General features: G+C 45.7%; 5 protein-coding genes across 5 annotated transcripts; 3 read left to right on the top strand and 2 right to left on the bottom strand.

Annotated features, from left to right (window-relative positions):
- The first annotated feature begins 30284 nt into the window (after positions 1–30284).
- Positions 30285–32094, top strand: LOC125531463 (metacaspase-1). Its single transcript, XM_048695857.2, has 4 exons — positions 30285–30896; positions 30978–31308; positions 31384–31705; positions 31812–32094. The coding sequence occupies exons 1-4, from the start codon at positions 30461–30463 to the stop codon at positions 31869–31871; spliced, it is 1149 nt and encodes a 382-aa protein (XP_048551814.1). The 5' UTR covers positions 30285–30460; the 3' UTR covers positions 31872–32094.
- Positions 32095–45789: 13695 nt separating this feature from the next.
- Positions 45790–47325, top strand: LOC125527621 (CST complex subunit TEN1). Its single transcript, XM_048692132.2, has 4 exons — positions 45790–46079; positions 46489–46611; positions 46693–46846; positions 46951–47325. The coding sequence occupies exons 2-4, from the start codon at positions 46508–46510 to the stop codon at positions 47068–47070; spliced, it is 378 nt and encodes a 125-aa protein (XP_048548089.1). The 5' UTR covers positions 45790–46079; positions 46489–46507; the 3' UTR covers positions 47071–47325.
- An 826-nt stretch (positions 47326–48151) lies between these two features.
- Positions 48152–59010, bottom strand: LOC125527622 (uncharacterized). The gene is made up of 3 exons (XM_087533215.1): positions 58860–59010; positions 48831–52143; positions 48152–48677 (listed from the first exon to the last, which is right to left on the bottom strand). The coding sequence occupies exons 2-3, from the start codon at positions 52097–52099 to the stop codon at positions 48389–48391; spliced, it is 3558 nt and encodes a 1185-aa protein (XP_087389341.1). The 5' UTR covers positions 52100–52143; positions 58860–59010; the 3' UTR covers positions 48152–48388.
- A 2647-nt stretch (positions 59011–61657) lies between these two features.
- Positions 61658–64759, top strand: LOC125527619 (uncharacterized). The gene is made up of 2 exons (XM_048692131.2): positions 61658–61878; positions 61957–64759. The coding sequence occupies exon 2, from the start codon at positions 62033–62035 to the stop codon at positions 64496–64498; it is 2466 nt and encodes an 821-aa protein (XP_048548088.2). The 5' UTR covers positions 61658–61878; positions 61957–62032; the 3' UTR covers positions 64499–64759.
- Positions 64760–66191: 1432 nt separating this feature from the next.
- LOC147993030 (protein FAR1-RELATED SEQUENCE 6-like) lies at positions 66192–67694 on the bottom strand. The gene is made up of 4 exons (XM_087539201.1): positions 67490–67694; positions 66936–67180; positions 66675–66809; positions 66192–66599 (listed from the first exon to the last, which is right to left on the bottom strand). The coding sequence occupies exons 1-4, from the start codon at positions 67692–67694 to the stop codon at positions 66192–66194; spliced, it is 993 nt and encodes a 330-aa protein (XP_087395327.1).
- Positions 67695–71563: the final 3869 nt, after the last annotated feature.

Here is a 71563-nt window from a genome sequence, read left to right as displayed (position 1 = left end):
TGAGAAGGTCTCATCGTAGTCAATCCCTTGAACTTGTCGAAAACCTTTTGCGACAAGTCGAGCTTTGTAGACAGTAACATTACCGCCAGCGTCAGTCTTCTTCTTGAAGATCCATTTATTCTCAATTGCTTGCCGATCATCGGGCAAGTCAACCAAAGTCCACACTTTGTTCTCATACATGGATCCCATCTCAGATTTCATGGCTTCAAGCCATTTTGCGGAATCTGGGCTCACCATCGCTTCTTCATAGTTCGTAGGTTCATCATGATCCAGTAGCATGACTTCCAGAACAGGATTGCCGTACCACTCTGGTGCGGATCTTACTCTGGTTGATCTACGAGGCTCAGTAGTAACTTGATCTGAAGTTTCATGATCATCATCATCAATTTCCTCATTAATTGGTGTAGTTGTCGCAGAAATCGGTTTCTGTGATGAACTACTTTCCAATAAGGGAGCAGGTACGGTTACCTCATCAAGTTCTACTTTCCTCCGACTCATTTCTTTCAAGAGAAACTCCTTCTCTAGAAAGTTTCCGAATTTAGCAACAAAAGTCTTGCCTTCGGATTTGTGATAGAAGGTCTATCCAATAGTTTCCTTTGGATATCCTATGAAGACACATTTCTCCGATTTGGGTTCGAGCTTATCAGGTTGAAGCTTTTTCACATAAGCATCGCAGCCCCAAACTTTTAGAAACGACAACTTTGGTTTCTTGCCAAACCATAGTTCATAAGGCATCGTCTCAACGGATTTCGATGGTGCCCTATTTAACGTGAATGCGGCCGTCTCTAAAGCATAACCCCAAAACGATAGCGGTAAATCTGTAAGAGAGATCATAGATCGTACCATATTAAGTAAAGTACGATTACGACGTTCGGACACACCATTACGTTGTGGTGTTCCGGGTGGCGTGAGTTGCGAAAATATTCCGCATTGTTTCAAATGTACACCAAACTCATAACTCAAATATTCTCCTCCACGATCAGATCGCAGAAACTTTATTTTCTTGTTACGATGATTTTCCACTTCACTCTGAAATTGTTTGAACTTTTCAAATGTTTCAGACTTGTGTTTCATTAAGTAGATATACCCATATTTGCTTAAATCATCTGTGAAGGTGAGAAAATAACGATATCCGCCACGAACCTCAACATTCATTGGACCACATACATCTGTATGTATGATTTCCAACAAATCTGTTGCTCTCTCCATAGTACCGGAGAATGGTGTTTTGGTCATCTTGCCCATAAGGCACGGTTCGCAAGTACCAAGTGATTCATAATCAAGTGGTTCCAAAAGCCCATCAGTATGGAGTTTCTTCATGCGCTTTACACTGACATGACCTAAACGGCAGTGCCACAAATAAGTTGCACTATCATTATCAACTCTGCATCTTTTGGCTTCAACATTATGAATATGTGTGTCACTACTATCGAGATTCATCAAGAATAGACCACTCTTCAAGGGTGCATGACCATAAAAGATATTACTCATATAAATAGAACAACCATTATTCTCTGATTTAAATGAATAACCGTCTCGCATCAAACAAGATCCAGATATAATGTCCATGCTCAACGCTGGCACCAAATAGCAATTATTTAGGTCTAATACTAATCCCGATGGTAGATGTAGAGGTAGCATGCCGACCGCGATCACATCGACTTTGGAACCATTTCCCACGTGCATCGTCACCTCATCCTTAGCCAATCTTCGCTTAATCCGTAGTCCCTATTTCGAGTTGCAAATATTAGCAACATAACCAGTATCAAATACCCAGGTGCTACTGCGAGCATTAGTAAGGTACACATCAATAACATGTATATCATATATACCTTTGTTCACCTTACCATCCTTCTTATCCGCCAAATACTTGGGGCAGTTCCGCTTCCAGTGACCAGTCTGCTTGCAGTAGAAGCACTCAGTTTCAGGCTTAGGTCCAGACTTGGGTTTCTTCTCTTGAGCAGCAACTTGCTTGCTATTCTTCTTGAAGTTCCCCTTCTTCTTCCCTTTGCCCTTTTTCTTGAAACTAGTGGTCTTGTTGACCATCAACACTTGATGCTCCTTCTTGATTTCTACCTCCGCAGCTTTTAGCATTGCGAAGAGCTCGGGAATTGTCTTATCCATCCCTTGCATATTATAGTTCATCACGAAGCTCTTGTAGCTTGGTGGAAGTGATTGGAGAATTCTGTCAATGACGCTATCATCCGGAATATTAACTCCCAGTTGAATCAAGTGATTACAATACCCAGACATCTTGAGTATATGCTCACTGACAGAACTATTCTCCTCCATCTTGCAGCTATAGAATTTATTGGAGACTTCATATCTCTCAATCCGGGCATTCTACTGGAATATTAACTTCAACTCCTGGAACATCTCATATGCCCCATGACGTTCAAAACATCGTTGAAGTCCCGGTTCTAAGCCGTAAAGCATGGCACATTGAACTATCGAGTATTCATCAGCTTTGCTCTGCCAAACGTTCTTAACGTCGTCAGTTGCATCAGCAGCAGGCCTGGCACCCAGCGGTGCTTCCAGGACGTAACTCTTCTGTGCAGCAATGAGGATAATCCTCAAGTTACGGACCCAGTCCGTGTAATTGCTACCATCATCTTTCAACTTTGCTTTCTCAAGGAACGCATTAAAATTCAACGGAACAACAGCATGGGCCATCTATCTACAATCAAACATAGACAAGCAAGATACTATCAGGGACTAAGTTCATGATAAATTTAAGTTCAATTAATCATATTACTTAAGAACTCCCACTTAGATAGACATCCCTCTAATCTTCTAAGTGATCACGTGATCCATATCAACTAAACCATGTCTGATCATCACGTGAGATGGGGTAGTTTCAATGGTGAACATCACTATGTTGATCATATCTAGTATATGATTCACGCTCGACCATTCGGTCTCTGTGTTCCGAGGCCATATTTGTATATGCTTGGCTCGTCAAGTATAACCTGAGTATTCCGCGTGTGCAACTGTTTTGCACCCGTTGTATTTGAACATAGAGCCTATCACACCCGATCATCACGTGGTGTCTCAGCACGAAGAACTTTCACAACGGTGCATACTCAGGGAGAACACTTCTTGATAATTTAGTGAGAGATCATCTTATAATGCTACCGTCAATCAAAGCAAGATAAGATGCATAAAAAGATAAACATCACATGCAATCAATATAAGTGATTTGATATGGCCATCATCATCTTGTGCTTGTGATCTCCATCTCCGAAGCACCGTCATGATCACCATCGTCACCGGCGCGACACCTTGATCTCCATTGTAGCATCATTGTCGTCTCGCCAATCTTATGCTTCTACGACTATCGCTACCGCTTAGTGATAAAGTAAAGCATTACAGGGCGATTGCATTGCATACAATAAAGCGACAACCATATGGCTCCTGCCAGTTGCCGATAACTCGGTTACAAAACATGATCATCTCATACAATAAAATTTAGCATCATGTCTTGAACATATCACATCACAACATGCCCTGCAAAAACAAGTTAGACGTCCTCTACTTTGTTGTTGCAACTTTTACGTGGCTGCTACGGGCTTAGCAAGAACCAATCTCACCTACGCATCAAAACCACAACGATAGTTTGTCAAGTTAGTGCTGTTTTAACCTTCGCAAGGACCGGACGTAGCCACACTTGGTTCAACTAAAGTTGGAGAAACTGACACCCGCCAGCCACCTATGTGCAAAGCACGGCGGTAGAACCAGTCTCGCGTAAGCGTACGCGTAATGTCGGTCCGGGCCGCTTCATCCAACAATACCGCCGAACCAAAGTATGACATGCTGCTAAGCAGTATGACTTATATCGCCCACAACTCACTTGTGTTCTACTCGTGCATATAACATCAAACCATAAAAACATAGGCTCGGATGCCACTGTTGGGGAACGTAGTAATTTCAAAAAAATTCCTACGCACACGCAAGATCATGGTGATGCATAGCAACGAGAGGGGAGAGTGTTGTCTACGTACCCTCGTAGACCGAAGCGGAAGCATTGACGCAACGTAGAGGAAGTAGTCGTACGTCTTCCCGGTCCAACCGATCCAAGCACCGTTACTCCGGAACCTCCGAGTTCTTGGCACACGTACAGCTCGATGACGCTCTGTAACGCCCTCGATGCGGCTATAGCTCCCACGTGTCGAGGCATGACTTAGAGACATAACCGCATTGAAAGCAATGTCGCAAGTCAGGCAATCATTACAACATCCCATGTAATACATAATAAAAAGGGGGAGATAACATAGTTGGCTTACACTCGCCACGTCACATCAGAGTACATAAATAACATTCATCAAACAAACACTCATGGCCCGACTACGGCGCTAAAATGGAAAAGAACCCAACATGCGACAAGGCCCTGAATCGATAACCCCAACTAGGCACCACTACTGATCGTCGGGAAAGGAAACATAATAACGCTGAGAGTCCTCGTCGAACTCCCACTTGAGCTCGTACTTGTCACCTGGAGCGGAATCACCTGGACCTGCATCTGGAATTATAGTATTTGTGAGCCACAAGGACTCAGCAATCTTGCACCCACGCGTTCAGTCTCTTCAAGAATAGCAACTGGGTGCTCACGATAGGAGAGATCTTGTTGGAGCTCAATTTCCTCGAAGTTGACGGTGCGTTCAGGCGTCTTGAAGCACTTTCGGAGTTGGGAGACATGGAACACATCATGAACATTGGCAAAGTTTGAAGGAAGCTCGAGCTGATAGGCGAGGTCGCCTCTCTTGCTAGCAATCTTGAAAGGTCCCACGTATCTAGGGGCAAGCTTCCCTTTGATACTGAAGCGACGAGTACCTTTCATAGGAGAGACGCGGAGGTAAACATGATCTCCGATCTCGAAAGCCAAATCACGGTGCTTACTATCATAGTAGCTCTTCTGGCGGGATTGGGCTGCTTTGAGGTTATCACGAATGACCTTGCACATTTCTTCTGCTTCTGTGATTAAGTCATTACCCAGCAGCTGACGTTCACCGGTTTCAGACCAGTTGAGAGGGGTACGGCACTTCCTGTCATACAGAATTTCAAAGGGGGCATTGCCCGAACTTGCTTGAATGCTGTTGTTATAGGAGAATTCAGCATAAGGAAGACAGTCCTCCCACTTCATGCCGAAAGAAATCACACAAGCCCTCTACAACAACGAGGGATGGAATCAACATATGACGTCGAAGCAAAACGAATGCCACAACTCGAAATAAAACCAAGGGTTGGCTTGCGGAATAAGCCGGAACAAATATATGATAGAAATTTCGTCCGAAGTTTTCGTGGTGGGACCTACACGGGCTCGATCGTACAGCACCATCATGTACAAGGCAGTGCACATGACATACGAAGCGTCCCCGAGTCGGCATAGCCAAGGACTCTTTAAGACACAACGAGACCACTGTAAAACCGACCGTGAATAGGCGAACCACTAGACGTCGAACCCCAATTTCATATCATTCATCTGTGGAAAGATATCCAAAGTCTACTTGAATTCCCACCTATGAAATTCCCGAAATTTTTCCGGTTATGCAATCAGGTGTTGGGGATACAGGGGAGCATAATATCTCACTCAAGCTAGCAAATCCTACATCCAGCTGTATCCATCCTTCAACACATAACCAAGAAACCTTCGGAAACCATCTATCTCAACCTTCGAAAAGCATCCGTTATACAAGTTATGGCGATACTCCCGAACTCCCGCCCCAGTACTGGGTGGCGTCGAGGTTATCTCACCAACGAACTGCATAAAGGAGATTTTCGATGTCGCCCACATATCTCAAGTATTCCAGAATTGCAACGATAAAATTGTGATGACAACACCTCGGAGCTCAACTCCCCGGGACACTGCCACAACCCCTAAAGACAGGAGGCACCAAGAACAATGTTCTCGTCACAAAACCATCGGAACAAAACCAAGATACTCGCGTGATCCTAAAAATTTTTTTTAGTGAAATTTGAGAAGAGAAGAGTCAAAACTCTACGTCAGGATGCCTTACCAGAGTGATGAGGAGACTGGGAAGTAAAAAGAATTCCTAAGCTCTCCGATATATAATTCCTAAGGACTCAAAACATTTTTTCTAGACACAACTCGGCTGCTAAAAACGATCAAGCAATGGGGGCTCCTAAGGTCGGGGAAGGCTCTGATTACCAACTTGTAACGCCCTCGATGCGGCTATAGCTCCCACGTGTCGAGGCACGACTTAGAGACATAACCGCATTGAAAGCAATGTCGCAAGTCAGGCAATCATTACAACATCCCATGTAATACATAATAAAAAGGGGGAGATAACATAGTTGGCTTACACTCGCCACGTCACATCAGAGTACATAAATAACATTCATCAAACAAACACTCATGGCCCGACTACGGCGCCAAAATGGAAAAGAACCCAACATGCGACAAGGCCCTGAATCGATAACCCCAACTAGGCACCACTACTGATCGTCGGGAAAGGAAACATAATAACGCTGAGAGTCCTCGTCGAACTCCCACTTGAGCTCGTACTCGTCACCTGGAGCGGAATCACCTGGACCTGCATCTGGAATTATAGTATTTGTGAGCCACAAGGACTCAGCAATCTCGCACCCACGCGATCAAGACTATTTAAGCTTATAGGACAGGATAAGGCAAGTATATGTGGAGCTGCAGCAAGCGACTAGCATATGTGGTGGCTAACTTATACGCAAAAGAGAGCGAGAAGAGGAGGCAAGGCGCGAGCGAGAATCTAGAGGAACAACCTGCGCAAGCATTACTCCAACACCGTGTCCACTTCCCGGACTCCGCCGAGAAGAGGCCATCACGGCAACACACGCAGTTGATTCGTTTTAATTAATTAAGGCTTAAGTTATCTACAACCGGACATTAACAAATTCCCATCTGCCCATAACCGCGGGCACGGCTTTCGAAAGTTCAATCCCTGCAGGGGAGTCCCAACTTAGCCCATGACAAGCTCTCACGGTCAACGAAGGAAAAGACCTCCTCCCAAGACGTTCCGATCAGACTCGGTATCTCGGTAACTCAAGACACTTCGACAGGTTAAAACAAGACCAGCAACACCGCCCGAATGTGCCGACAAATCCCGATAGGAGCTGCACATATCTCTTTCTCAGGGCACACTCAGATTGTCCTAGGTACGGGTAGGCCAGCCCAGAGTTGCCCCTGGTGGCCACCGGTAGCTGACAGGTGGACCAACACTCAGAGGAGCACTGGCCCGGGGAGGTTAAAATAAGATGACCCTTGAGTCTACAGAACCCAAGGGAAAAGAAAAGGCTAGGTGGAAAATGGTAAAACCAAGGTTGGGCATTGCTGGAAAAGCTTTAATCAAGACGAAATATCAAGGGTTCCCATTATAACCCAACCGCGTAAGGAACGCAAAATCCGGGAACATAACACCGATATGACGGAAACTAGGGCGGCAAGAGTGGAACAAAACACTAGGCGAGAGGCCGAGCCTTCCACCCTTTACCAAGTATATAGATGCATTAAGATAACATAGCAATATAATGATATCCCAACAAGTAAATAAATGTTCCAACAAGGAACGGCCCCAATCTTCACCTGCAACTAGCAACGCTATAAGAGGGGCTGAGCAAAGCGGTAACATAGCCAATCAACGGTTTGCTAGGACAAGGTGGGTTAAAGGTTCAATCATGCAATTGGAAGGCTGACAAGCAAATGGTAGGCATCGTAGCATTGGCAAAGCAAAAGAGCGAGCAAACTAGCATAGCAAAGATAGTAGTGATTTCGAGGGTACGATCATCTTGCCTCCCTAGTTGTCAGAGTTGACTGGATCTTCACAAGCAAACTCAACGGGCTCCTCGGTAGCGAACTCGTCTCCCGGCTCTACCCAACAAGACAAACAAGCAACAAGGATACAATCAACCACGTGCAAGACCAAGCAATATGATGAAATGATGACATGCTATGCGGGATGCGATGCGGGATGCAAAATGCAAGATATGACAGGAAATTCATGAACCTGGCCTCAACTTGGAATTCCAAGGGTGCCACTGGATAGAGGGGATGAAATCGCTTGAAAACGATATAAAGATCATTGGAATCGGAGTTACGGTTTGGAAATGGCAAGCGTTTTAAGATATGACACCGGTCTGCGATTTTCAGCAAGTAGGCATCTAAATGCAACGAAATAAACATGCTACAGCCACCAAACATGAAAACAAAATGCATGGCAGTGATGTACACAAGATGGTTAACAAAACACTAGCACTGAGCCATAGGCAAATTCATCCATTAAGAGGTTCAAACAAGCATGACAAAAATGAATATGCAAAACAGATTCCAGACTTAGTGAAATTAACACTAGCCTGAAATTTCAGATCACGATGCTCTCTTTGGAGCAGAGAAAAAACATGATAAATGACCTGAACATGACAAGTAAGAACATGTCATGGAGCTACTCAACAAGCTTAACAAAACACCCAAAGTTACCTGGGGTCAAAAGGGTTCACAAAATACTCTACCGAGCTCACGAACATAGCTCGAACACAATCAGTTTTCAGACTTAGTGAAAACTGAGACATGCAGAAATTTAACTCACGAAGGCATGTAAACGAGCTCGATGCACTCACCATGGTGCAATTCATAGCAAGGCAAGCATATAAACAGCAAGAAGGCACAATATTCTAGCTACACATGGCAAGAACAAAGGCATAGCATGCATGGAACACTAACGGTAGCATCGGCAAAATCGCAAACAAGTTGACGATCTGCCCAGATTAACAACGAAGCAAAAGTTGAGCTCGATTGAGTCAACCTGGAGCACTCCACATATGCAAACAAAGACATGGACGGATAGATCATAACATAAATATCAAAACTCCCTTACTGATCATCCTCAAAAGAGGCACGGATCACTAGGAAACAAGCTGGGCATATGGCATCATGAACTAGAATATCCCAGACTTAGTGAAAATCACTAAGTCCCTGAAATCAGCAATCTCAAGTACCTCTCTTTGCAAGCTTGCACAAGACAACACACACACCATAAAAATTCATGGGTTGCACCTCTGGAAAGAAGACAAAATGCTTAACAAAACATATGAAGGACTCACAAGCATAGCATGCACACAATAATCATGGCAAAAATGACAAAAGTCTATGATGAACTAACGGATCTGCAATTTAACTCACGAAGCCTCCTAATAACAGCATTTTGGGAATCAAGATGACCTCAAATGCAAATGATGCAATGGAATGAAATGATCTACATGTCGAGGCGAAGATTTTGATATATCATATGCCCAAAACGGAGCTACGGTTGCGGAGATACAAGCAGTCAAAGAATGCATAAAAATCTGGGAGATTAGGGTTTCGGGGAGAGGTCAACCCGATCCAGATCCAGATCCAGATCGGCACGCGGATCGAGGAACGCCGGGGATCACTGTAGCTGGCCGGAACTTAGCCGTCGGAGACGCGGGAGGAGGCCGGCCGGGGCGGATCCGGTGGTCGCCGGGGCGGTGGCGCCCGGCGCGGTGGCGCGGAGGCCCGCGGGCGGAGGCGGCGGTGGTCCGGCGGCGCTACGGGCGCCGGCCGGCAAGGGCGCACACGGCGGTGCGGCGGCGGCGATGGCGTCCCGCGGCGGCGCCGGTCGCCGGAGGCGCGGAAGGCGGCGGCGCTCGGGGAAAGGAGGAGGCGCGGGGGCGCGGGCTCGCGGGGGCCGTCCCCGGGCCTGGCGGGCCGCGGCGGCGGTGGAGGCGTGGCTGCCACGTGGTGAGCCCTCAGTGGCTGTGGGCGGCGGCGGGGGTTGTCCGGGCCGGGACGGACATGTCCGGCTCGGCGCGGGGATTTTTAGGGTTTCGGAGGTGGAAGACGATCCGAAAACGGAGGGGCCTTTAAATAGGCATAGAGGGAGCTAGGAGAGTCCAAAAGAGGTGCGGTTTTCGGCCACGCGATCGTGATCGAACGCTCTAGGACATGGAGCAGAGTTTGGTGGGTTTTTGGGCCAAATTTGAGGGGTGTTGGGCTGCAACACACACAAGGCCTTTTCGGTCCCTCGGTTAACCGTAGGAGTATCAAACGAAGTCCAAATGATACGAAACTTGACAGGCGGTCTACCGGTAGTAAACCAAGGCCGCATGACAAGTCTCAGTCCAATCCGGAAATGTTTGAACCCCACACACGAAAGAAGGTTAGAAATGACCACCGGAGGAGAACGAAGCGCCGGAATGCAAAGCGGACAACGGGGAAAATGCTCGAATGCATGAGATGAACATGTATGCAAATGCAATGCACGTGATGACATGATATGAGATGCAAGAAAACGAAAACAACACACGGAGGCAAAGACCCGAACCCGAGAAATAAATATAAGTTAACGCCGGAAATGGCAAGAGTTGGATACAAATAGGGAAAGTCGTATCTGGGGCGTTACAACACTCCACCACTACGAAAAGATCTCGTCCCGAGATCTAGGACTGAAAGAACTCCGGGTACTCAGAACGGAGGTGATCCTCGCGTTCCCAGGTAGCTTCACGGTCGGAATGGTGAGACCACTTGACTTTGAGAAATTTGATTGACTTGTTGCGAGTCTTGCGTTCAGTCTCTTCAAGAATAGCAACTGGGTGCTCACGATAGGAGAGATCTTGTTGGAGCTCAATGTCCTCGAAGTTGACGGTGCGTTCAGGCGTCTTGAAGCACTTTCGGAGTTGGGAGACATGGAACACATCATGAACATTGGCAAAGTTTGAAGGAAGCTCGAGCTGATAGGCGAGGTCGCCTCTCTTGCTAGCAATCTTGAAAGGTCCCACGTATCTAGGGGCAAGCTTCCCTTTGATACCGAAGCGACGAGTACCTTTCATAGGAGAGACGCGGAGGTAAACATGATCTCCGATCTCGAAAGCCAAATCACGGTGCTTACTATCATAGTAGCTCTTCTGGCGGGATTGGGCTGCTTTGAGGTTATCACGAATGACCTTGCACATTTCTTCTGCTTCTGTGATTAAGTCATTACCCAGCAGCTGACGTTCACCGGTTTCAGACCAGTTGAGAGGGGTACGGCACTTCCTGCCATACAGAATTTCAAAGGGGGCCTTGCCCGAACTTGCTTGAATGCTGTTGTTATAGGAGAATTCAGCATAAGGAAGACAGTCCTCCCACTTCATGCCGAAAGAAATCACACAAGCCCTCTACAACAATGAGGGATGGAATCAACATATGACGTCGAAGCAAAACGAATGCCACAACTCGAAATAAAACCAAGGGTTGGCTTGCGGAATAAGCCGGAACAAATATATGATAGAAATTTCGTCCGAAGTTTTCGTGGTGGGACCTACACGGGCTCGATCGTACAGCACCATCATGTACAAGGCAGTGCACATGACATACGAAGCGTCCCCGAGTCGGCATAGCCAAGGACTCTTTAAGACACAACGAGACCACTGTAAAACCGACCGTGAATAGGCGAACCACTAGACGTCGAACCCCAATTTCATATCATTCATCTGTGGAAAGATATCCAAAGTCTACTTGAATTCCCACCTATGAAATTCCCGAAATTTTTCCGGTTATGCAATCAGGTGTTGGGGATACAGGGGAGCATAATATCTCACTCAAGCTAGCAAATCCTACATCCAGCTGTATCCATCCTTCAACACATAACCAAGAAACCTTCGGAAACCATCTATCTCAACCTTCGAAAAGCATCCGTTATACAAGTTATGGCGATACTCCCGAACTCCCGCCCCAGTACTGGGTGGCGTCGAGGTTATCTCACCAACGAACTGCATAAAGGAGATTTTCGATGTCGCCCACATATCTCAAGTATTCCAGAATTGCAACGATAAAATTGTGATGACAACACCTCGGAGCTCAACTCCCCGGGACACTGCCACAACCCCTAAAGACAGGAGGCACCAAGAACAATGTTCTCGTCACAAAACCATCGGAACAAAACCAAGATACTCGCGTGATCCTAAAAAAAATTTTTAGTGAAATTTGAGAAGAGAAGAGTCAAAACTCTACGTCAGGATGCCTTACCAGAGTGATGAGGAGACTGGGAAGTAAAAAGAATTCCTAAGCTCTCCGATATATAATTCCTAAGGACTCAAAACATTTTTTCTAGACACAACTCGGCTGCTAAAAACGATCAAGCAATGGGGGCTCCTAAGGTCGGGGAAGGCTCTGATTACCAACTTGTAACGCCCTCGATGCGGCTATAGCTCCCACGTGTCGAGGCACGACTTAGAGACATAACCGCATTGAAAGCAATGTCGCAAGTCAGGCAATCATTACAACATCCCATGTAATACATAATAAAAAGGGGGAGATAACATAGTTGGCTTACACTCGCCACGTCACATCAGAGTACATAAATAACATTCATCAAACAAACACTCATGGCCCGACTACGGCGCCAAAATGGAAAAGAACCCAACATGCGACAAGGCCCTGAATCGATAACCCCAACTAGGCACCACTACTGATCGTCGGGAAAGGAAACATAATAACGCTGAGAGTCCTCGTCGAACTCCCACTTGAGCTCGTACTCGTCACCTGGAGCGGAATCACCTGGACCTGCATCTGGAATTATAGTATTTGTGAGCCACAAGGACTCAGCAATCTCGCACCCACGCGATCAAGACTATTTAAGCTTATAGGACAGGATAAGGCAAGTATATGTGGAGCTGCAGCAAGCGACTAGCATATGTGGTGGCTAACTTATACGCAAAAGAGAGCGAGAAGAGGAGGCAAGGCGCGAGCGAGAATCTAGAGGAACAACCTGCGCAAGCATTACTCCAACACCGTGTCCACTTCCCGGACTCCGCCGAGAAGAGGCCATCACGGCAACACACGCAGTTGATTCGTTTTAATTAATTAAGGCTTAAGTTATCTACAACCGGACATTAACAAATTCCCATCTGCCCATAACCGCGGGCACGGCTTTCGAAAGTTCAATCCCTGCAGGGGAGTCCCAACTTAGCCCATGACAAGCTCTCACGGTCAACGAAGGAAAAGACCTCCTCCCAAGACGTTCCGATCAGACTCGGTATCTCGGTAACTCAAGACACTTCGACAGGTTAAAACAAGACCAGCAACACCGCCCGAATGTGCCGACAAATCCCGATAGGAGCTGCACATATCTCTTTCTCAGGGCACACTCAGATTGTCCTAGGTACGGGTAGGCCAGCCCAGAGTTGCCCCTGGTGGCCACCGGTAGCTGACAGGTGGACCAACACTCAGAGGAGCACTGGCCCGGGGAGGTTAAAATAAGATGACCCTTGAGTCTACAGAACCCAAGGGAAAAGAAAAGGCTAGGTGGAAAATGGTAAAACCAAGGTTGGGCATTGCTGGAAAAGCTTTAATCAAGACGAAATATCAAGGGTTCCCATTATAACCCAACCGCGTAAGGAACGCAAAATCCGGGAACATAACACCGATATGACGGAAACTAGGGCGGCAAGAGTGGAACAAAACACTAGGCGAGAGGCCAAGCCTTCCACCCTTTACCAAGTATATAGATGCATTAAGATAACATAGCAATATAATGATATCCCAACAAGTAAATAAATGTTCCAACAAGGAACGGCCCCAATCTTCACCTGCAACTAGCAACGCTATAAGAGGGGCTGAGCAAAGCGGTAACATAGCCAATCAACGGTTTGCTAGGACAAGGTGGGTTAAAGGTTCAATCATGCAATTGGGAGGCTGACAAGCAAATGGTAGGCATCGTAGCATTGGCAAAGCAAAAGAGCGAGCAAACTAGCATAGCAAAGATAGTAGTGATTTCAAGGGTACGATCATCTTGCCTCCCTAGTTGTCAGAGTTGACTGGATCCTCACAAGCAAACTCAACGGGCTCCTCGGTAGCGAACTCGTCTCCCGGCTCTACCCAACAAGACAAACAAGCAACAAGGATACAATCAACCACGTGCAAGACCAAGCAATATGATGAAATGATGACATGCTATGCGGGATGCGATGCGGGATGCAAAATGCAAGATATGACAGGAAATGCATTAACCTGGCCTCAACTTGGAATTCCAAGGGTGCCACTGGATAGAGGGGATGAAATCGCTTGAAAACGATATAAAGATCATTGGAATCGGAGTTACGGTTTGGAAATGGCAAGCGTTTTAAGATATGACACCGGTCTGCGATTTTCAGCAAGTAGGCATCTAAATGCAACGAAATAAACATGCTACAGCCACCAAACATGAAAACAAAATGCATGGCAGTGATGTACACAAGATGGTTAACAAAACACTAGCACTGAGCCATAGGCAAATTCATCCATTAAGAGGTTCAAACAAGCATGGCAAAAATGAATATGCAAAACAGATTCCAGACTTAGTGAAATTAACACTAGCCTGAAATTTCAGATCACGATGCTCTCTTTGGAGCAGCAAAAAAACATGATAAATGACCTGAACATGACAAGTAAGAACATGACATGGAGCTACTCAACAAGCTTAACAAAACACCCAAAGTGACCTGGGGTCAAAAGGGTTCACAAAATACTCTACCGAGCTCACGAACATAGCTCGAACACAATCAGTTTTCAGACTTAGTGAAAACTGAGACATGCAGAAATTTAACTCACGAAGGCATGTAAACGAGCTCGATGCCCTCACCATGGTGCAAGTCATAGCAAGGCAAGCATATAACCAGCAAGAAGGAACAATATTCTAGCTACACATGGCAAGAACAAAGGCATAGCATGCATGGAACACGAACGGTAGCATCGGCAAAATCGCAAACAAGTTGACGATCTGCCCAGATTAACAACGAAGCAAAAGTTGAGCTCGATTGAGTCAACCTGGAGCACTCCACATATGCAAACAAAGACATGGATGGATAGAGCATAACATAAATATCAAAACTCCCTTACTGATCATCCTCAAAAGAGGCACGGATCACTAGGAAACAAGCTGGGCATATGGCATCATGAACTAGAATATCCCAGACTTAGTGAAAATCACTAAGTCCCTGAAATCAGCAATCTCAGGTACCTCTCTTTGCAAGCTTGCACAAGACAACACACACACCCTAAAAATGCATGGGTTGCACCTCTGGAAAGAAGACAAAATGCTTAACAAAACATATGAAGGACTCACAGGCATAGCATGCACACAATAATCATGGCAAAAATGACAAAAGTCTGATGAACTAACGGATCTGCAATTTAACTCACGAAGCCTCCTACTAACAGCATTTTGGGAATCAAGATGACCTCAAATGCAAATGATGCAATGGAATGAAATGATGTACTTGTCGAGGCGAAGATTTTGATATATCATATGCCCAAAACGGAGCTACGGTTGCGGAGATACAAGCAGTCAAAGAATGCATAAAAATCTGGGAGATTAGGGTTTCGGGGAGAGGTCAACCCGATCCAGATCCAGATCCAGATCGGCACGCGGATCGAGGAACGCCGGGGATCACTGTAGCTGGCCGGAACTTGGCCGCCGGAGATGCGGGAGGAGGCCGGCCGGGGCGGATCCGGTGGTCGCCGGGGCGGTGGCGCCCGGCGCGGTGGCGCGGAGGCCGGCGGGCGGAGGCGGCGGTGGTCCGGCGGCGCTACGGGCGCCGGCCGGCAAGGGCGCGCACGGCGGTGCGGCGGCGGCGATGGCGTCCCGCGGCGGCGCCGGTCGCCGGAGGCGTGGAAGGCGGCGGCGCTCGGGGAAAGGAGGAGGCGCGGGGGCGCGGGCTCGCGGGGGCCGTCCCCGGGCCTGGCGGGCCGCGGCGGCGGTGGAGGCGCGGCTGCCACGTGGTGAGCCCTCAGTGGCTGCGGGCGGCGGCGGCGGTTGTCCGGGCCGGGACGGACATGTCCGGCTCGGCGCGGGGATTTTTAGGGTTTCGGAGGTGGAAGATGATCCGAAAACGGAGGGGCCTTTAAATAGGCATAGAGGGAGCTAGGAGAGTCCAAAAGAGGTGCGGTTTTCGGCCACGCGATCGTGATCGAACGCTCTAGGACATGGAGCAGAGTTTGGTGGGTTTTTGGGCAAAATTTGAGGGGTGTTGGGATGCAACACACACAAGGCCTTTTCGGTCCCTCGGTTAACCGTAGGAGTATCAAACGAAGTCCAAATGATACGAAACTTGACAGGCGGTCTACCGGTAGTAAAGCAAGGCCGCATGACAAGTATCAGTCCAATCTGGAAATGTTTGAACCCCACACACGAAAGAAGGCTAGAAATGACCACCGGAGGAGAACGAAGCGCTGGAATGCAAAGCGGACAACGGGGAAAATGCTCGAATGCATGAGATGAACATGTATGCAAATGCAATGCACGTGATGACATGATATGAGATGCAAGAAAACGAAAACAACACACGGAGGCAAAGACCGGAACCCGAGAAATAAATATAAGTTAACGCCGGAAACGGCAAGAGTTGGATACAAATAGGGAAAGTCGTATCTGGGGCGTTACACGCTCCCCGGGCTCCGATCCAGCAAAGCTTCAGGGAGGAGTTCCGTCAGCACGACGGCGTGGTGACGATCTTGATGTTCAACCGTCGCAGGGCTTCGCCTAAGCACCGCTACAATATGACCGAGGTGTAATATCGTGGAGGGGGGCACCGCACACGGCTAAGGAACGATCACGAAGATCAACTTGTGTGTTCTAGGGTGCCCCCTGCCCCCGTATATAAAGGAGGGAGGGGGAGGTGCGATCGGCCCCCTTGGGGTGCGCCTGGAGGAGTCCTACTCCCACCGGGAGTAGGACTCCCCCCTCTTGCCTTGTTGGAGAAGGAAAGGGGGAAGGGAAGAGGAAAGGGGGGCGCCGCCCCCCCCCCTTCCTTGTCCTATTCGGTCTAGGGGGGAGGGGGCGCGCGGCCTGCCCTGGCCGGCCCTCCTCTTCTCCCTTAAGGCCCATGTAGGCCCAATAACCCCCGAGGGGGTTCCGGTAACCCCCCGGTACTCCGGTAAAATCCTGATTTCACCCGGAATGATTCTGATATCCAAATATAGGCTTCCAATATATCGATCTTTATGTCTCCACCATTTTGAGACTCCTCGTCATGTCCGTGATCACATCCGGGACTCCGAACAACCTTCGGTACATAAACTCATAATGAAACTGTCATCGTAACGTTAAGCGTGCGGGCCCTACGGTTCGAGAACAATGTAGACATGACCAAGACACGTCTCCGGTCAATAACCAATAGCGGGACCTGGATGCCCATATTGGCTCCTACATATTCTACGAAGATCTTTATCGGTCAGACCGCATAACAACATACGTTGTTCCCTTTGTCATCGGTATGTTACTTGCCCGAGATTCGATCGTCGGTATCCAATACCTAGTTCAATCTCGTTACCGGCAAGTCTCTTTACTCGTTCCGTAATACATCATTCCGCAACTAACTCATTAGTTACAATGCTTGCAAGGCTTAAGTGATGTGCATTACCGAGAGGGCCCAGAGATACCTCTCCGACATTCGGAGTGACAAATCCTAATCTCGAAATACACCAACCCAACATGTACCTTTGGAGACACCTGTAGAGCTCCTTTATAATCACCCAGTTACGTTGTGACGTTTGGTAGCACACAAAGTGTTCCTCCGGTAAACGGGAATTGCATAATCTCATAGTCATAGGAACATGTATAAGTCATGAAGAAAGCAATAGCAACATACTAAATGATCGGGTGCTAAGCTAATGGAATGGGTCATGTCAATCAGATCATTCAACTAATGATGTGATCCCATTAATCAAATAACAACTCTTTGTTCATGGTTAGGAAACATAACCATCTTTGATTAACGAGCTAGTCAAGTAGAGGCATACTAGTGACACTTTGTTTGTCTATGTATTCACACATGTATTATGTTTCCGGTTAATAAAATTTTAGCATGAATAATAAACATTTATCATGATATAAGGAAATAAATAATAACTTTATTATTCCCTCTAGGGCATATTTCCTTCAATCACATCAATACGAGAATGATGTGATGGACAAGACCCAATCCTAAGCCTAGCACAAAGATCGTGTAGTTTGTATGCTAAAGCTTTTCTAAATGTCAAGTATCATTTCCTTAGACCATGAGATTGTGCAACTCCCGGATACCGTAGGAATGCTTTGGGTGTGCCAAACGTCACAAGTAACTGGGTGGCTATAAAGGTGCACTACGGGTATCTCCGAAAGTGTCTGTTGGGTTGGCACGAATCGAGACTGGGATTTGTCACTCTGTGTGACGGAGAGGTATCTCTGGGCCCACTCGGTAGGAGATCATCATAATGTGCACAATGTGACCAAGGAATTGATCACGGGATGATGTGTTACGGAACGAGTAAAGAGACTTGCCGGTAACGAGATTGAACAAGGTATCGAATACCGACGATCGAATCTCGGGCAAGTACAATACCGCTGGACAAAGGGAATTGAATACGGGATTGATTGAATCCTCGACATCGTGGTTCATCTGATGAGATCATCGTGGAACATGTGGGAGCCAACATGGGTATCCAGATCCCGCTGTTGGTTATTGACCGGAGAGTCGTCTCGGTCATGTCTGCGTGTCTCCCGAACCCGTAGGGTCTACACACTTAAGGTTCGGTGACGCTAGGGTTGTAGAGATATTAGTATGCGGTAACCCGAAAGTTGTTCGGAGTCCCAGATGAGATCCGGGATGACACGAGGAGTTCCGGATGAAGGAAATATGCCCTAGAGGCAATAATAAAGTTATTATTTATTTCCTTATATCATGATAAATGTTTATTATTCATGCTAGAATTGTATTAACCGGAAACATAATACATGTGTGAATACATAGACAAACAGAGTGTCACTAGTATGCCTCTACTTGACTAGCTCGTTAATCAAAGATGGTTATGTTTCCTAACCATGAACAAAGAGTTGTTATTTGATTAACGGGATCACATCATTAGTTGAATGATCTGATTGACATGACCCATTCCATTAGCTTAGCACCCGATCGTTTAGTATGTTGCTATTGCTTTCTTCATGACTTATACATGTTCCTATGACTATGAGATTATGCAACTCCCGTTTGCCGGAGGAACACTTTGGGTACTACCAAACGTCACAACGTAACTGGGTGATTATAAAGGAGTACTACAGGTGTCTCCAAAGATAGATGTTGGGTTGGCGTATTTCGAGATTAGGATTTGTCACTCCGATTGTCTGAGAGGTATCTCTGGGCCCTCTCGGTAATGCACATCACATAAGCCTTGCAAGCACTGCAACTAATATGTTAGTTGTGAGATGATGTATTACGGAACGAGTAAAGAGACTTGCCGGTAACGAGATTGAACTAGGTATTGGATACCGACGATCGAATCTCGGGCAAGTAACATACCGATGACAAAGGGAACAACGTATGTTCTTATGCGGTCTGACCGATAAAGATCTTCGTAGAATATGTAGGAGCCAATATGGGCATCCAGGTCCCGCTATTGGTTATTGACCGGAGATGTGTCTCAGTCATGTCTACATTGTTCTCGAACCGTAGGGTCCGCACGCTTAACGTTACGATGACAGTTATTATGAGTTTATGTATTTTGATGTACCGAAGGTTGTTCGGAGTCCCGGATGTGATCACGGACATGACGATGAGTCTCGAAATGGTCGAGACATAAAGATTGATATATTGGAAGCCTATGTTTGGATATCGGCAGTGTTCCGGGTGAAGTCGGGATTTTACCGGATTACCGGGAGGTTACCGGAACCCCCCGGGAGCCACATGGGCCTTATTGGGCTTTAGTGGAAAGGTGAAAGGGGCTTCCCATGGTGGGCTGCGCACCTCCACCCTTCCCTAGTCCTATTAGGACTAGGAGAGGTGGCCGGCCACCTCTCTCTCTCTTTCCCCCTTGGGTATCCTATTTGGAATAGGATTGGGGGGGGAGTCCTACTCCCGGTAGGAGTAGGACTCCTCCTGCGCCTCCATAGGGCTGTCCGCACCCCTCCCCCTTGCCTCCTTTATATACATAGGCAGGGGGCACCTCTAGACACAGAAGTTGATCGTGAAGATCGTTCCTTAGCCGTGTGCGGTGCCCCCTGCCACCATATTCCACCTCGGTCATATCGTTGTAGTGCTTAGGCGAAGCCCTGCGTCGGTAGAACATCAAGATCGTCACAATGCCGTCGTGCTAACGGAACTCCTCCCCGAAGCTTTGCTGGATCGGAGCCCAGGGATCGTCATCGAGCTGTACGTGTGCTAAGAACTCGGAGGTGCCGGAGTAACGGTGCTTGGATCGGTCGGATCAGGAAGACGTACGACTACTTCCTCTACGTTGTGTGATCGCTTCCGCAGTCGGTCTGCGTGGGTACGTAGACAACACTCTCCCCTCTCGTTGCTGTGCATCACCATGATCTTGCGTGTGCGTAGGAATTTTTTTGAAATTACTACGTTCCCCAACAGTGGTATCCGAGCCTGGTTTTATGGTTTGATGTTATTTGCACGAGTAGAACACAAGTGAGCTGTGGGCGATATAAGTCATACTGCCTACCAGCATGTCATACTTTGGTTCAGCGGTATTGTTGGACGAGACGACCCGGACCAACATTACACGTACGCTTACGCGAGACCGGTTCCCCCGACGTGCTTTGCACATAGGTGGCTTGCGGGCGACTGTCTCTCCAACTTTAGTTGAACCGAGTGTGGCTATGCCCGGTCCTTGAGAAGGTTAAAACGGAGTCTATTTGACAAACTATCGTTGTGGTTTTGATGCGTAGGTGAGATTGGTTCTTGCTTAAGCCCGTAGCAGCCACGTAAAACTTGCAACAACAAAGTAGAGGACGTCTAACTTGTTTTTGCAGGGCATGTTGTGATGTGATATGGTCAAGGCATGATGCTAAATTTTATTGTATGAGATGATCATGTTTTGTAACCGAGTTATCGGCAACTGGCAGGAGCCATATGGTTGTCGCTTTATTGTATGCAACGCAATCGCGATGTAATGCTTTACTTTATCACTAAGCGGTAGCGATAGTCGTGGAAGCATAAGATTGGCGAGACGACAACGATGCTACGATGGAGATCAAGGTGTCACGCCGGTGATCATGACGGTGCTTCGGAGATGGAGATCACAAGCACAAGATGATGATGGCCATATCAAATCACTTATATTGATTGCATGTGATGTTTATCTTTTTATGCATCTTATCTTGCTTTGATTGACGGTAGCATTATAAGATGATCTCTCACTAAATTATCAAGAAGTGTTCTCCCTGAGTATGCACCGTTGTGAAAGTTCTTCGTGCTGAGACACCACGTGATGATCGGGTGTGATAGGCTCTACGTTCAAATACAACGGGTGCAAAACAGTTGCACACGCAGAATACTCAGGTTATACTTGACGAGCCAAGCATATATAGATATGGCCTCGGAACACGGAGACCGAAAGGTCGAGCATGAATCATATAGTAGATATGATCAACATAGCGATGTTCACCAATGAAACTACTCCATCTCACGTGATGATCGGACATGGTTTAGTTGATTTGGATCACGTGATCACTTAGAGGATTAGAGGGATGTCTATCTAAGTGGGAGTTCTTAAGTAATTTGATTAATTGAACTTAAACTTATCATGAACTTAGTACCTGATAGTATCTTGCTTGTTTATGTTTGATTGTAGATAGATGGCTCGTGTTGTTGTTCCGTTGAATTTTAATGCGTTCCTTGAGAAAGCAAAGTTGAAAGATGATGGTAGCAATTACACGGACTGGGTCCGTAACTTGAGGATTATCCTCATTGCTGCCCAGAAGAATTACGTCCTGGAAGCACCGCTAGGTACCAGGCCTGCTGCTGGAGCAACACCAGATGTTATGAACGTCTGGCAGAGCAAAGCTGATGACTACTCGATAGTTCAGTGTGCCATGCTTTACGGCTTAGAATCGGGACTTCAACGACGTTTTGAACGTCATGGAGCATATGAGATGTTCCAGGAGTTGAAGTTAATATTTCAAGCAAATGCCCGGATTGAGAGATATGAAGTCTCCAATAAGTTCTATAGCTGCAAGATGGAGGAGAACAGTTCTGTCAGTGAGCATATACTCAAAATGACTGGGTATAATAATCACTTGATTCAATTGGGAGTTAATCTTCCAGATGATTGCGTCATTGACAGAATTCTCCAATCACTGCCACCAAGCTACAAGAGCTTCGTGATGAACTATAATATGCAAGGGGTGAATAAGACTATTCCCGAGCTCTTCGCAATGCTGAAAGCTGCGGAGGTAGAAATCAAAAAGGAGCATCAAGTGTTGATGGTCAACAAGACCACTAGTTTCAAGAAAAAGGGCAAAGGGAAGAAGAAGGGGAACTTCAAGAAGAACAGCAAGCAAGTTGCTGCTCAAGAGAAGAAACCCAAGTCTGGACCTAAGCCTGAAACTGAGTGCTTCTACTGCAAGCAAACTGGTCACTAGAAGCGGAACTGCCCCAAGTATTTGGTGGATAAGAAGGATGGCAAGGTGAACAAAGGTATATGTGATATACATGTTATTGATGTGTACCTTACTAATGCTCGCAGTAGCACCTGGGTATTTGATACTGGTTCTGTTGCTAATATTTGCAACTCGAAATAGGGGCTGCGGAATAAGCGAAGATTGGCTAAGGATGAGGTGACGATGCGCGTGGGAAACGGTTCCAAAGTCGATGTGATTGCGGTCGGCACGCTACCTCTACATCTACCTTCGGGATTAATATTAGACCTAAATAATTGTTATTTGGTGCCAGTGTTAAGCATGAACATTATATCTGGATCTTGTTTGATGCGAGACGGTTATTCATTTAAATCAGAGAATAATGGTTGTTCTATTTATATGAGTAACATCTTTTATGGTCATGCACCTTTGAAGAGTGGTCTATTCCTGATGAATCTCGATAGTAGTAACACACATATTCATAATGTTGAAACCAAAAGATGCAGAGTTGATAATGAAAGTGCAACTTATTTGTGGCACTGTCGTTTAGGTCATATCAGTGTAAAGCGCATGAAGAAACTCCATACTGATGGACTTTTGGAACCACTTGATTATGAATCACTTGGTACTTGCGAACCGTGCCTCATGGGCAAGATGACTAAAACACCGTTCTCCGGTACTATGGAGAGAGCAACAGATTTGTTGGAAATCATACATACCGATGTATGTGCTCCGATGAATATTGAGGCTTGTGGCGGATATCGTTATTTTCTCACCTTCACAGATGACTTAAGCAGATATGGGTATATCTACTTAATGAAACACAAGTCTGAAACATTTGAAAAGTTCAAAGAATTTCAGAGTGAAGTTGAAAATCATCGTAACAAGAAAATAAAGTTTCTACGATCTGATCGTGGAGGAGAATATTTGAGTTACGAGTTTGGTGTACATTTGAAAAACTGTGGAATAGTTTCACAACTCACGCCACCCGGAACACCACAGCGTAATGGTGTGTCCGAACGTCGTAATCGTGCTTTACTTGATATGGTGCGATCTATGATGTCTCTTACTGATTTACCGCTATCGTTTTGGGGTTATGCTTTAGAGACGGCCGCATTCACGTTAAATAGGGCACCATCAAAATCCGTTGAGACGACGCCTTATGAACTATGGTTTGGCAAGAAACCAAAGTTGTCGTTTCTTAAAGTTTGGGGCTGCGATGCTTATGTGAAGAAGCTTCAACCTGATAAGCTCGAACCGAAGTCGGAGAAATGTGTCTTCATAGGATATCCAAAGGAAACTATTGGATACACCTTCTATCACAGATCCGAAGGCAAGACTTTTGTTGCTAAATTCGGAAACTTTCTGGAGAATGAGTTTCTCTTGAAAGAAGTGAGTGGGAGGAAAGTGGAACTTGAGGAGGTAACTGTACCTGCTCCCTTATTGGAAAGTAGTACATCACAGAAAACTGTTTCAGTGACACCTACACCAGTTAGTGAGGAAGTTAATGATGATGATCATGAAACTTTAGATCAAGATACTACTGAACTTCGTAGATCAACCAGAGTGAGATCCGCGCCAGAGTGGTACGGTAATCCAGTTCTGGAAGTCATGCTACTAGATCATGATGAACCTACGAACTATGAGGAAGCGATGGTGAGCCCAGATTCCGCAAAGTGGCTTGAAGCCATGAAATCTGAGATGGGATCCATGTATGAGAACAAAGTATGGACTTTGGTTGACTTGCCCGATGATCGGCAAGCAATTGAGAATAAATGGATCTTCAAGAAGAAGACTGACGCTGACGGTAATATTACTGTCTACAAAGCTCGACTTGTCGCAAAAGGTTTTCGACAAGTTCAAGGGGTTGACTACGATGAGACCTTCTCACCCGTAGCGATGCTTAAGTCTGTCCGAATCATGTTAGCAATTGCCGCATTTTATGATTATGAAATTTGGCAGATGGATGTAAAAATTGCATTCCTGAATGGATTTCTGGAAGAAGAGTTGTATATGATGCAACCGGAAGGTTTTGTCGATCCAAAGGGAGCTAACAAAGTGTGCAAGCTCCAGCGATCCATTTATGGACTGGTGCAAGCCTCTCGGAGTTGGAATAAACGCTTTGATAGTGTGATCAAAGCATTTGGTTTTATACAGACTTTCGAAGAAGCCTATATTTACAAGAAAGTGAGTGGGAGCTCTGTAGCATTTCTGATATTATATGTAGATGACATATTACTGATTGGAAATGATATAGAATTTCTGGATAGCATAAAGGGATACTTGAATAAAAGTTTTTCAATGAAAGACCTCGGTGAAGCTGCTTACATATTAGGCATAAAGATCTATAGAGATAGATCAAGACGCTTAATTGGACTTTCACAAAGCACATACCTTGACAATATTTTGAAGAAGTTCAAAATGGATCAAGCAAAGAAAGGGTTCTTGCCTGTGTTACAAGGTGTAAAGTTGAGTCAGACTCAATGCCCGACCACTGCAGAAGATAGAGAGAAAATGAAAGATGTTCCCTATGCTTCAGCCATAGGCTCTATCATGTATGCAATGCTGTGTACCAGACCTGATGTGTGCCTTGCTATAAGTTTAGCAGGGAGGTACCAAAGTAATCCAGGAGTGGATCACTGGACAGCGGTCAAGAACATCCTGAAATACCTGAAAAGGACTAAGGATATGTTTCTCGTATATGGAGGTGACAAAGAGCTCACCGTAAGAGGTTACGTTGATGCAAGCTTTGACATTGATCCGGACGATTCTAAATCGCAAACCGGATATGTGTTTACTTTAAACGGTGGAGCTGTCAGTTGGTGCAGTTCTAAATGAAGCGTCGTAGCAGGATCTACATGTGAAGCGGAGTACATAGCTGCTTCGGAAGCAGCGAACGAAGGAGTCTGGATGAAGGAGTTCATATCCGATCTAGGTGTCATACCTAGTGCATCGGGTCCAATGAAAATCTTATGTGACAATACTGGTGCAATTGCCTTGGCAAAGGAATCCAGATTTCACAAGAGGACCAAACACATCAAGAGACGCTTCAATTCCATCCGGGATCTAGTCCAGGTGGGAGACATAGAGATTTGCAAGATACATACGGATCTGAATGTTGCAGACCCGTTAACTAAGCCTCTTCCACGAGCAAAACATGATCAGCACCAAGGCTCCATGGGTGTTAGAATCATAACTGTGTAATCTAGATTATTGACTCTAGTGCAAGTGGGAGACTGAAGGAAATATGCCCTAGAGGCAATAATAAAGTTATTATTTATTTCCTTATATCATGATAAATGTTTATTATTCATGCTAGAATTGTATTAACCGGAAACATAATACATGTGTGAATACATAGACAAACAGAGTGTCACTAGTATGCCTCTACTTGACTAGCTCGTTAATCAAAGATGGTTATGTTTCCTAACCATGAACAAAGAGTTGTTATTTGATTAACGGGATCACATCATTAGTTGAATGATCTGATTGACATGACCCATTCCATTAGCTTAGCACCCGATCGTTTAGTATGTTGCTATTGCTTTCTTCATGACTTATACATGTTCCTATGACTATGAGATTATGCAACTCCCGTTTGGCGGAGGAACACTTTGGGTACTACCAAATGTCACAACATAACTGGGTGATTATAAAGGAGTACTACAGGTGTCTCCAAAGATAGATGTTGGGTTGGCGTATTTCGAGATTAGGATTTGTCACTCCGATTGTCGGAGAGGTATCTCTGGGCCCTCTCGGTAATGCACATCACATAAGCCTTGCAAGCACTGCAACTAATATGTTAATTGTGAGATGATGTATTATGGAACGAGTAAAGAGCCTTGCCGGTAACGAGATTGAACTAGGTATTGGATACCGACAATCGAATCTCGGGCAAGTAACATACCGATGACAAAGGGAACAACGTATGTTGTTATGCGGTCTGACCGATAAAGATCTTCGTAGAATATGTAGGAGCCAATATGGGCATCCAGGTCCCGCTATTGGTTATTGACCGGAGATGTGTCTCGGTCATGTCTACATTGTTCTCGAACCGTAGGGTCCGCACGCTTAACGTTACGATGACAGTTATTATGAGTTTATGCATTTTGATGTACCGAAGGTTGTTCGGAGTCCCGGATGTGATCACGGACATGACGATGAGTCTCGAAATGGTCGAGACATAAAGATTGATATATTGGAAGCCTATGTTTGGATATCGGAAGTGTTCCGGGTGAAATCGGGATTTTACCGGATTACCGGGAGGTTACCGGAACCCCCCGGGAGCCACATGGGCCTTATTGGGCTTTAGTGGACAGGTGAAAGGGGCTGCCCATGGTGGGCTGCGCGCCTCCACCCTCCCCTAGTCCTATTAGGACTAGGAGAGGTGGCCGGCCACCTCGCTCTCTCTCTTTCCCCCTTGGGAATCCTATTTGGAATAGGATTGGGGGGGGAGTCCTACTCCCGGTAGGAGTAGGACTCCTCCTGCGCCTCCATAGGGCTGGCCGCACCCCTCCCCCTTGCCTCCTTTATATGCGGAGGCAGGGGGCACCTCTAGACACAGAAGTTGATCGTGAAGATCATTCCTTAGCCGTGTGCAGTGCCCCCTGCCACCATATTCCACCTCGGTCATATCGTTGTAGTGCTTAGGCGAAGCCCTGCGTCGGTAAAACATCAAGATCGTCACCACGCCGTCGTGCTGACGGAACTCCTCCCCGAAGCTTCGCTGGATCGGAGCCCGGGGATCATCATCGAGTTGTACGTGTGCTAAGAACTCGGAGGTGCCGGAGTAACGGTGCTTGGATCGGTCGGATCGGGAAGACGTATGACTACTTCCTCTACGTTGTGTGATCGCTTCCGCAGTCGGTCTGCATGGGTACGTAGACAACACTCTCCCCTCTCGTTGCTGTGCATCACCATGATCTTGCGTGTGCGTAGGAATTTTTTTGAAATTACTGCGTTCCCCAACACCGGAATGGTCCGGAGGTAAAGATTTATATATGGGAAGTCCTATTTTGGCCACTGGAAAATGTTCAGGATTTTTTGGTATTGTACCGGGAAGGTTCTAGAAGGTTCCAGAGTGGGGCCCACCTGCACGGGGGGACCCACGTGAACGTGGGTAGTGGGGGCAAGGCCCCACACCCCTAGTCAAGGCGCACCAAGATCCCCCCTTAGAAGGAATAAGATCATATCCCGAAGGGATAAGATCAAGATCCCTAAAAAGGGGGGATAACAATCGGTGGGGAAGGGAAATGATGGGATTTCTTTTCCCCACCTTTGCCAACGCCCCAATGGACTTGGAGGGCAAGAAACCAGCCCCTCCACCCCTATATATAGTGGGGAGGCACATGGGAGCCGCACCCTAGCCCCTAGCACCTCCCTCTCCCCTCGTAACACCTCTCCCTCTCGCTGAGCTTGGCAAAGCCCTGCCGAGATCCCCGCTGCTTCCACCACCACGCCGTCGTGCTGCTGGATCTCCATCAACCTCTCCTTCCCCCTTGCTGGATCAAGAAGGAGGAGACGTCTCTCCCAACCGTACGTGTGTTGAACGCGGAGGTGCCGTCCGTTCGGCGCTAGAATCATCGGTGATTTGGATCACGACGAGTACGACTCCATCAACCCCGTTCACTTGAACGCTTCCGCTTAGCGATCTACAAGGGTATGTAGATGCACTCTCCTTCCCTCGTTGCTAGATTACTCCATAGATTGATCTTGGTGATGCGTAGAAAATTTTAAAATTCTGCTACGTTCCCCAATAGACCCGTCCATAAGCCTCCTCGCGGTGCAGCTCAATGCGCGCCCCCTCGTACGGGAAAGGCTGCCGAGCCATGGCCTCCTCGCGGTCCGCCTCGGAGGCGAACCGGAGGTACATGGCACCCACCGCCGACGGGATGGTCTACGGGAGGAGATGGCTGATGTAGCGGAGGACGGTAGCTTGGACCGCGGTGGTGTCGTTGTGGAAGGCAGTAGGGGGCTCGATGGTGACCACAGCGAGGCGCAGGGCCGCCGCGTAGTCACCATCTGGCATGAAAACCTCAGCCGAGTCCGGACGATGCGACTCCGCGCCAAAGGAGTGCCCGGACGATCGCGAGGACAGGGAGGACCCGGTCACAGGGAGCAACAGGTCCTCACTGCCCGTGTCGAGATCATCCAGGAGCCGCAGCCTGGGAGGGGGGCGGTGGAGACGGAGCCCTGCCCGGTTCCGGGTGGGCGAGCGCCGGAGGGGAGGCCACAGGGGACGGGGGAGGAGACGAGACAACCACCGAGAGGGTAACGTCACGGAAACGAGGGGCAGGGGGAGGCGCATCCTGACTAGGTTTGCCATCCCCGAGGTCATAGGGCGGAACACCCGTGCCGTCGAGCAGCAAGGAGGCGGCACGTAGGCGAGCGGAAGGGTATGGGGTGGAGGCCCGACGGGTGGGAGGAGGCGGAGGCGGCGGGGGTGGTGGAGTGGGGCGGATGGGAGAGGCAGCGGAGGCTGGAGGCGAGGGAAGCGGACGACGGGCAGCCATGGCGCAGCGAGGAGACCCCGCACGGTGGCCGGAGACTCTACAGCGGCGGCAGCGAACCGAATCCCGGCAGTCATGGACGAAATGGCGTTCGGAGAGGCAGCGGTAGCACCCCGATAGAGAGAGCGGTGGGATCGGCTGGCGTTTAGGTTTTGGGCGAGGGGGGGAGGGGAGAGGAGAGCAGCCATATACGGGCTTGTAGGAGAGGCGGTGGGGGGAGTAAACGCAGTGGGCACCGGTGCCGCGACGTATTCAACCTCAACGGAGTCAATGCGCGGGGAACAAACGCTAGCGACACTCGCGTTGTCGCTGTGAGCGGAGACCACGCCCATTGGCAAAGCGGGGGCAGGATCCTTGGCGGCCCCACACAGCGCGCGGCGCGAATCAGCGATCGTAACGTCGACAGATGGGAGAGGCAGGATGCCCGCGCAGTTAGAGCTGGACGGGATGGGGCGCCAGATAGGCATTAAGCCGCTCGGCGTGCCGCGTCGTCCGGTCCGTGAATTGACACTGGGGGCGGGGGTTGGGAGCAGATTGAATGCCCCTCGCTTTCGCCCTGACAGCCACCGCCCGGGCCCCACGCAGAGACCCATGCAAGGAGAGGTTAATGGCGGTCATGAGCCCCGGCCCGACGGTGAGAACGAAGCGGGCGACGGCGACGCTAGCCACCCGGACGAAGAAGACGAGATGACCGACCTGAACAGCCGTGAGATGCTCGCTCGGCGAGCAGAAGAAGTAGGAGAGGAGACTGGCAACCCCGGCCGCCGAGAAGCACGCCGCCGAGAAGGGGGCGACAGCCCAGATCTCTCCCAGATCGGAGAGAGCAGGGTAGGTTGCAGGATCGAACGGGACCCTGGAGAGAAAGGAAGACAGGACATGAGCATGGAAGACAGTACCTGGTCGGGGACGACGGCCGACACTGAGGCGCGCGGACTCTTGTCGCCGGAGATGAGCACAGGATCGCCGCCAGTGTCGGGGCCGGCAACAGCAGCGGTCCTAGACGATGGAGGCACATCTATGGTGGGAGGATCACCGGTGGCAGGGCTCTCCGAGACGCCTGCGGCCGGCCCCGGCGGGTCGCCCCACGGGTCGCCAAGCAGGTCGCGAGAGCACATCCTCTACAATGTTAGAGAGGCTTTTCCTGAAAAGTGATACTCAAGGATACCTGTTTATCGTTCGTAAAAATTGAATGTAAAAAGTGTTTCGGAATGACACAAGGCCCATGTTCTACTAATTTAATCGCTCGTTGCATACGCACGGGCATTTGTACAGTTATATACAACTAACGAACCTGCGCGGCAAAGCACGCGAATGAAATAGGATTCCTTCTTACCCGCACGTCGCTATGAAGCATCGAATGCTCGTCGGAATAAAGCAGCTAGCCATGGGCGAACCGAAAGGCAGCATCAGTACCATCACCTTGCCATAGCCCACCCACAACGCACCACACCGCAACAGGGTCCACGGGTCGAATTCGCTCGATTCCATCTCGTACGCAGAAACACTGACACAAATGAACTCATCACCTTCATACCTTCTTCTTCACTTGATGCCGCCTGTCTAGCTAGCTACTCACATTCACATATGTCATTCATGGCGAGCTCAAGGCAGACGCGGACAACATGGTGCAGCCGCTGCGGCGCGTCCATCTCCGCGCCGCCGGGCGCGCGCTCCGTCCGGTGCGCGCTCTGCCACACCACGACGCGCGTGGAGCGCCGGCCGCAGCACAACGGCGGCCTGCACCAGGCCGTGGGCTTCATCAAGGGCCTGCTCTTCGGGTCTCCGTCGCAGCAGCCGCCGCCGCCGCCCGCGTCGTCCGGGTCGATGCGTGCCGGCGACCCGTACCGCCTGCCGGCCAGCTACCCGCGCGCGCGCGGCAAGAAGCGGGCGCTCCTCGTCGGCATCAGCTACAGCTTCACCAAGTACGAGCTCAAAGGCACCGTCAACGACGTCAACTGCATGGCCTACTTGCTCGGCCAGAGGTTTGGCTTCCCCAGCGACTGCATCCTCGCCCTCACGCGTAAGCAAACAAGAAACCGTTTTCGTTAAAGTTGAACGTGTAAAGCTCGATTTTGTGAGCATCCATCCATCCCATGGACAGAGGAGGAGAAGGACCCGAACCGTTGGCCGACAAAGGACAACATCCGGCTGGCGATGCGGTGGCTGGTGGAGGGCTGCACCTCCGGCGACTCCCTGGTGTTCCACTTCTCCGGCCACGGCGTCCAGAAGCTGGACAACAACGGCGACGAGGTGGACGGCTACGACGAAGCGCTCTGCCCTCAGGACTTCGAGGATCGCGGCGTGATCCTTGACGACGAGATCAACGAGACCATCGTCCGCCCCCTCGGCGCAGGCGTCAAGCTCCACGCCATCATCGATACCTGTCACAGCGGCACCATCCTGGATCTCCCCTACCTCTGTCGCATATCCAGGTGCCTACACCATCTAATCTATACTAGTTAATTTTAGCTTTTCCTTGCTGTAATTTTCTCCTCCATCGAATCAAGAACTGGGTACTGGCAATGGGAGAACCACAACCGTCAACCGGACGCGCAGAAAGGCACCAGCGGCGGCCTGGCGATCTCCTTCAGCGGTTGCGGGGACAGCCAAACCTCTGCAGAGTCAAACACGACGGCGTTCTTGGGCTCCCCCTCCACCGGTGCCATGACGTACAGCTTCATCAAGGCGGTGGAGTCCGAGCCGGGCACCACCTACGGTCGCCTGCTCAGCGCGATGCGGGCCACCATCCGCGACAACGGCGGTGAGTCCGGCATCCCTGGGCCCATCGGCTCCTTTTTCCGCCGGGTCATCACCTTCAGCAACGCACAGGTAAGCCATCAATTAGCTACTCTTATTATTACTCTTGCAACTAAGGTTAACTACTTCAAATCGCAAGCATCAATTCATCCTCAACTTTCATCAATCAATTTTGCAGGAGCCTCAGCTGTGCGCGTCCGAAGCATTCGACATCTACAGGAAGCCGTTTATCTTGTAATTATGGAACCATAACCGTGTTTCTGATTGGCACTCTTCTTCGCCATGTCACTTGTGATCTCTCCGTTTAGTAGTTAAGCTCATCCTGCATCCGTTGTGTAATCTCTACTTTTCTTTTTGCGGGGACGTGTAATCTCTACTTCCGCAAACCCTATGTTACGCCCGCAAGCATCTTATAAACAACCTTTCGCTCAAGCGCAACAAATTTAGGCGGGTTCATTTGACGCGTGCATTAAGTCAATCAAATTGTCTCTTTCCTAAAACAACTTCATGCATTAACTCATTCAAATCAAATCATGAGAAAAAATAACGATTATGTTGCTAAGTTATCTCAACTTGAAAGGCATGGTTCCAATCATAATAGTTTGATATTTTTTCTTTGGAACCGGAAGAGGAAATTCATGTTCACATATAATGTGTTGCCTAGTCTCTACCATTAGATCGGTCGTTTGGTTGCATTGGCTAGAGCATGCACTTTTACATGGTATCAGAGCCAAGAGGTCTTGAGTTCAAGACCCGGCTGGCACACGTGAGGGGGAGTGTTGACGTATAATGTGCTGCCTAGTCTCTTCCATTAGATCGGTCTTTTGGTTGCATTGGCTAGAGCATACACTTCTACAATTCAAAGTCTCCAATAGTGATAGTCATAATTTTTTTGATAGAATTGAGATTCTTCCCTTTGTTTGCTTTCTTCGGAAAAATAGACCATATGCTCACTACCATTAACATGGATGGTAACCTTGCTTTTATTACAATATATAATAGCACTTGCAGTATTGAGAAAAGTTCTCCCGAAAATAACAGACATATTGTCATACTTGGGCATATCAAATATAACAAAGTCCATTAAGATCATAACATTGGCAACCACAACTGGAACATCCTCACAAACACCGACATGAATAGTTGTAGACTTGTCAGCCATTTGCAAAGAAATCTCAACGGGTATCAATTTACTCAAGTCAAGTCTTTTATACAAAGAAAAGGGCATGCCACTAACACTAGCTCCCAAATCACATAAAGAAGTTTTAACATAGTTCCTTTTCATAGAGCGTTATATAGCAGGTATCCCTGGATCTCCTAGATTTTTAGGAAAATTACATTTGAAAGAATAATTGTCAAGCATAGTAGAAATTTCAGCCTCAGGAATTTTTCTTGTTAGTAACAATATCTTTCATGCATTTAGCATATGGAGGCATTTACATACCACGAGTCAAAAGAACGTGCAAAAATAAATGTCTAAGCAATTCAACAAAATGATGAAAAGATTCTTCATCTTTAGATTCTAAAATCTTACTAGGAAAAGGCATGGGTTTTTGTGCCCATGGTTCTCTTTCTCTACCATGCTTCCTAGCATAGTAGGAATTCTTTTTACTCCTTTCCCCATCGTCGCTATGGTGAGGAAGTGCAACCTAGGTGTTTTGATTCCACTCCTTTTCCCCTTCAAACTTTTTTAGGATAACGCAGCTTTTCAGAACCGTCATATTATCGGTTCTGGCGAGCATCCTGGTCTTGGTGCCTCCTGACTGTATGGATTGGACCCGAGGAGTTGATCTACAAGAGATTCTTGTCATAGCTATTATCATTATACAGTTCCACTACCCGAGGACGCCGATTTTTGAAATCACTTCAGTACTATTGGTAGCAAGAGGACTTTGGCAGTACTTGGGAGAGTATCCATATGTACTGCCATATCTAGTATCGTTGCAAATTTTGAAAGTTGATGTCAACAAGTTTGTGAGATTTTGGTTGTGTGTTGATGGGGGTTGGATACATTTGGAGCGTAGTGTGATATTAGGTTGCTTTTATTCGTGTAATTGGCTCCTTGTACCAATTGATCCAGACTACATAACCTGAATTTCGGAAGCTTTTTTGTTGGAACTATAGTATTACCTAGGCTTATTGATGAGTGATATTTTTACACTCATTCACCCTTAGTTTAAACCGAGATATTTCATTTAAATTGATATATTCACTCCGATATTGCTACTAATGACTAAGGAATTCAAATGATTTCACAAATCCTCTCTTTGATGTGTTTGCACAGGAAATGGGCTAAAATGGGAAGAAATCACGTCAGAACATGGAAAGGAATGAAAATGAAGACAGAAAACATCACTAGGAGGAGCACCAGCGGCCACTAACCAAAAGACGGTGTTGCATATGAGCGCAAGCGCCTGTATGACCACCCATATGGTGTGGATTCCGAGGCATCTCGTCCACCTGAACAACTTTTATAAAGGGGACCAAGCCAAAATGTCGACATGGGAGCATCGAGCGAAGCCAGAACAGAACCATCTTCATCCTCTCTCACAAGCCCTAGCCGCCGCCATTTCCATCTCCATAGTGATAACCCACAAGTATAGGGGATTAGTTGTAGCTTTTCTCGATAAATAAGAGTGTCAAACTCAATGAGGAGGTAAAGGTAGAACAAATATTCCCTCAAGTTCTATCGACCACCGATACAACTCTATGCACGCTTAACGTTCGGTTTACGTAGAACAAGAAGTACTTTGTAGGTGTGGTAAGATAGGTTTGCACGATAATAAAGAGCACATAAATAAAAACGCGGGGCTGTTTAGATAAAGAAACAATTATGTTATTTTAACGAGTGTGGAAAAGTGGTGGTAGGAGTTGCGGAATTGCCCCTAATCAATTGACTATGTTACTAGACCGATAGCAAGTTTGATGTGGGAGAGGCCACGGCTAGCACGTCATCCCTTACTTGGAATTCTATGCACTTATGATTGTAACTATTAGCAAGCATCCACAACTATTAATGTTCATTAAGGTAAAACCCAACCATAGCATTAAGATATATTGGTCCCCCTTCAATCGCGTATGCAGGAATTTCTATGATAGGCTGAAGCTGCTATCACCCTTGCCCTCCAATTCATAGTCCTATCAACATACAAGTAACCCTATGGTGTGATCCACACGCGCGCTCATATGATGGGCACCAAAGAATAGCAACATAACCACAAGCAAGTTAAACCAATCATAGCAATTCACCAATCACCGATAGGACAACAAAAATCTACTCAGACATCATAGGATGGAAACACATCATTGGATAATAATATGAAGCATAAAGCACCATGTTCAAGTAGAGGATACAACGGGTTGCGGGAGAGTGGACCGCTGAATATAGATGGGGGAAGGTGATGAAGATGTTGGGGAATATGATGGAGGTGTTGGTGTAGATCGCCGTCACACGTTAGTTTAATAAAAATAAATCTACTGTAGTGAACAAAGTACCATTGTAGTTTAATAAAAATAAATCACCACTTTAAGTACTGTTGTGAACTCATTCCGAATTCATATTAGCATTATATCTACTGTAGTCCAACTTCACCATGGTTCGTACCCCCCGATACTACCCATAGATTCATCAAAATAAGGTAACAATGCATAGGAAACAGAATCTGTTAAAAAAAGAACAGTCTCTAGTAATCTGAACATCTACCATACTTCTGTAAATCCAAAATTCTGAAAAATTAGGACAAAATAATTTGTATAGCAGTAATGTGTAAAAATTTCAGCAACTTTTGACATTCCAGTAAAAAAATGTAAATTCATGCGCTACAACCAAAGTTTCTATTTTTCCACTGCACATACCAAACAAGCAATCTAGTCATCCTAAAGGAAAATCTTGGCACATTAATTTTATAATACAATGGATTTGTACAAGGGGATAATTATTTTTGTTGAAAAGTTTCTGTAATTCAAGATTTACAAAGTTTCCATGGGCATGAACAAAGTTCAAGGAGCTTCCCCACTTCAACGGTGCTCATCTTTCTTACTTTCAGTTTCCTTTTTGAAAAGTTTTAGGTTCCCCTCTATATTTTTTTTTGTTTTTAAACTTTATAAAATCACTCAACAGAATAAAATGACTTTCTAAAACTTCCGGGTTGTCTCCCTAGCAGCGCTTTCTTTAAAGCCATTAAGCTAGGCATAAAGTGCTCAAGTAATTGATCCACTTGGATCCCAAGGTATATCAAAGCTAATTTTAATTAAAAATGATTTGTAATTTAGTAGTGAGCACAAATCAACATATATCATGCAATGATGAAGTCTAACTCTCTTCCTATGCATCGGCGTGTCATAAAGGAACAATTCATGAACACAAAGTAAAGGCCAATACGTAGCATAAGGTGTTTCTTGCAATTCTATCGTATTGGAAAAATGGAGAGGTGGAGATGTAGTTACTCTCTCATAATAATTGCAAGTAGGAGCAGCAAGCACATGCATATTATATTCATCAAAATCATCATGTGTAGTAGTAAAACGCAACCCATCAATATAATCCTTAATAAGCGCAAACTTCTCCGGTATAGTGTAGTTGGGACAATTCAAAAAGATAATAGGACTATCATGTGTGGGTGCAATAGCAACAATTTATTTCATAACATAAGGAACTATAGCAAGTTCATCTCCACAAGCATCATTCATATTGGCATCATGGCCACAAGCATAGCAAGCATCAAGTTCATCAAAAAGGGATATTTCAAATGAATCAATGGGATCATAGCAATTATCATAGCAATCATCCTTCGGTATCCACGAAGGGAAGTTAAACAATGTATGAGTTGAAGAGTTACTCTCACTAGAAGGTGGGCACGGGTAGCTAATCCTCTCTTTGTCCTTTTGTTCTTCGCTCTCCTCGTCATCTTTTTCATCTAATGAGCTCACAGTGTCAACAATTTCTTCTTCCATAGTTTCCTGCAAAATATTAGTCTCTTCTTGGACAGCGGAGACTTCCTCAAGAAATGCATCAATATCAACATTGTATTCATAGTTCTCATAGCAATATTTAAGTATAGCATAATTTCAGGTCTGTAAACAACATCATCATAGTTTTCACACTTTTCAAATAAAGATTCAATTTCATAAGCACCCTTAAAAGCATCGAATTCTTCTATTTGTTCCACATCATAGTAATCATATATACCATTAGCATAAGAAGCCAAGGTTTCATTATCATTAATTTTGCATGAAAAGGGAAGGTGTGGAGCCTTCATCCTAGAGCAACAAGTATAATCATATCTCAAGCATAAATTCCGAGCATACCAATGCAACATATAAATTTGATCCCATATGAGTTTCCCTTTTTGAGTCAAGCGATAGTCCCTAAAGTATTCACATTGATCCAATGTGTATCCCATTATCAAGTTGAATGGGGTTTTCTCAGGATTATCAAAGTAGTGTTTAATATTTTTCACATAACGAGCATCGAGGGTTTTAGGAGGTTCCCCATCTCCATGAGTAGCAAGTACACCTAATTTGTTTTGCATTTCGTGTTCCATGTCCATAACTAAAGATAGAGAACAACTTAGAACAGCAAATAAAATCAACTTAGTGATAAAGCAAACAAGCACACACGAGAATATTCACCCCACGCTATTGCTCCTCGGCAACGGCGCCAGAAAAAGGTCTTGATAACCCACAAGTATAGGGGATCAGTTTTAGTCTTTCTCGATAAATAGGAGTGTCGAACCCAATGAGGAGCTAAAGGTAGAACAAATATTCCCTCAAGTTCTATCGACCACCGATACAATTCTGCACGCTTAACGTTCGCTTTACCTAGCACAAGAAGTACTTTGTAGGTGTGGTAAGATGGGTTTGCAAGATAATAAAGAGCATGTAAATGAAAACTAGGGGCTGTTTAGATAAAGAAACAATCACGTTAGTTTAACGAGTGTGGAAAAGTGGTGGTAGGAGTTGCGGAATTACCCCTAAGCAGTTGACTATGTTACTAGACTGATAACAAGTTTTATGTGGGAGAGGCCACTGCTAGCATGTCATCCCTTACTTGGAATTCTATGCACTTATGATTGGAACTATTAGCAAGCATCCGCAACTACTAACGTTCATTAAGGTAAAACCCAACCATAGCATTAAGATATACTGGCCCCCCTTCAATCCCGTATGCAGCAATTTCTATGCTAGGCTGAAGTTGCTATCACCCTTGCCCTCCAATACATAGTCCTACCAACATAAAACTAACCCTACGGCTCGTAATACCGATCATCACCGAACGTTAAGCGTGCAGGCCCTACGGATTCGAGAACTATGTAGACATGACCGAGACATGTCTTTGGTCAATAACCAATAGCGGAACCTGGATGCTCATATTGGTTCCTACATATTCTACGAAGATCTTTATCAGTCAAACCGCATAACGATATACGTTGTTCCCTTTGTCATCGATATGTTACTTGCCCGAGATTCGATCGTCGGTATCTCAATACCTAGTTCAATCTCGTTACCGGCAAGTCTCTTTACTCGTTCCGTAATGCTACATCATGTAAATAACTCATTAGCTACAATGATTGCAAGGCTTATAGTGATGTACATTACCGAGAGGGCCCAGAGATACCTCTCCGACAATCGGAGTGACAAATCCTAATCTTGATCCATGCCAACTCAACAAACACCATTGGAGACACCTGTAGAGCACCTTTATAATCACCCAGTTACATTGTGACGTTTGGTAGCACACAAAGTGTTCCTCCGGTATTCGGGAGTTGCATGATCTCATAGTCATAGGAACATGTATAGTTATGGAGAAAGCAATAGCAACAAACTAAACGATCATTGTGCTAAGCTAACGGATGGGTCAAGTTAATCACATCATTCTCTAATGATGTGACACTAGTAGAAAAAGGGTCAAACGTGAAGCACATTAGTGCCAGTTTGTATTTGAGCCGGTACTAATGGTACCATTAGTGCCGGTTCGAACGGATTTGCATTAATGCCGGTTCGTGTTGAACCTTTAGTACCGGTTCGTGGCACGAACCGGTACTAAAGGGGTGGTGGCAGGCTGGCGTCAGGCCGGGGCCCCACGATCACCTTTAGTACCGGTTCGTGGCACGAACCGGTACTAAAGGTCTAACCTTTAGTACCGGTTCATGCCACGAACCGGTACTAAAGGGGTCTAACCTATAGTACCGTTTCGTGCCACGAACCGGTACTAAAGGTCCCATTTTCAAACTCTACCCCCCCCCCCCCCCCCCCCCCGTGGATCGCCTTTTCAGTTTTAAAAAAAATAAAAGAAAATAATGGAAATGTCAAAAAAATAAAAGAAAATAAGTTTCTCATGTGATATGTGGTCTAGTTGTTGGGAAAATTTGCAAATGTGAATTTTGACTTTATTTGCAAAATCTCTCTGAAATTTGTAAAAATGGGCATAACTTTTGCATACTAACTCGGATGAAAAAGTTTTTTATATGAAAAATCATCTACTCGAAAAGTTACATCCAAATTTAACGGGGGAACCCGGTTAAACATTTTCAAAATCCTCAAAAACCTAATAGAAAAAAGTTACGGGCCTTTTAAGATCTAGAGTGAAAAAAATCGAAAAAAATTCAAACAGTGGGCAAACTGTGGTCAAACAATGGTCAAACTAATTATTCTAGAATATTAGTGTTACTAAATAATTATTTTAGTTATTTCAATTTTGGTCAAATCTGGTCAAACTGTGGTCAAACAATGGTCAAACTAATTATTCAAGAAATATTAGTGTTACTAAATAATTATTGTTTTTTAAAAACAATAGTTTCAAACTCAAACAGTGAAATGTGTCACTTCATGCTCAAGCAAAATTCCTGAAGGTTAATAGGATTGACATCTTACTATTGTCAGGAAAACAACAAGTGTAGACTCGGAAACGAAGGAGAATAGAACCTGAAAGTTAAGCGTGCTCGGGCTGGAGTAGTGAGAGGGATGGGTGACCGGTCGGGAAGTTAGATGATTTGGAATGAGTGATCCACACTTGAGCAGTTAAGAAAGGTGATTAAAGACTAAATCATCAAATAATTCAGAAAAATTAAAAATCAAAAAAAAACAAAAAAAATTTCCAAAATTTTCAAAAAAAAACCTTTAGTACCGGTTGGTGTAACACCAACCGGTACTAAAGATCCCCCGTACCAGGGCGCGAGCTCACGCCACGTGGTGGCACTTTAGCGCCGGTTCGTGCCGAACCGGTACTAAAGGGGGGGGGCCTTTAGTGCCGGTTCCATAACCGGCACTAAAGGCCCTTACAAACCAGTACTAATGGTCCGTTTTCTACTAGTGTGATCCCGTTAATCAAATGACAACTCATGTCTATGGTTAGGAAACATAACCATCATTGATTCAACGAGCTAGTCAAGTAGAGGCAAACTAGTGACACTCTGTTTGTCTATGTATTCACACATGTACTAAGTTTCTGGTTAATACAATTCTAGCATGAATAATAAGCATTTATCATGATATAAGGAAATATAAATAACAGCTTTATTATTGCCTCTAGGGCATATTTCCTTCAATCTCCCACTTGCACTAGAGTCAATAATCTAGATTACATTGTAATGATTCTAACACCCATGGAGTCTTGGTGCTGATCATGTTTTGCTCGTGAGAGAGGCTTAGTCAACGGGTCTGCAACATTCAGATCCGTATGTATCTTGCAAATCTCTATGTCTCCCTCCTTGACTTGATCGCGGATGGAATTGAATCGTCTCTTGATGTGCTTGGTTCTCTTGTGAAATCTGGATTCCTTTACCAAGGCAATTGCACCAGTATTGTCACAAAAGATTTTCATTGGACCCAATGCACTAGGTATGACACCTAGATCGGATAAGAACTCCTTCATCCAGACTCCTTCATTTGCTGCTTCTGAAGCAGCTATGTATTTTGCTTCACACGTAGATCCCACCACAACGCTGTGCTTGGAACTGCACCAACTGACAGCTCCACCATTTAATAAAAACACGTATCCAGTTTGTGACTTAGAGTCATCCGGATCAGTGCCAAAGCTTGCATCGACGTAACCGTTTACGACGAGCTCTTTGTCACCTCCATATACGAGAAACATATCCTTAGTCCTTTTCAGGTATTTCAGGGTGTTCTTGACCGTTGTCCAGTGATCCACTCCTGGATTACTTTGGTACCTCCCTACTAAACTTATAGCAAGGCACACATCAGGTCTGGTACATAGCATTGCATACATGATAGAGCCTATGGCTGAAGCATAGGGAACACCTTTCCTTTTCTCTCTATCTTCTGCACTGGTCGGGCATTGAGTCTGACTCAACTTCACACCTTGTAATACAAGCAAGAACCCTTTCTTTGCCTGATCCATTTTGAACTTCTTCAAAACTTTATCAAGGTATGTGCTTTGTGAAAGTCCAATCAAGCGTCTTGATCTATCTCTATAGGTCTTGATGCCCAATATATAAGCAGCTTCACCAAGATCTTTCATTGATCAAGATGCTTCCGATCAACAATATGTCATCTACATATAATATTAGAAATGCTACGGGAGCTCCCACTCAGAAATGCTTCTTCAAAACTTTATCAAGGTATGTGCTCTGTGAAAGTACAATCAAGCATCTTGATCTATCTCTATAGATCTTGATGCTATTCAGAAATTCAGTATCATTTCCGATCAACAATATGTCATCTACATATAATATCAGAAATACTATGGAACTCCCACTCACTTTCTTGTAAATACAAACTTCTCCAAAAGTCTGTATAAAACCATATGCTTTGATCACACTATCAAAGCGTATATTCCAACTCCGAGAGGCTTGCACCGGTCCATAAATCGATCGCTGGAGCTTGCACACTTTGTTAGCACCTTTTGGATCGACAAAACCTTCTGGTTGCATCATATACAACTCTTCTGTAAGGTATCCATTAAGGAATGCAGTTTTGACATCCATTTGCCAAATTTCATAATCATAAAATGCGACAATTGCTAACATAATTCGGGCAGACTTAAGCATCTCTACGAGTGAGAAGGTCTCATCATAGTCAACTCCTTGAACTTGTCGAAAATCTTTCGCAACAAGTCGAGCTTTGTAGACAGTAACATTACCGTCAGCGTCAGTCTTCTTCTTGAAGATCCATTTATTCTCTATGGCCTGCCGATCATCAGGCAAGTCAATCAAAGTCCACACATTGTTCTCATACATGGATCCCATCTCAGATTTCATGGCTTCAAGCCATTTTGCGGAATCTGGGCTCATCATTGCTTCCTCATAGTTCGTAGGTTCATCATGGTCAAGTAACATGACTTCTAGAATAGGATTACCGTACCACTCTGGTGCGGATCTTACTCTGGTTGACCTACGAGGTTCGGTAGTAACTTGATCAGAAGTTTCATGATCAACATCATTAGCTTCCTCACTTACTAGTGTAGGAATCACTGGAACTGGTTTCAGTGATGAACTACTTTCCAATAAGGGAGAAGGTACAATTATCTCGTCAAGTTCTACTTTCCTCCCACTCACTTCTTTCGAAAGAAACTCCTTTGTATAAAGGATCCATTCTTAGCAACGAATATCTTGCCTTCGGATCTGTGATAGAAGGTGTACCGAACAGTCTCCTTTGGGTATCCTATGAAGACACATTTCTCCGATTTGGGTTCGAGCTTATCAGGTTGAAGCTTTTTCACATAAGCATCGCAACCCCAAACTTTAAGAAACGACAACTTGGGTTTCTTGCCAAACCACAGTTCATAAGGTGTCGTCTCGATGGATTTAGATGGTGCCCTATTTAATGTGAATGCAACTGTCTCTAAAGCGTAACCCCAAAATGATAGCGGTAAATCAGTGAGAGACATCATAGATCGCACCATATCTAGTAAAGTACGATTACGACGTTCAGACACACCATTACGCTGTGGTGTTCCAGGTGGAGTGAGTTGCGAAACTATTCCGCATTGTTTCAAATGAAGTCCAAACTCATAACTCAAATATTCGCCTCCACGATCAGATCATCGAAACTTGATTTTCTTGTTACGATGATTTTCGACTTCGCTCTGAATTTTTTTGAACTTTTCAAATGTTTCAGACTTATGTTTCATCAAGTAGATATACCCATATCTACTCAAATCATCTGTGAAGGTGAGAAAATAACGATATCTACCGCGAGCTTCAATGTTCATTGGACCACATACATCAGTATGTATGATTTCCAATAACTCTGTTGCTCGCTCCATTGTTCCGGAGAACGGAGTTTTAGTCATCTTGCCCATGATACATGGTTCACAAGTACCAAGTGATTCATAATCAAGTGATTCCAGAAATCCATCAGAATGGAGTTTCTTCATGCGCTTTACACCAATATGACCTAAACGGCAGTGCCACAAATAAGTTGCACTATCATTATCAACTCTGCATCTTTTGGCTTCAATACTATGAACATGTGTATCACTACTATCAAGATTTAGTAAAAATAGACCAGTCATCAGGGGTGCATGACCATAAAAGATATTACTCATATAAATAGAACAACCATTATTCTCTGATTTAAACGAATAACCGTCTCGCATTAAACAAGATCCAGATATAATGTTCATGCTCAACACTGGCACCAAATAACAATTATTCAGGTCTAAAACTAATCCCGAAGGTAGATGTAGAGGTAGCGTGCCGACGACGATCACATCGACTTTGGAACCATTTCCCACGCGCATCGTCACCTCGTCCTTAGCCAATCTTCGCTTAATCCGTAGCCCCTGTTTCGAGTTGTAAATGTTAGCAACTGAACTAGTATCAAATACCCAGGCACTACTGCGAGCATTAGTAAGGTACACATCAATAACATGTATATCAAATATACCTTTCACTTTGCCATCCTTCTTTTCTGCCAAATACTTGGGGCAGTTCCGCTTCCAGTGACCAGTTCCTTTGCAGTAGAAGCACTCAGTCTTAGGCTTAGGTCTGACTTGGGTTTCTTCACTTGAGCAGCAACTGGCTTGCTGTTCTTCTTGAAGTTCCCCTTCTTCCCTTTACCCTTTTTCTTGAAACTGGTGGTCTTGTTGACCATCAACACTTGATGCTCCTTCTTGATTTCTACCTCCACGGCCTTTAGCATTGCGAAGAGCTCAGGAATCGTCTTATCCATCCCTTGCATATTATAGTTCATCACGAAGCTCTTGTAGCTTGGTGGCAGTGATTGAAGAACTCTGTCAATGACACTATCATCAGGAAGATTAACTCCCAGTTGAGTCAAGTGGTTGTGGTACCCAGACATTCTAAGTATATGTTCACTGACAGAACTATTCTCCTCCATCTTGTAGCTGTAGAACTTATTGGAGACTTCATATCTCTCAATCCGGGGATTTGCTTGAAATATGAACTTCAACTCCTGGAACATCTCATATGCTCCATGACGTTCAAAACGTCGTTAAAGTCCCGGTTCTAAGCCGTAAAGCATGGCACACCGAACTATCAAGTAGTCATCGGCTTTACTCTGCCAGACGTTCATAACTCCGGAGCCTATGGACGTCATGGAGTTGAAGCAAGAATAGTCCAGTTGAAGCAAGAAGGAACCAAGGAAATTAAGGGCAAGGAACTTCTACAATCAGCCCCAATTTGCAACGTTGAACTAGTTTCTAAGCAATCAGCCCAAGACTTTCAGTTCTTGCCTGGAGCCTATGGACGCAGAAGATTGGCTCGCGGCACGAAGAAGCATTTTGATAGCAGTAATTTCAGGCCAGGGGACTTCATCAGGTTTGCTACCTTCAACCTCAAGGATCAAGCTGCGGATTGGTGGCAACCATACAAAGATTCCAGAGAGGGCCAGGTGATTGATTGAGCGTGTTCTGCAAACACTTCAGAGCGCACTATATTCCCACAAGTGCAGTAGAGGGCATGTGCGAGAAGTTCAGGAATCTCAAGCAAGGCACGCTGGTTGTCTATCAGTATAACTCAGATTTCCAAAGGCTTGCCCACTATGCCAAGCAAGATGTTCCAAATGATGAAAGCAAGATTTATCAGTTCAGGAATGGTCTCAGGGATGATCTGCAAGTTCCCCTTACGCTCTACACCCCGACTGAGTTCTCAATGTTCTACAACTTGGCTCTTAAGCAAGACACAGCTAAGAACAGGATGGAAACTTCAAGGAAGAGGTTCAGGGACTCCACCCCACCTTCTTCGTTCTCTTAGGTTTTTCACAAACAGAAAAATTTCTGGGTTCCAAGTCCCCCTCCATTTCGTCCTCAACAGCACAAGCAACTCAAAGATTGTGGTCCTTCCCACCCTCCCAACCCAACTTATCAGGAGAGGCCTCGGGCTTTGAGGACAAGAGATCTTCCTCACTCTCGCCCGCTCTCAGATGTGACTTGCCAGAAGTGTGGGCAGAAAGGGCCCTATGCAACTAAGTGTACCAACCAGAGGCGCCTTCCACCTCCGCCACTTCTCAGGTCTCCACGCAATGCGATGGTGAGGCATGTCTTAAAAAAATACCAAAATTTTTAAAAATGTCGGCGTCTTGAAAAGTGTTTAAATTTTTAAAAAATCTTCAGGCCTTTTATAAAACATCCTTTTTTTAAGAATGCTCACATCTCAAAATTATGTTCACACTTAAAGAAAGATCAAACTTCAAGAACATTCTATACATTTCGAGAACATTTTCTAAAATTAATGAAAATTTATTAAATTCACTTACTTTTTAAAATTATATCCAAAAAATCCGTAACATTAAAAAATTGATTTATCAAGATTTTAAAAAATTCAATCTGTAAAGGAAACCCAATAGATGTTTTTTTGGATAGAAACCGACCAAGAAAACCTATAGAAACCGGCCCGATAAAAAAAATACTCCATCTGATAAACAATGCTCTTTATTGGGTTATAAAGGATGGGATTTTTGTTTAGATAAACAACATTCTTTATCCAAGTAGTGATGTTTTTTATAACTTATTCAAGTAGTGATGTTTTTTAATTTACTCAAGTAGTGATGTTCAAAGGGAATACAATGGTACATTTTGTCCAAAATCTAACGTGGTGGCTGGACAGTAGTGATCGGTCGGTCACCAGCGGATGACTGGGCCTGTGCGTTTCCCTGGCAATTTGACGCTGTTAGCGTCATATATGGGTTTTCGGTTATCCAGTGCCAGTACCAGTTTATATAACCAAAAAAGAAAGTACCAGTAGTGGTGCTCCTCGTCTCCTCCCGTTTCCATCCGCCGCCGTTCGCCGGAATCTCTCCCCCGCCGCCGTCCTCCCACCCATCCTCCCCCAGGCTATCTTCGCGTCTCCGACCCAATCCCTCCCTCCCTCCCTCCCGCTCGCCAGTTTCCCTCCTCGTGCCTCGAGCGGCTGGACTGTTTGCGCGCATTGGCGAGGCCGCCTCGCCGGCGACGCGCGGTGGAGGAGCAGCAGGCAATCTTTGCCAGGGCTTTAGATTTCATCAGGCAGCCCGTGCGCGTTAGGTACGTTGTTAGCGGTTTCTGTCAGGTGCAAAACTAGGGATCGAGTCAAGTTTCAGATTACTGTAGATCTCATTCCAGAATGTTGGAATGACTGTATGGGATTGGGATTGGAATTGCATGTCTGGTTTGAAGCCCTTCTTTGGCAGCTGATGCCTCCTTCCCCGTAATTGAGATTATAATGCTAGATCAGTATACAACAATAGTATGCATATTGCAGTCTCATGTATCTGAACAGATGCAATGTTGAGCAGCAGGGTAAATGTTGATACAGTCAAACAGTATCAGTGCCATAGTTGTATCAACTTCCAGTGTACAATCTTGTAATATTGAAACAGTATCAGTACTTTTCTTGATTGCGAAGACTATCACCGGAGACTAGACATAACCCCCTCATTTTGCCTTTCATCAGTTCCCCGTGTGCTAGCTAGATGGCATCTTCTACTCTGAAACCAGGTGTGCCTGTCACTCTGCAAGAGCTGGAGCCCTCCTCGGAGATGTTCAAGCAAGGGGCGTCCCTCCGGGTAACAGGAATGTATGTCTGCCAGTTACTTTGATTTCTCCTCAAAACTACAAGTTTTAACCGTGCTAGCCTTCTTGTCTTGCAATTCTCCAGCCTTCAGTCATACGATCTGGACTCTGCGGTCGCTGTTATTCAGGATGGCAGCGCAAGGTTGAAGATCGACACCCAACACCTGAGGGATATCAGTTTTCGCAGCGGCTCTATGTTTCAGTTCATCGGCGAGCTCCTGATCCGGCCGAACAACGACGTAGCTCTCTGTCCTTCTCCTGCTTTTGTCAGTGAATTATATATAGCTGGTATCATTGGAACAATGATGCTACATCGAATCTGTTGCTCACGGGCATCCTGCAGGCGATTCTGCAAGCACGTGTGGGAAGGAACGTTGATGGCCTTGACCTGAACCTTTACCGGCAGTCTCTGATCGTCCGACGGCAACATGAAGCCAAACTACTGAGCTCCAGGAGGCCATAATCCAAAGCTGTGATCCAGCAGTCTCATGCCCTCAATTCAGTTCCTCTGAGGTACATGAGGGCAGAATCACCTGACCCGTGATGATCCTGTGCTTTGGTTTGTTAGATGGGTGCAAGCCTGCAAAGTAGTACTAGTACTTGTTAACTGAAATTCCTGAGCACAGATTATTCCCGTATCCTTGTTAAGCTATCACAACTCTGTAAGCACTTATTATCCGAGGGTCTACATATCTGTTTCACAACGTTTTGTGGGCTAGCAAGTGCATTCCCTTTGCAGCAGAGGTGTTGTTTGACAGATGTAGCTGCAGGGTGATATCCTATCATTCTGAACAACTGGAGTGTTCTTCCTGTATGAGATCACCTTCTCTTTTACATTTTGTGACAATAGATGCTCTGCAATTTGGTCCTGAATTTTCTGAACAGAACAGCTACACTACACCACTACATTACTTTAAAAATCTATAATGTATTGGCGAGTCAGGAACATCGCACTGATGAGGAGAGGACTATTGTTCGGGGAACAGGGGAAGGGGCAAGAGCGGGGCCGGTCTGCGGCGTGGCCGAGGATTTACTGGGTCCTAGGGCTCCTCCGTCCTCCAGGATGACGGCGGATGCATCAACCCTTCAGCCGATTGCAACTAGTTTTATGTACCCCAATCAGTAACTCTAGTCTGTAGATGGCTTGGTTTTGTTTGCAACTGGAAAACATTACATATGAACAGTCTGCACCAGTACTCACTGGTGAACGGCACTTCATCTGACGAAGCAACCATACAGCTCAGTAAAAGTTTCTGAATTAAGCTTCTCAGAGAAGGCAAGATAGAATCTGAATTTGGAGTTACATCTAACAAACCTTGTATGGTCTTTGATTTGGTTTTCTTTTGTTTGCAGCTGCAGGTGAGGAAAACAGTAAATAAGGTGGCACAGTTAAAAATTCTGAATTATGCTTCATTGACGAAGCCAGTAAAGTTCAGGTCAGTTCAAAATTCCGAATTATATTTCTCAAACAAGACAATACAAAGCTAAAATTTGGATTTAAGACATCAAGTTTCTGATTGCAATTTCGGGTGAGGGAAACAGTGAAAAGATAAATACGAACACAGTTTGCAAATGGATATGATTATTCCATTACAACCAAATTGAATTGCGAAAATCAAAGTCAAAGCAACGGTTCGAGCGAGCTCTTCATCCAAAACTTCAAGCCCTTCCCACGATGGGATCACAACACTCCACAAAATAAACCAAACTATGCTGATTGCTGAATGAAACAACAAAAATAATACACAACTGTTTTCCCTTCCCATCCATCTTTCTCCTCATCAGTGACCGGTTGGTGGATGCTCTTCTACAACTGGCTTGGCCTTTGGCTGTTCGACCCTTTCATAAAAAAGAATGTAGGCCTGACACTCGAGCACCTCTTTTAGTGATACTTCTGTGATGCTTTCGTCGCTTGCACAGAACCATGTTGGATCGTCATGGCTCGCCTGCTGTTGCCATCCAATTTGGCTTGCTCTCACATAGGCAAAATTGTGTCCTTCGCGCAGGGTCGGTCCACTGTGTACAATGACAGCAACTAGACGGTACTTGTACTCGTCGTCCTTGAGATGCCTGAAAATTAGAGGAAATAATAGTGGTCAGCTATTATTTTTCTTGAATCGGAACAACAACAATGTGATGCCCACTGAGATCATCTGAGATCTGAAATTTAAATAGACCAATATCTTAGATATATTAAACTGGTAAAAGTGTAAGTGTCAATACCCAGGATCTATGAACTTTGTTATATCAAGTGTATCTTCAAAGTTCACACGCTCTTGCAACTCGTATGGCCTATCAGAGTGGACATAGTTGAATCTCTTCAGATGAATGGTTAGTATAGGCGCCGCCTTGGTAATGCGATATTGTACTATTGCAGCCCTGCATATCTTCTTTTCATCTTTCTGTTTTTTATGGCTCTGTTCCATTTGATTTGCATTGCCATCAATCACCGGTAGCTTTCCATTGTTCCGATATGTTGTTCTCGTTTGCCTGTCAGCTGGATGGCCAGATTCCTCATTTTTGTATGTTTTATTGTTTGACTGTTCGGGTTGGCCATCGATTGTTGTATCTTGGTTCAAAGAGGTATTTCCAGCTGCAGAAGCAGCTGAACAGTCTATGCAATGCCAATCCTCGATCAATCCAGTGGCATACAAATCCAAGCAGTCCTCGATTGATGCAGGCTTCTTTGGTGGTATTGCTAGACTGAGATCAAGGTCCTCGATTGTAATTGATGTGTGCTCACACTCTTTGCCGGAGACATGTTTAACAACCTCACTGCGGAATAGTGACTCAACCATTGTACCTTCCTCATTGTTCAAACCATTTATCAAGGAACCAAGCATGTTATTGCTGTCTTCCATCACGCCGGGTCTAAAATCTGAATTCCTTGAGCAAATATCTAAGAAGAGCTTCTCTGGCATCAGCACACCTCCTGTGCCAGTGATATTGCTTGTCTTTTTGAAGAGCTTCTGTAGTTCTTGACCAAGTTTCCCTGTCGGAGCACCCGGTCCTAACATCCTTGCACGCAGCTTATCAAGTGCAAGGAGACTCTGCAACACTGCATTGAAGTAACATGTGTTCCCGTTATTCTGCATCCCTCTGACCACCACAATGTCATACAGATCTTCCACTGGCCATAATTTGCTCTTCTCGATTCCACAATGCCACAACAATGCCCAGATATAGGTTACAAATTCCCCTCCTGACTCAAGGCACTCCTTGTGTGCCTCTGCGTTCCAAGTGGGGGCAATATGCACTAGTAAATCAGCCCATACCCCAGAAAGAATCTCCCAGCATTCTTCTTCAGTCTCTTGATCAATCAGTTCCTTGCCCAGTTTTGCACCTAATCGCACAATATCTTCCTTCTCCATGACGTCGTCGGCATCTTGGATGGCCTTCTCTGCTTCTTCCATCAGTTTGGCATACCTGCTCAGTAGCGAGTCACAATTTTTAAGAATGTCATCACGAGCACATGTCACGGTTTCTTGTAAGACCATGTAGGGTACATAAAAGCTGTCAGGGATCAGGTCCGGCTTTGAAACTAGCAGATATGCACAGTACCGAGACAAGCTATTCGCAGTGATATACATTTCCTGTAGCTTACCAGTCAACTTCTCATTTACTTTCTTATTTTCTTTCCTCTTCTCGTCCACATCCACAAGATATGGTTTCGATGAGAAACAACTTGTGAAATATGACAAGAGTGAGCTTAGGAACCCATGTTTGCTTAAGTCGACGTCATGGTCTTGAGCAAGCTTCATTTCACAGAGGCTGGTTGCAATATGCCACACCAAAATTACATGAGAGCATGTGGGCAGGTCGTAGCAGGCCCAACTGTAACGCTTCCTTCGGTCACCGTCATTGCCGGACAGTGACGTGATGACCTTGGGCAGAAAATGGCTTTGCTCCTGATCATGTACAATATTAGGAGAGCTGAGCTGCTCTAGGCTTGCACATAGCTTCTTCAGTATTGCTGGCTTGACACATTCTGGCACATTGATGGCACTGCGGAGTGTTACTCCATCATCCTTCTTTGGAACCATTCCAGTGGTTATCTTGTGCATCAGATTCGAAAATCTTGGCCTGTCATCATACGATTCTAAGAAGACGTACTGGTCAATAAGTCCATGCCACTGCTTACTAGTTATCCTAGATCTGAAAAAGGATGATATTGTGCCCTCCATGCATCTGTTTCTAGTGCGCTCTTCCTTCCACCGTGCATAGCTGCACACTAGGAGTAATCTTGTCCAGTCTGAGACTAAGTAGCTGACCATCTCCCAGATCTCTTTAAATAGCATAAAAAACATGAATACCCAGGTGATGATCATGTCAACATTGAACCCATGTACCACACGAGCTCGGTCGTTTTTCGGGGGCATATAGACCTTACGGATGTCCACAGCAAGCCAGCATACAACAAAGAAGGTCACCATGGAGAGAAGCAAATTTAAGAAGAGAGAAGGGAACCCATTCCAGAAGACCATAGGGTAGCGGGTATTGAAGTAGTCATTTACGAAGGAGAGTTGCAGCTCCATGACCCTAAAGGCACGGTCAGTGTTCTCCTCCTCAAGGATCTTAGTCTTAACTAGCTTTCGGTTGATGCGGAAGATATCTTGTTGAAGTGTCACATCCTCGAGCCTGCACCGGAGCAGCCTGGACAAGGCGAAGGCCAGACATAGGTCCTTTTGGTCATTCCCCTTATTGTTGTTTGGGTTTAACAGGTGCCTGCGACATCCCCAGATATTGTCTAGGGTAACCAGCGATGAAAAACCGCGCTCAGCTTGGTGGTAATTCTGAGTATCGATAAACAAGACATACTGAGGCTTCTTGAGTTTGATTCTCTGATAGGTTTCTCCATGGATCAAGTATTTGTATCCTTCCATATTATTCTCTGGCTTGCAATCCTCCGGTTTCCAGTTGCTAATATGACGGCCAACACGCATATGCTCTGCAACGACCTCTGAACTATTGCCATGCCAAATAGAACGGAGCGCCAGTCCATGCTCACAGAATCTGTACCAGCTCCTCACTATATGGATAGCCCAGAGCGACCAGAGTGGAAGCGCGAACCTTGAGCCACGCGACAAGTTTAAGAAGGCTGATCCCAGAAGTTTCACCACGTTCCTCCACTCCATGAACCGTCGCCCATGGCGGTCATCAACACCATAGCCAGAGATGAAGTCGACGTTGTACCGGAAACTAACAAGCACGAGGGCCCAAACCGGGAACAACTGATTTGTGAACTTCGCCGTTTGCATGGCCCCCAGTAGATATAAGACAATAGAGTCAGAGACGCCATCCAAGATGCTAAAGATGGTTTTCATGATTGTGTTGCGGATAAGATGACGGAAGATGTCCATGATGAACATTGCAAGGAACAAGAGTGTGAGCAGGACCACAAGAAACTCAATCCGAAACAGGACGAATGTCTCCTTATTCAGCATGACGAAGAGGGATGACACACCATCACGAATTTCTTGGATGTCCATCATATTCCTAGCTCATCCGTATTTGTTCCTTGTAGGCAAGATGAAGCCTGCAAGACCAATTCATCAAATATATTCGCAATCAAAGAATTTAAGAAAATGGACTTTGAACAAATGTGGTTGTAGAAAAAATGTAGTTTATTTAACCCCTAGCTTTTCACACACACTCCAATGCTCAAACAAAGAGCTACTCTCTCCATCCCAAAATGTTATGCACATTTGACCTTTCTACAGTCTCCAATCCATGATTTTGACTATGATTTTCACTTATTATATCTCCGAATACTATGTACCACCTCTCCTATCACGTGGCAAGCTCCCCAACATTTACGCTACCAAATTTTTTGACTAACCAAAACTTTGGTGAAGGTTTTGCTTGTCCATAATGAACCATGCCAAAAAAAAATGATAACCATCCAAGTAAAGACCTAATTTGGGCTCACCATCAAAAAATTGGTAGAGTGGATTTTGGGCAAAATCCGAACATAGCGCTTGGAGCCTGGTCCCCTCCCCAACAACGACGCGGGCCACACATACTTTCAACCCACCTTGTAACCATCACCTCATCGATTATGATTTGAACTGGATTTCTTTGCACTTCTTAAATTGGATTCCTCCATGCTCAAGATTTAGCCATGTAATCTATTCCATATTTGATCGAATAAATTGACGTTCAGTTTCCTACTGGTATTCTGCTGTGATTGTTTATAACAACAAAAATTCCTTTTGTGATCCACCATCGAAAGTTCGGTTATTTAGGTGTTGATTACAGTTTGCAGAATTGATTATTTTTTCAACCATGACGGAATATTAAGAACGGGAGAAACAAAGTTTTACGGGAGCACCCGACCAGGACAAATTGCCTAGCTATGACCTAAGGCTCCAGCGATTGCCCAAGAATGAAAACTACTCTTGCAAGTGTCGATCACACTTGACACAGGGAAAAGGTGTGTTGTTGAAAACATGATTATACCTTTCCTTCCAAATCTACCATGTGATCAAGATGACCAGGCTGTTCAACCCCTTCCGCTAGCAACCGGGTAGAGTTATCTTTTGATGGGATGATGCTCTGGTGCCCGGTCCAATATAACATCTACCTCCACATGATATTAGCCACACAGCATTCGATGAACACATGATCAATGTTTTTTGCTGGCAACACCACAGAAGAGCAATAAGCATTATGCAGAAGACCATGTTTAGGGCACTCGACAGTCCATCACAGTTTCTTGATGGATGTTTCTTGTTTCTTTGATTTCATCCTAGAGCAAAATTATTATTTTCTCCAATATTGTTCAAATGTGAATTGTCTCTTGGTTTGACTTGTGACTTCTAATTTGTGAAAATTTGATCTGTGTGTGTTAACTTCTCAACTCTATTCACGTCTTGATTTGGAATTATGATGTACCTACTCAACATGAAATTTGACCAAGGTTCATGACATTTTCTGGTAAATCAGCCCAAAAATAGGACATTACCATCAAATTAGTACGAATTAGATGATTGATTGTCTGAAGTTAGAGGAATGGATCGTGTCGCACCCGCGAGCGACCGGCCGCGCGTTAGCCTCCCCCTCCACCAACCCCCCTCTCCCCTTCCTCCCCACCGCCGTCGCTGGCACCCGCGGCCGGCCTAGCCCCGGGGACACTGGTGGCGGCGACCCCCTGGCCTTCCCCTCCCGGCGGCTCTTCGGCACGGGGCGGAGCTGCACCGGGGGGTGCTCCTAGGCGGCGACGGACCGGGTGGCGGCTGGTTCCTCGGCACGTCCGAGCGGGCAGCTGGACGACGGGGTGGCGCAGCGGCGCGACCTGGCGGCAGCGCTCGGCCCAGATCTGTGCCCTACTGGGTGGGCCGACGGCGTGGCAGATCTGCGGCGTGACTTCCAGGAGGCGGGGGGAGCAGCGATGAGTGGTTGGGTGCTGGTGGCGCCGACTCCAGCCTGCTGCAGCGGGGCCGGCGGGGCTTAGCGGGCCCGTTTTGGGCCTGGCATGCCCTGCTGCCATGTTCGGACGGCGACCGCGACGGTGCCGGAGGCGCGAGCCTCTCACATGATGGATGTGGGTGGTTCCCTCCCACTCGGCCTTGGTGTTGCTGCTTTCGTCACTTGTCACTTCTCTCCGGTCTTCTTGGCCTCGTGTTGGTGCTCGCGGTAAGACGTCGTGGGTGGCGGCGCAACCGCGATGGCGCATGGTGTTGGGCGGTGGTTTGGCTGGTCGGCTCCGGTTGGGCGATGGGTTTTGGAGTGCGGGAGAAATCCTTGCCGGTTCGTCCGGCTCTGTTGCGGTGACACCAACGGGTGCCACCATTCCTTCCTTGTAGCCATCCCCCACTTCCCACCGTGTGCCGGGGGAAACCCTAGGACTCGTCCGGGCAGCATCCCTTCTTGAAGGTGTTGCTTGGTGCGCGGCAGATTGGAGCTTCGGGCTGTGATGGTTTGTCTCTGAAGGGCGCGGTGGTGGTGGGTCATTCGCGCTTTGTCGAGCTGCCGTTGTTGACATTTGTTTCTTCTATTTCTTTTGGGCTTGATGTACTGCTTGCCTCAGCAATGCTATGTGTACGGTGTTGATTGCTTTGGAATAGAAAGTGGGGGAGACCCTTTTTCGGTAGTTAGAAGAATAGACAATAAATTTATAGCCCCCCTTGGTTGAGTACTGGGACACCGGGGTGTGCACGGGGAAAACTCAGGACCTACTCAGAGCAATCGGGAACCTAGCACACAAGAGGGCGGAGCGAAGCATATTTTCATATATCTGCCCTCAAACAGAGATCACTCAAGTATAGGTCCGTGCAGCCATTTGAGAAAAAATGGGGAATTACAAAAGTCAAACCACGAAAAAATAAAACTTCCTTCTTCAGAGACGACGTAACCTCTTGTCATTGTTGCAGGCTTGCAGCCGCGCACTAAGATTCTGTTGTTGTGCGGAAGAAGGTATGAATATGTGTTTGACGAAGACTGCATCTTTTCATGAATTCCCTCCGTCTCTAGTGTCTACTCCCTCCGTCTCATTATATAAGACCGTTTCTGACACTAGGGACGGAGGGAGTAGCATCTTTAGATGGTAAACTCCCCTGAATACGCCATTGGACTACTGGAAGAATATTTGTAGAGATTTGCCGTACTTTCAAGGCACCAGCTGGTCCAGTCTTGAGAGTGCCATCTGGGTTTACCACTGGTAAATCAAGACTAAGAATAGCTTCAGGTCCAATGTGTTGCTTTAATTGGCTCATATGAAAAACTGGATGGATCTTGACATGCTCTAGGAACTGAAGTTTGTATGCAGTATTACCCACTCTAAATGATGAGAAAATGGCCCATAGTATTTATTGTGCAATTTCCGTGCTCCCCTACACCCAAAAGCACCTAATCTGTAGAGAGCCACCTTCAAATATACCAGAATTCCTAAAGAGAACTGTATCTAATTTATTTTTAAATCAACATACTCCTTCGTGCAATTTTGAGCTTTGATCAAACTGTCTTGATTTTTTTTCAAAAAGGAGGATGATTCCTGGCCTCTGCATCGAGCGGTGCACAAATCCATCTTTATTATATTATTGAACAATGTCTGACAAAATAAATACATGGATCAACCCAAAGCCATCTTGCTGGCAATCAATGTCCCTACACCTACTAGCCTGATAGTGTGCCCTGACCATGCATCAACGAATACCATCTAATCCACTTGCCTCACCAAGCCTTCCCACGGCGAGCTGAGAACACCAACCGGTCTAGCCAACCCTCGGCATGCACATGCTCTAGAATCCGCCGCTGCCATCTTCCGCCATCCCAACTTTGGGAGAGATCAACGCATTGACCTTGCCACAGGCCCAACTGCTGTCGAAGCCACCACGATGCCAGACAGTGCCACCACCCAACACACGTCCATCGCCGAGACCTTGCTACGCCACGCCGTCGAGACCTGCCGTAGCTGCGTCATCTCCTGATCCAAATCACCACCAACACCAACCCAACGGTGTCCACCAGCCACCTACCTCCCCAAGCGGCGCCTTTAAGAAGGAAACGATGCCGAAAGCACCGTTTTCCGCCCACCGCTGTTAGAACTTCCACCGGAGACAAATGGTGTGATGGAGGTAGTAGCAGATCTGACGAGGGTCTCCATGGAGAATAAACGGCGCCGTCGGGTGTCGCCATCGTCACACCCGACCAGTTCTAGTTATGGATTTCTCCGATCTGAATCCCCACCTCCAGCTCCATCCGCATCAAGGACTAGCAAGTCTTGCGACCAAGATCCGTACAGAGAAGCACACCAAGCAAGGGAAGGGGTGAGGCGATCTAGATCAAGCACCACCCATGGAGCCAAGCAGTGTCCAAATAGACCGGACATATCAGTCGAGTCCGATCCAGGTGCCCACCCCTGAGCACAATAGCATACTCCCCACCGCCACCTTCCTTGGTTGCGCCCGGGCTTACCTGGCGCCAGCCATTGGTGGCAGTGTGGAAGGAAAGGGGAGCGGGGGAGTCTAGGCGACTGCGGCATGAGATCGGTTGTGCTCGGCGGCCAGAAAGGAAAGAGGAGCGGAGGCGGCGTGAGAGCATCTACAGCCGGACTTTGCAACTCCGGCCCCTCAAACGCCCGCAGACGCGCCGGGGCGCGTCCGCGGACACTGATTGGTCATGCCTCAAATAATGCACCCACATCCGGACACCTCAATTATCATATCTCAAATCTAGACAAACTCATGCAACTACGTCGATGCGCACACATCGCCCTGCTACTCCATCACACTATACTAAACATGTCATCGGAGTACCAAAATTTGGCATGTTTGGCTATAGTGGACATCATCCACTGCTACCATTGCCCTTCCAGACGCCCTTGTCGTCCTTCTCGTGAAAGTACCGGTCAAAGACGCAGTAGGGATCGTGTCGGATCTGCTCGTCGTCGGAGCTGTCCTCGTCGTCGCTGTCCTCCTTCTTCTTCGGTGGTAGTCCGGCCATGGCATTGACCGCCCAATTCTGCTCTCGGGCGAGGGTGTGCGTGTTCATCCGCTGCCATTTCTTCACAATGAGGGGCGCGGATGGCTACCACCTCTGCAGCCGACTGCGCCGCCGCATCAGCCGCCTCCGCCGCCGCCATTTCCGCCACGATACGGGCCTTAGCGGCCCTTATCCTCTCCTTCTCAGGGCGGGCCGCCCGTTCCCGGTGGGGCTCATAGTCTGCCCGACCGGTGAGGGGAAGGAGAGATTTCTCGGCTGTCGGGACCGTGATGGTCCAGCCCTAGAGGACCCGAGCGCCCGTTGAGCCGACGCTATGGAGTCGCGTCGGACAGATCCGTCCCTCGGCCGGGCGCTGTCCTCCTGGGAGCAGCGGAGTGCAATGCAGACTGCCGTTACCTCCTCCAACGCGCACGAGATGACACCCCAGGCGACGGATACGGACTGGTCGGAGTTAGATCTGCTGTCTATCATGCCGGAGAAGGCCGGAAATCGCGGAAGGTGAGCTCGGGTGGCGGAGGGAGTGGAGGGGAGAGGAGTGTGAAGTGGTTAGGGCTTGGTCCGGCAAGCAGATGAGGATGAATATATGTGAGGTCGGATGGGGTTTTCCAAAAAAAATAAAAAATCAATCATCCTCCCAGCCACCTCGTGCTTCGCTTGTCCTACCCCTCAGCAGCCTCGAATAGTCGAATGGATCTTCCCTCCTATCGACTCAGGCATTTGCGTGGCTACGTCCACTCGTGCACCCATCGCACGGGGGGTTACTTTTCCTCTCTCATCGCACGTTACATTTGCTCACCTATCTTTCTCCCACCTTAGGAGAGATCCCCTTTGTCCCGACCACCTCCTGAGCCTGAGTTCTTCCTCCCTCCGTGATCCGCCGCTGCTCTCGCATCCTCTCCACGAGGAGGTCTCATCAGCGGAGCGCGGATCCACGGCCGATGCGCGTCCTCAGGTAAGCTGTGGTGTCGATGCTGACTCAATGAAGGCTGACCAGCCATGCCTCCATGGTGCCATGGACTGGAACAGCATGGTAGGTATTCTTTTTTCTTTTTCTTTTGTTTCGGGGAAATAGGGTGTTTTACCTTGCATAGTTTTGGAACAACACCCTGGCCCGAGTGAATCCACACCGTCATGCTGTCTCACATCTACCAAAATTAGCTAAACATTGTTCGACACTTGTTATAATGTTTACAAATGAGATAATGTTTCTGAGGTATTCTTGTTTTGTGTAATCTTGTACACCATTGTAAGTTCAGAGATGTATTCTTGTGTGTAGAATTTAGAGATATATCTCTGTAATCTTGCACAGCTCGAAATTCATTCATGATTCTTGATGTGACACAGCGAATCAATTATTTTGCCAACGCGTCTGATTCTACTTCATCAGAAAGATTCTTGGAGTGTGTCCCGTAACCAAAGCTCAACTTGTTTCTAGTACTTCATCACAAAGAAAAAGGAATCAAGTAAGGGATGTTCTTATCTGTCGAGAAGACAAGTGACCTTGTAAATTAAGCTTGTTTAGCACATTTCATCCATTTACTTGGCATGTGGTAGAGACTTATTGTGGAATCTGCCAAAAAATCATGACATGTTCTGTGGTATATCTACACTAGTTCACGGAGGAGTTAACCAATTCTACTACCAAACACGTACACCCCAAGTAAACCACCTTCTTCTCCTTGTGTATCTTCTGAGGCCGAGCAAGAAAAATAAATAAAGTCTTCCCTTATAATAAAAGAAAACATACTCCTACATACCAAGAGTACCATCTCTATGTAGTAACCAGGGTAAATGGTGAGCAGTTCGTACCTGGACTCAGCAGCTGCTCCTCAATGGGCAATATCCGGGGGCAGCCAACTTACTCGCGCGCCTAGGTTCTAGCTAGGTGGTTGTCCGTCCTGGGGATGAAATGAACGGAGAGGCCGCATTCTTATGGCGAGCTGGAGATGACACCATTTATATATTTATTTTCCAGCAGCTGCAGTACAAAGCTCAGACCAGGACTCAAAGGAAAATAAAACTACAACATAGTCCCTGAAACTTGCAAGGAGGGCCCTATACAGAGAATCAAGATTACAATTGGGTCCAAATGTCAGCTCAAGCACAGATCCAGTCCGTCCATCACCGGGGACAAGGCCGCTTGGGATCACCGGATCGCCACCACTCCATCTCCGGCCGAAGACGGAAGAGGAAGACTCCATACCGAAGCTGAATAGCTGCCTCCCTAAAGGCATCAAGCCGGGAGGAAGAAACAAAGCCAGCGCATACGCCATGGCTTCACGGGGCCGCCATTCGGCCAGAACACTGTTAGAAGAAAAAGCTACTCCACCATATACCCCTCCCCCGCAAAAAAAAAAAGACACGATATACCGGAAAATGCCAATGGAGGCCGAGCATCAGGTAGGGCTTTATCTTGTCCGCTCACATGCGCTAAGGATTTGTGCTTCTCCGGTATTCTCGGTTCGTGTCCCCTTGTATCGGTGGCAGGCGCGTGTATTCATGAAGAAAGATGGAGCATTGGGCATGGAATCTTGCTAGTCGAATAGCTTCCTGTCGACTGTCCTACCCTACTCGAAGCTGACTAGTACTACCTCCGTCTTTTTCTTCAATTTTTTTTCTAAAAAACAAGTACTACTTCCATCCTGGTTTATTGCTCCCTTCGTATTATGTGTCTAATTTTGATCTTAAATTTAACTAACAAAAAGTTAATACATGTCATAAAATGTAATACAATTGAAAACTATGTTCAAATACGAATGAATCCAACGATATGATTTCTTGTGACATGCGTCAATATTTTGTTAGTTAAATCTCTAGTTAAAATTTGACATAAAATACAAAGCGGGTTATAAATCAGGACAAAAGCAGCACTACTAATGTGCAGTCTAGTGGACGCAGACCTGTACGTTGACCGGGTGCACAGAAGCAGAAACCCCGCGTTGCCTGGCTGTCCACCAGATCTACAATGGAAACGTGGAGGTTTGTTCGCCAGAGGACGTGGTAGTTTGATTATTAGTACGTACTATTAGCCAGCCTTGATTAAGCTCACCCACAACCCACGGACGCATTCCTAGTTTACTGGTAAGTGAGTGGTCCTATGTGTTCCCGCAACCACCCACACGTGATGAAAGATCTGACCAACGAACAGTGCGCCTTATTTGTTAAAATCTTTAGAAAGACAAATATTTAGAAATTAAGGGACTACTATATGTGCTATCAGATAACGCGGCTAGCTGTTACACTTCCGACGGAGCGTCTCGTGATGAAACATGAAAACACTGTACGTAGCATTTGTTTGGTGTGTATAATTGCTCTGTGGGCTCCGACGAGAACCAGTCCGCATTGCACAGGTAAAAACAATCATTATGATCCACTGTCACACCATCGCCTCATTGCAGTAATTGCGTTGTCCACACTGTGTCCCTGCTACTATCACGCATGATCCACACGGATGTGAGGTGGGGTGGGGGCTCCGACAGTGTTGTACGGTACTCTCTCCATTTCTTTTTAGTTTGCATATAAAATTTGATCAAAGTTAAACTTTGTTAATTTTAATTAAGTTTATAGAAAAAATATTAAGATTCATAATATGAAATCAATATTGTTAGATGCATTATGAAATTAATTTTCATGTCATATAGCTTTAGTATTGTAGATGTTAATATTTTTTTTACAGAATTGGTCAAACCTTATAAAGTTTGACTTTGACCAAATTTTATATGCGGACTAAAAAAACAGAAGGAGTACTAACTGGTTTATATATCAAGAATATAAGACAAAGGTACATAAATTCGCTTTGGAGCTCGAGCTACATCGAACTTTTTAGAAAAAAAAAATCAAAACAAATGTTTCAATGCTTAAAAGATTCTACACACTTGTCGTATACATCCATATGTCAATGTGGATTTTTTTTCCAGAATTTTTTGAAACTTTGAAATGTTATCTTTAAATGTTTCAAAAAGAGGGCATGAAATGTTATCTTTAACTAATAAAATATTAATGCATGTCAAAAAAATTATATCGTTGGATTCATATTTGAACATAGTTTTCAATGATATAATTATTTATGACATGCATGAACATTTTGGTAGTTCAATCTATCGTCAAAATTTGGCACAAAATATAATGAGGACCAATAAACCAGAATGGAGGTAGTATATGTTACGTATGAAAATGTCGCTCATCGATATTCTCCCATAACTATAGTCGCTACAATTATGTAAAAGCGACAAATTTGGCTCTCCTTGCCTACTAATTATTTTTAAAATGCCAGTATTGACATTTCTCTCCTTACGTAGGAACTTTTTTTTTTCAAAAAGGATCCGGATCTATTATAAAAGGTCATCAGAATTACAAAGCATCCAACATAATAAAAATTACACCGAGGTATGTGGACCACCAAACGACAACTACCATCACCAAAACGAGCTGTCGACACGTCGCTGTTACCGCTTCCCTATCGGAACCGGCATCGGAGCCGGCCTGACCCTGTCGATATATAAGAACTTTGTACTTCAATGTTGTTGGAATTTACTGTTTTTATGAAAATTAAGTTGATGCAAAAAAGAGGGGGGAAATATGGAGGCCCCATATATATCGCAATTTTCTGTTTACACACAACCTCCACCGCCATAAAGAAATTATGGAGTGCTCTCCAAATATGTTTTGGAGGCTGCAAATACGACGATTCTGCTAGTGTTACTCTGACATCGCCATCGTCTTGTCGCTGCCGCACCACCGGTCGAGCCGTCCGCCCCTTTTCCCCGCCCCTCCCTCTGCTACTCGACCTAGTCCCCGCTCGGCTTCCAGTCCAGGGCGCCATTCCAAGGTCACACCATTTCTTCTCTCTGGAAATATTTTTTGAAGCTGATTTTTGCATGTTTCTGAAAGTTGATTTCTCTCCTAGCTACTGCTAGTTTACTAGTTCGAAGCTGCTGGTGTGCAAGTCAGATCTCAGACAGCACACGGAGAGAAAGGGCGAGATGCCGTCCGCAGACATAGCTGTAATTTCAATCCTGTCTACCATGAAACTGCTGTTTAAGATGGACGGTGTCACTCATATAGCAAGCGTGGAGCTGTGGGTGTTGATGACAACGCTGCTGCTTGTGGTGAGGTTCCTGCTGGACTGCTTCGGGCCGTGGCACACGGACAGGGCCATGTCGACCACCATCCAAGTCATCGAGATGCTCAACTACTCCATGGTGCACTACACCATGGGCCTGATGCAGCTCTCGGCCAAGAGGGTCAACGACTACTTTCAGGTATGGGCGGTGCTGCTGGTAACCCTGCAGCACAGCGTCAAGACTGGGCGCCTGTACCAGAGGTCCAAGCAGATCCCATTGCTCGACCTCATGTCCTCTTTCTGGGCAGCCAATCTCCTCCGAATGCAGACATTCTTCCTCCTCAGGATTCCCCTATGGATGATCTGGGCCCTCAACGCGATCCGCATCATCGCATACTTTGCCTCATCCGACGGGGCTCAGACCATCAACCAAGAGAACACGAGGCTCGTTAGCGACTATATGCGATACGAGCACACACTCGGTCCCTCTCCCTCTGGTGATGCAACCGATTCCAACAATGGGATCAGTATGCAGTCGTACAAGTACTTGGTCTATGGGGAAGACAAGGCGCTGCATGACTCCCAACGGGGGAGGACAACTGCATCAGCGCAGTACAGGATTCGGTTGGATACAGATAATAAGAAGCTTGTCACCTTAGACAAGATATGGAATGTTGATGCTGGCAGCAGTGGGTTGCTGGGCGGTAGCAATGATACTGGCAACCGATTGAAGGATGTCTGCCTCTCATTTGGAATGTACAAGCTGCTGCGCCGTCGGTTCTATAATCTCCCGATACACGAGGCTAGCCTAAAGAAGACAAGGCAGCTCCTCTTCGGCTACATCCTGCAAGAGAAGACAGACAATTATGAGAAGGCGTTCCGCATCATGGAGGTGGAATTGTCCTTCCTCCAAGACTTGTTCTATAGCAAGCATTCCGCTATGTTTGCTGACGGATTTCCATACAGGAGAATGCTCATGTCTTTGTCTCTTGTTGCTGCTACCGGCTACCTTGTATATCCTGTCCGTCATATACCAGAGAGGATGGATCAAGCAGACAAAAATATCATCACTCACGGGGTGATTGTCATTCGCATCATAGTTGGTCTTATCATTGCCAAGGAGCTGTCAGAGGTCTATCTATATGTATTCTCTCAATGGAACAAGGTTCTGATGATCTGTATGTACGTCAAGCATCGGTGCTGGCGGAACCTGATAGTGGAGGCAGTAATGCGAACGATGTTCTGGTTCATCAGGAGCAAGTGGGATCAAAGGATCTTCCAGTATAACCTTCTGATTTCTGATTCGCATCGTTGGAACAAATTTCACAGAATATTCAAGTTGGCCAAATTTCCCACAAGAATAAAGCTGGAGTCAGAGGTAAAGACGGCGATACTTGAGTCGTTCAAGGGCCTCCAGCATCCAGAAAGAAAGTTGGAAACCTACTTATTAAATGCCTTCGGATCAAACGAGGCCCTTATGCAGCAGCTAAGAAGGGCAAATGGGCCGGAGTCAAATGAATCCCTTATGCAGCAGCTAACAGGGGCAAATGATACCCACAGCATACTGGTCTGGCACATCGCAACATGCTTGTGCGAGATACATACCTCTGATGAAGCGAAAAAACCGAAGGTTAGATGGCTTCGGAACAGGCTCTTGGCCAAGAAATCAACAACTCCAGAAGATGTGTGGCCACATTACTTAACTGCTGTCAGCTTATCGAATTATTGTGCATACCTGCTTACCATAGCATTGGTGCCGGACAACGGCATTGTTGTTAGAAAGGTCTTGAATGCGGTGCGTTGTGAAATCTATCATGCTACTGGTCGCTCTGCATCCCAGTCGATGCAAAATGTTTACAGCCAACTTATCGAGATTGCCACGAAGCCCTCTAAAGAGTCCAAGCAGGAGGTGCCCAGTGGAATGGGTAACGTAGTAGAACAAGTAGCCCCTGAAAGTTCAGTAATCCAGGGAGAAGCACTCAGGGTCCAGATGGCTAATGATGAAGAAAATCCTGATACAATGGGAGGTGATGCCACTAACAGTTCCATACCAACTACAGATAGGGACGATACTATTGTACGTAATGATGATATCCATAATTCGATAACCCAGATGGGTGCAAAGCTTGGGAAGCAGTTGATAGATGCTTATGAAGAAGATAGAGTAGGCCTTTGGAGGGATCTAGCAGTGTTTTGGACAGGTTTCCTCCTACACTTGGCAGCATCAACCAGAGCAGCCAAGCATAAGACACGACTTGCTGGAAATAGGGAGCTCATAACACACCTGTGGATTTTGCTGTCTCATGCCGGGTTTCTCGGAAATGTCAGGCACGGGCAAACAATCTTAGACCCAGAAGACCTTGATGACGTCGACCCGCTCAGGTGATTAATTTGATGAACTCAATCCTTGCACGGTGGCCTGCAGGCTGTTCGGACGATCTGGCTGTTGTTTTTTCTGCAAAACGGCGGCAGTGGTTTTAGATTCTCCTTTTACTGTAACATGACCGACAATTCAAATGTAAGCATCCTTGCATCATGCACATGTTGTCCTGTCAATTTGGCTGCTGCGTTTTCGCAGAGGAAACATTAGCTTTCAGTGTAATCGCACGGTTATTTAAATTGTATCATTTGAGATTTGGTTTGGCTATATTGTGTTAAATCTCAAACACGACAAATCTATTGTGTAGTCTATCAGGTGAGAAGAGAAACTAGGATACAGAAAGTTGTTTAAGAGATTCTTCAGGTTCCTAAGCGATTCTTCAGGTTTCAGCCTAATCTCTTCTTCTTCTTTTTTTGGCGAGAAAGGTTTCAGCCTAATCTGCAGAGCTCATAAGTTTCAGACATTGAACCTAAGCGTTATGCGGCGGGATTTCAGTTTTATCTGATCATGGACATTGTCACACTGACATGACTTAAAGAAAATTATGCCTCACTAGATAATTGGGCACTATCGATGGATTCTAGTGTATAGCCATCGACAGTTAGAAAAGTAGTAGGATTCTGCTGAATATAAAATTCACCAAAACCTGGGAGGAAGCTTGAGCTATCTGACGAAACCTCTCCGGGCTCCGGGTGGTGGCCAACTGGCGATCTCTCTCCGGGCTCCGGCGGGCCGTCCATGAGCCCGGCCTCCCCGTAGCAGCGGGCTGGGAGACCTCGGCGGTGACCCGCTCCTTGACTTCTCCGACGCAAGCCTCCCCCGCGCGGCTGGCGTCTGCCAGCGGCGAACCGGGGCTTCCCTGCGGATGGGCATGGACACCATTGTCTCGTGCCACAAGCTCCGGTCGGCGTACGGACGGAAAGGGGATCCCGGAATCACTATGTCTGACGGATGGCGGCGGCGTGTCATCGGATGAAGCAGAAGTGGAGCAGAGCAAGACGGCGGGGAGTTCGGATCAGCTGCCGCGTATCTGTGGGTGGGCCCAAGGGATGTTATGTCCGGCCAGGAAATAGTACACTCTCCTTTCTTCTTTTTTTCTTTTTTTGCGGGTAAGCACACTCTCCTTTAGAATCGAAATTGATTGACAAGTTTAAAATCGAAACTGGTTTATATCGTGGCTAGGTAACCAAGCTAGAGTATGTATAAACAAACGAAAAATGTATTTGGCAACCCTGTGACAGATTGCAAAAACGCCACACCACCTGGATGTCGTCCAATTTAATCCAACGCGTGCTACGCGTTCCAGCGAGCCGTTTTTTTTTCTGTCGCTGGTGTGTGGGCCATCGCTCCACGCTCGCGTAGTTCGAACCGTCTCCCCCCCCTCCCCGCCCCCTAATGCGCTGACTTAACTCCTCCCTCCCCCACCACTCCCTCAATTCATTCGGCAACCGCGCTCTGCTCTGCTCTCTCGTTGTTGGCCGCTCCGCCTGCGCTCTCTCTTCGTCGACGGCGAGCGGCGACTCCTTCTCCGGCCGATTCTCGATGCCAGTGTTCTGTTCCACCGGTGAGTCTTGACTCAATCCCCCCCCCCCCCACATCCGCCCGAGTAGTTCGTGCTCTGTTTCTCGACGCCATTAGTGGCGGGATGTTCGTCGTGTTGGTCGCAGGTTAGAACAGACGAGGAATGCGCTCAATACGTTCAATTCGTGCTTCTTTTCCCTAGTAGACACATGCTTCCTTGATGCGCTACTGGGACACCTTCAGTGGCACTAGTCCTTGGTGGTGAAGAAAACATTTGTGCTTCTTTTCCCTCATCTTTTTCCTTTCTTGCTTTCTTTAGCTGCCTCTTTTTTAGTGCATCCATGTCATCTCTGAAAGCATTAACATGTTTCCTTGCCAATGCCATCCCTTCATCAGTAGTGCAAGCGTCTTTTGCTTGTTCCTTGAAATCATTCAGAATAGATGTATATCTCATGATATTTTTTCCTTCTTCTGTCATACCCTTCTTAACTGTTGGCTGTTCATGATCAGGCTGAACAAGATCCTCTTCTGGATCCCATGTCCACCTATCCAGGATATACCTCCTCGGTATCTCGTAGACTCCAATCTGTTTCATTACTCGTAGTATGTGTGTGCACAATAGCTCATCGCGATCAAACTTGCAGCAAGTGCATGAGTATACCCCTTCATCCTTGTTCGCCTGCACATGATAGTCCCTATCCCCATACTTTGGTAGTATGCCTCGGAGCGACCACATCCTGAAGGTTCCATCTTGCAAAGTGTCGCATCCATAAGCAGTCTTTAGCTTCATCTCTACCTGAAACTTAGAGAGCAGATTTTGTGTGTATATCCCTCGCATCTGTAACTCGATTGGGTTCAACGAATACATGTCTGCCTCTTTGTAAATTGTGTCCACTTACTCTTTCGCCACAGCCACCATTACTTTCTCCTGGATTGCAGTGTATTGAGTTGCGAATTCAATCAATGAGTTGTTGGGGTTCACGTACTTCTTGAGCACAGCATTGAATCCCTCGCTCCTTGCAGTTGTCTGCAAGAATGGAAAGAAATGCTTCATGTAGTACACTGGGGCCCAACATTTTCTATTTTCCCACAGCCATTGAAAATGTTCATTGTCGATTTGGCCATATTCATCCATCATTGCCCACCATTTGTTTTCAAACTCTTCCTCTATGATACACAAAACATGAGACAATCACAACATCATATACAATCACTGGTAATTAAAGTACAAGTATGCTGGTAACTTTTCTTAGTTGTTAAATGGTAACTTTATTGAACAGTTTTTCCAGATCTGGTAACTTTTCTAAACCACAAGTTGGTATCAACATATGTAACTGCCCCTGGTAATATAGCCAACAAGATCATGGTAACTTGTGTAGACCCACACATGGTAACTTGTGCATCACATATATTTCATATGGTTTTCTCAAGTTTGTTGCATGGTAATTAAAATGGGTCAACAGTTTAGGTACGTACCAGTCAAGCTGTTATCGACACGGTCTTTGAACGCTTTGTTTAGTGGTTTATCATCAGCCATAAGTTTTCCAAGTTTCTCCTGCGCCTTCTTCATTATATGCCAGCGGCAATTTCTGTGTATTATGTTCAAGAAGACCTCGTCGATCGCACTCCTCATTGCAAAGTCCTGGTTTGTGATGATGTTTTTAGGGGCAACACCACCCATTGCATGGAGAAATGTGTTAAATAGCCACACAAAGTTTTCCTTTAGTTCGTTTCGAACGAAGCCACACCCAAACTGGATGGATTGACCATGGTTATTAATTCCAATGAATGGTGCACACGGCATCTTGTACATGTTTGTCATGTATGTCGTGTCAAACAACAAACAGTCATTATACTTTGCATATGCCCTGCGTGATGCGCCATCTATCCAGAACAAGTTCTCAACCCTGTCCTCATCATCAAGTTTGATTCTCCAGTAGAAATATGAATCTTTGGCCCTTATCTCTTGGAAGTATGCAATTGTGCTCCCAACGTCCTTGTGGCGGTGCTCTAAGCGGAACTTAGCTTGTTGATTAGCAATGTCTTGTGTCGTGTAGGGTACGTCTTTAGTGCTCCCGTAGAACCATGACATCAGCTACACCTGCCTCGCAATCTCAACGTTGCATCTGTGCAGAACCCTCAAGAAGTCCTGCTTCTTCTTCGGACTTATTTTAACTCCGGACTTCTTTTGTGATCAGTATGCAGCACTCAAAGCGACGTCATCAATTTCCAACATGTTCTGACATAATTTGTTGTTTTTCGGTCATTTACCTAATTATTTTAGAGAGCTAAATGACCGTGAAATTGAAAATCACTACAAAATGAATCCTGAAAATGTTGAAACTTGGCATGGTATCATCATATCACCCGCATAGCATGCGCGAAAGAGTAGAGAGGGTCACGGCAAAAACTGGACGTACTTCGTGTACAAACTGGACATACTCTTTCGAAGTATCAGGGTTTCGGACGAGAACTCATCTGTTACACGGCCACTTCAATGTTTTTTAAACTTATTTGAACTCCGGACTTATTTTGTGTTCAGTATGCAGCATTCAAAGTGACATCATCAATTTCCAACATGTTCTGACATCATTTGTTATTTTTCGGTCATTTACCTAATTGTTCAGTATGCAGCATTCAATTTCCAGAAGAAAATAAATAGAAGAAAAGAAATAATGCAGAAAATAAAAAAAACTATACAAAAAAATTACTCAAAAATAAATAAAAGAAAATAAATAATGCAGAAAAGAAAAAAACTATATAAAAAACTACTCAAAAATAAATAGAAGAAAATAAATAATGCAGAAAAGAAAAAACTATATAAAAAATTAGGTAAAAACTCATCTGTTACAAACTGGACGCACTTCGTGTACAAACTGGACATACTCTTTCGGAGTATCAGGGTTTCGGACGAGAACTCATCTGTTACACGGCCACTTCAATATTTTTTAAACTTATTTGAACTCCGGACTTCTTTTGTGTTCAGTATGCAGCATTCAAAGCGACGTCATCAATTTCCAACATGTTCTGACATCATTTGTTGTTTTTCGGTCATTTACCTAATTGTTCAGTATGCAGCATTCAATTTCCAGAAGAAAATAAATAGAAGAAAAGAAATAATGCAGAAAGTAAAAAAACTATACAAAAAAATTACTCAAAAATAAATAGAACAAAATAAATAATGCAGAAAATAAAAAACTATATAAAAAACTACTCAAAAATAAATAGAAGAAAATAAATAATGCAGAAAAGAAAAACTATATAAAAATTTGTTGGCGCGCTGCCCAGTGGGCCTGCCAGACCTAGGGTGTGCAAATGCAGGCCCAGAAGGGTCAGCAGGCTCACAGGGCAGCGCGCCCTAATTAATTAGGCCCAGAAGCCTGCTATATAGAGGAGTTCGAAGAGGTAGCCGCGGCGGGGTTTATAAACCAGTGCGGCTGCCCTTCGCCCGGCGAGGTGGGACTAAACTTTGGGGTGGCAGTGCGAGGCCTTTAGTACCAGTTGGTGGCTCCAACCGGTACTAAAGGCCTCTCCTATATATACAACACTTACGAAAATTCAGTTAGATCTCTCCACTTCTTTCGTCTCCAACCTCTCGCGCGCCGCTCGAACCCGTCCTCGCCGCCCGTCGCCCGTCGTCCGTCGTCGTCGTCGTTGTCCCCGCCGCCGCCCGTCGTCATCGCCGTCTCGCGCCGCCGCCCCGAACGTCGCGCGCCGCCGTCCGTCGTCGTCCCGCCGTGGTCCCGTACGTCTCTCGCTCTCGCGTATACCCGCCGCGCCGCCGTCCGTCGTCATCGCACCCGGCCCGTATGGCGGCGCCCCCGCCCGTACGTACGCCGCCGCCCCCGCCCCGTACGCCGGCGCCCCCGTTCGTACGTACGGGGCGGCGGCGTACGGGGCCGCACACATACACACATACACACGCATGCATATATACGTACACACTACACACACACATACACACACATACACACACACATACACACACACATTTTTTTAACTTATTTTCTGTTTTTTAGAAAAGTTAATTAGATGATCGAATGTTTGATTAATGTCGAATGTTAGATGAATTAGCTAGATAGAAAATTATTGAACTAGAGATTTGAACTAGTTGAATAATTAATATAACTAGTTTATTTTTAGTAAGAAAATTACCGAACTAGTTTATTTAGGTATATGAGATTTGAACTAGTTCAATAATTAATATAACTAGTTTATTTTTAGTAATAAAATTGTCGAACTATTTATTTAGGTATATGAGATTTGAACTAGTTGAATAATTAATATAACTAGTTTATTTAGGTATATGAGATTTGAACTAGTTCAATAATAACTAGTTTATTTTTAGTAAGAAAATTTAGGTATCTGAGATTTGATGATCTAATTAAAATATTATTTGTTAATGAGTTTTTCTGTTTATTTAATTTTTTATATATTTTGAGTTTATATAAATGTTAGATTAATGTCGAATGTTAGATGAATTAGATAGAAAAGTTAAATATATAGTAATGTTAATTGTTAGAGATGAATATAGTTAGATATATTAATGTCAAATATTAGATGAATATATATTTCGCTATATATTAATTAATGTTAGATAGTAATAGGTGTTTAATGTTTCACCTATATGAACATACGAAATGTCATCTGACGACGAAAAAGATTTCATTATGTGCGAACACTGTGAAGACCAGCGCGGCCTGTGCGACAGAAATTTCCTTGTTGATGGTAGGCGCTTCAGCATCAAGCTGGATGAGACATTCGAGGTTGATACAGTAAGTCACTTTGTCAATTATTATTTGAATGCAAAACTTATGCTTCATTTGCTTCAACTTATAATTTTAAATTTTCACTATTCTACTAGCGCATCCCCTGCCATGCAAGAATTTTTGTCTTGGATAAGATAGGTTTTAGTGCTATAGATGATATGGAGGTAAAGAGAGTTTACTTGAAGACGGAGCATGGGTATACTTTCAACGTCAAATTATATAATGGAGACACATACACCCATTTTGAATGCAAAACTTGGCAAGCACTATGCAAGGCTTATGCATTTAAGCCTGGTATGGTTGTCACCTTTGATATTCGTCCGGAAGATGATATTGAAGGTAATATAGACATCTGGGTCGATGTGCAAACGCCTCCAGTTCTACCATTATGTGAGTTTTTCTCAACCATGCATGCATATGTTTATGTCTTTGATACAGTTTATTCAAAAATAGTTGACAACTAATTTGTATTGTCAGCTTATTTCGGTTCAAGCAAACATGTCCGGCGCTTGGTAGACAGGACCTACTACTGCCCCGGGGCTCAACTAAACTGCGAGGAGATAAGTCATTATGTTTCATGGCTTGAGGATCTTAATACTGTCAAGACAAATTTTTTTCCTGAACTGTTAGTACTCAAAACGTGCGACCAATGGTGATCGTATTGAACTACGGTCACATCTATAATTGAAAGATGATAAGATTTTAACTATTTGTCCTTAATTAGTGCATATTTTGCATACATTATTTTTGAAGCTAAACTTTCATTGCTTAGTATATTAAT

The sequence above is a fragment of the Triticum urartu genome, chromosome 1A, assembly GCF_056163025.1.
Source record: "Triticum urartu cultivar PI428250 chromosome 1A, HENAU_Tu73, whole genome shotgun sequence".
NCBI classification, from domain to species: domain Eukaryota; kingdom Viridiplantae; phylum Streptophyta; class Magnoliopsida; order Poales; family Poaceae; genus Triticum; species Triticum urartu.
Note: the sequence above shows the minus strand (reverse complement) of the source record. Positions and strands in the feature narration are given on the sequence as shown.

What these genes read in the sequence shown, in the direction of transcription:
- LOC147993030 (XM_087539201.1), bottom strand. Translation starts at nt 67,694, where the DNA reads ATGGGTGGTGTTGCCCCTAAAAACATCATCACAAACCAGGACTTTGCA. An exon ending in ACACTGCAATCCAGGAGAAA is followed by an intron (nt 66,810 to 66,935) that starts GTAATGGTGGCT and finishes TCTAAGTTTCAG; the next exon opens with GTAGAGATGAAGCTAAAGAC. An exon ending in AGGCGAACAAGGATGAAGGG is followed by an intron (nt 66,600 to 66,674) that starts GTATACTCATGC and finishes GTAATGAAACAG; the next exon opens with ATTGGAGTCTACGAGATACC.
- LOC125527621 (XM_048692132.2), top strand. Translation starts at nt 46,508, where the DNA reads ATGGCATCTTCTACTCTGAAACCAGGTGTGCCTGTCACTCTGCAAGAG. An exon ending in TCCCTCCGGGTAACAGGAAT is followed by an intron (nt 46,612 to 46,692) that starts GTATGTCTGCCA and finishes GCAATTCTCCAG; the next exon opens with CCTTCAGTCATACGATCTGG. An exon ending in TGATCCGGCCGAACAACGAC is followed by an intron (nt 46,847 to 46,950) that starts GTAGCTCTCTGT and finishes GGCATCCTGCAG; the next exon opens with GCGATTCTGCAAGCACGTGT.
- LOC125527619 (XM_048692131.2), top strand. Translation starts at nt 62,033, where the DNA reads ATGCCGTCCGCAGACATAGCTGTAATTTCAATCCTGTCTACCATGAAA.
- LOC125531463 (XM_048695857.2), top strand. Translation starts at nt 30,461, where the DNA reads ATGTCATTCATGGCGAGCTCAAGGCAGACGCGGACAACATGGTGCAGC. An exon ending in CTGCATCCTCGCCCTCACGC is followed by an intron (nt 30,897 to 30,977) that starts GTAAGCAAACAA and finishes TCCCATGGACAG; the next exon opens with AGGAGGAGAAGGACCCGAAC. An exon ending in TCACCTTCAGCAACGCACAG is followed by an intron (nt 31,706 to 31,811) that starts GTAAGCCATCAA and finishes TCAATTTTGCAG; the next exon opens with GAGCCTCAGCTGTGCGCGTC.
- LOC125527622 (XM_087533215.1), bottom strand. Translation starts at nt 52,099, where the DNA reads ATGATGGACATCCAAGAAATTCGTGATGGTGTGTCATCCCTCTTCGTC. An exon ending in ACAAAGTTCATAGATCCTGG is followed by an intron (nt 48,678 to 48,830) that starts GTATTGACACTT and finishes TCTAATTTTCAG; the next exon opens with GCATCTCAAGGACGACGAGT.